This window comes from Nicotiana sylvestris, chromosome 2 (genome assembly GCF_000393655.2).
Source record: "Nicotiana sylvestris chromosome 2, ASM39365v2, whole genome shotgun sequence".
Classification (NCBI taxonomy): Eukaryota; Viridiplantae; Streptophyta; class Magnoliopsida; order Solanales; family Solanaceae; genus Nicotiana; species Nicotiana sylvestris.
Window position 1 is genome coordinate 2646326 of NC_091058.1, and position 72089 is coordinate 2718414.

At 35.4% G+C, this 72089-nt stretch overlaps 4 protein-coding genes across 4 annotated transcripts; all 4 read left to right on the plus strand.

Annotated features, from left to right (window-relative positions):
• Window positions 1-25878: 25878 nt before the first annotated feature.
• Window positions 25879-26484, plus strand: LOC104223017 (ubiquitin-ribosomal protein eS31 fusion protein-like). Its single transcript, XM_009774370.2, has one exon. The coding sequence runs from the start codon at window positions 25884-25886 to the stop codon at window positions 26352-26354; it is 471 nt and encodes a 156-aa protein (XP_009772672.2). The 5' UTR covers window positions 25879-25883; the 3' UTR covers window positions 26355-26484.
• Window positions 26485-28106: 1622 nt separating this feature from the next.
• On the plus strand, window positions 28107-36520 carry LOC104223016 (AUGMIN subunit 6-like). Its single transcript, XM_009774369.2, has 13 exons — window positions 28107-28656; window positions 28776-28832; window positions 28949-29043; window positions 29680-29830; window positions 30186-30311; window positions 30423-30579; window positions 30709-30769; window positions 30849-31146; window positions 31547-31672; window positions 32955-33116; window positions 33196-33442; window positions 33518-33979; window positions 36015-36520. The coding sequence occupies exons 1-13, from the start codon at window positions 28441-28443 to the stop codon at window positions 36053-36055; spliced, it is 2199 nt and encodes a 732-aa protein (XP_009772671.1). The 5' UTR covers window positions 28107-28440; the 3' UTR covers window positions 36056-36520.
• A 3895-nt stretch (window positions 36521-40415) lies between these two features.
• LOC104223014 (serine/threonine protein phosphatase 2A 57 kDa regulatory subunit B' theta isoform-like) lies at window positions 40416-44974 on the plus strand. Its single transcript, XM_070167613.1, has 3 exons — window positions 40416-40523; window positions 40972-42411; window positions 44238-44974. Exons 2-3 carry the CDS (start codon window positions 41197-41199, stop codon window positions 44595-44597), a joined length of 1575 nt encoding a protein of 524 aa, XP_070023714.1. The 5' UTR covers window positions 40416-40523; window positions 40972-41196; the 3' UTR covers window positions 44598-44974.
• Window positions 44975-55684: 10710 nt separating this feature from the next.
• On the plus strand, window positions 55685-56233 carry LOC104236167 (uncharacterized). The gene has a single exon (XM_009790044.2). The coding sequence runs from the start codon at window positions 55685-55687 to the stop codon at window positions 56231-56233; it is 549 nt and encodes a 182-aa protein (XP_009788346.2).
• The last annotated feature ends 15856 nt before the right edge of the window (window positions 56234-72089 follow it).

The window sequence follows — 72089 nt, forward strand, 5'->3', positions numbered from 1 at the left end:
GTGTCTTATTAAGTTTGTTTGTTAGCAAGTCTTGTTTTGGAAAATGTCAAAAAGTCCAAAAAATCCAATAAGTTTTATTATGTTATAAAAAAAATATATATAAAAAGGGTCGGGCGTTGAACGTGATTTTATTATTTGTTCCAAAATAAATATATATATAATCCAAAAAAGGGGTTCAAAAGAAAATCCGAAAATATTTTGATTCTTCTTTCAAAATCGAAAAGAAAATTCAAAATTCAAAAAAAAAACATTTTTAGAAGCATTTCTTTTGTTAAAGGTAAAACCCAAAAAAAAAAAAAAAAAATTCTTCTTTTCTTTAGGAAAAAGGGCAAATGAAATTCAAAATATATCTTAGAAGTGTTTCTTTTAAAAAGAAAATCAATCAAAAATCAAAAATATACTTCCTTTCTTCTTTTAAAGTAGTTCTTTCAAAATTCAAAAAAAAGTTAGTTCATCTACTTATCCTTGATTGACCGAACTACGCGGGTTTGATTCTCACCGGATGTGAGATACGTAGGCAACCCTCATCGGGTCCAACCCCACCTTCTCAAAAAAGAAGGAATGTTTTATGTTTTTCGTTAATTCGTTTGTTTGTTATAAATGAAAATAATAGAATAATAGTCTATTTGATTGTTGTGAAAATAATAATAAAAAAAATATAGAAAATGGAAAAGGGTCCTCTCAAAAACAGTTTATTTGCCCGAACTACGCGGGTTTGATTCTCACCGGATGTGAGATACGTAGGCAACCCTCATCGGGTCCAACCCCACCGTTTTGCTAAAAAGCCAAAAACAAACAAATAATAATCATAAAAAAATATATATATGTCAAATTTCAATTTTTGTCATAAAGAAGTCGGGTGATGCTGTTTTATCAAGACATAGCCGAATGTTCCCGAAAGGGACGCCGGAAGGCTGACTTTGCATAAAACAGCCACCTTTGGATCATTTTTTAAGATTTGGTCCAGTTGACCCACACAGCCTTAAAAATCCTCGTCCCCGAGACGTTGAAAGGCCGTGTTTGCAATATTGAGTTTTCTAATTTGAAAAACGAAAAAAGAGTCATAAATAAGTCAGGTGATGTTGTTTTGTCATAAATAGCCGAATGTTCCCGAAAGGGACGCCGGAAGGCTAACTTTGCATAAACAGCCACCTTTGGGTCATTGTTTTAGATTTGGTCCAATTGACCCACACAGCCTTAAAAGATCTTCGTCCCCGAGGCGCTGAAGGGCCGTGTTTTGCAACACCAAGTTTTATTATAATTTGAAAAAGAGTCGACGGTCAGGTGAATACCGTCTTTTGTCATAATAAGCCGAGCCAGCTTCGGCCGCGTCTTAAACCGTTCTTGCCGAAATAGCCTTAGAATAATCTTTCAGTTGTCGAAGGGTTATTTTCGTAAAAGAATGGACAAGTTTGTCGAAATAATCCTCCTCGGCCTCAAAATTCATGTGAGAGTTGGAAAGGGTCACGTTTGCAAAAAAAAACCATTTGGTTAAAATTAGCAAATGGAAGAAGGAAGTTGGCCATTTGTTTTGAAGTTTGTAAATCTTTTGATTAGAACATGCGGGTTGTTTAATTTTCAAGTTTGTGGGTAATCTTTAAATCCTTGAAACCCAGTTTGTTTTAAAAAAATTTTTAAAAAAATGTGTGTTTAGTATTGTTTATCTTTTATTGGTCCGAACTACGCAAGGTCTGATTCATGCGGGGTCATGATACGTAGGCAATCTCCATAAGATTCGACCACAACAAAAAGAAAAGCAAAAAAAAAAGAAATGAAAAAAAGAAATGAAAAAAAAAAAATGAAAAAGACAGAAAAATGAAAAAAAGAGAAAAGAAAAAATCGAGAAAAAAGAAAGAAAAAAAAGAAATAAAAAAAAAGAAATGAAAAAAGAATGAAAAAGAAAAAGCGGAAAAAAGAGGTAAATAAATAAATAAATAAATATATATATATATATATATTGATAATAATAAGGGCCGACTGAGTCCATTCTAACATATTTGGTTTTGAATTGTGAAGAAAGTTGAGGTGGTTGGTTTGTGCCTCAAAGAAAATGACAACTAACGTCGAAGCTGTTACAAGTGCTCCAGAGACTCAGAGTGGGAAGGTTCCTCGTCATGAGTCACAATTTGCGACACAACAAGAGCAGTACCACTCTCCTGAGTACCACTCGTACTCGTTTGATCTTGCTGCAAAAACTGAGAAGCCTGCCCGAAAGATGGTACAGGAAGAAATGACCCGAAGAGTGAAAAGCTTAGAACAATGGTTGGAGAACATGCAAGGGTTGGCAGGCCAAAAGAGTGTTGCCTTCAAAGATCTATGTATATTCCCCGATGTCCACTTGCCGCCTGGTTTCAAGACTCCAAAATTTGAAAAGTACGATGGACATGGAGATCCCATAGCCCACCTGAAGAGGTATTGCAATCAACTGAGAGGGGCAGGAAGAAATGAAAAATTGTTGATGGCTTATTTTGTGGAAAGCCTTACGGGAGTAGCCTCCGAATGGTTTATGGATCAAGACACGTCTCGCTGGTATGTCTGGGATGACATGGCACAGGCCTTTGTCAGACAGTTCCAATACAACATCGACATTCCCCCAGACCGCATTTCCCTTTCAAACCTGAAGAAGAAACCAAGTGAAAGTTTCAGGGAATATGCCATAAAATGGAGAGAGCAAGCAGCTCGAGTTAAGCCACCCATGGATGACCACGAGCTAATTACTGTCTTCCTTCAAGCGCAAGAGCCAGATTACTTTCAAAACATGGTGTCCGCAGTTGGCAAAACCTTCTCGGAAGCAATCAAAATTGGAGAAATGGTAGAGAATGGTCTTAAGACAGGCAAAATTATAAGTCAAGCTGTTCTTAAGGCCGCAACTCAGGCTGTCCGGGTTGAGTCAGATAATCTTAGCGACACAAATGAGGAGATTGAAGAAATCATGATGACATCAGGGTCTAGAAGAGGTCCCAGGAGAACATCTCGAAGGTATGAGCAGCCTCCTCAGGTTTTCTATGGCTCCCCTGAGCAGTATTATCCACCTCAGGACGCTCAATACTCTGTCGCTCCACCTCAGTATGTTGTCCAGCCACCAAAACACCCCAGGAGGCGAGCACGAGCATCACAAAATCTCCAGAAGTCTCCACAAAATTTTCAGATGCCCTATAACCCACAGCCAAGCCAGTGGTATAAAGGGGAACAAAGGTTGAAAGATAATTTTACACCAATAGGAGAGTCCTATGAAAGCTTATTTGAGAAATTAAAGAATCATGACATGATTGCACCTATTCCTCCAAATCGTGTGGACCCACGTGCAAGAAGCTTTGACCCTTCTAAAAGGTGTGAATACCATTCCAATGTCCAGGGGCACAATGTTGAAAGCTGTCGGGATTTGAAAAGAGAAATAGAAAGAATGATCCAAGAAGGGCGGATTGTGATCAATAACAGTGACATGGAGCACTCGAACCCTATCGAGAACTTGTTGACAGAGGGTGACGATGTTGAGGCGGGTAATGGTCTTGGCAGTATTGATGCAAACCTCAGTGCCTAAGATGCCAATTTTTTGGGGAGAACGCTCCGTTCCTTGGTCAGCAAGAGAGAAGTTTGTGGTGGCTTATTTTGTGGTCATTTCTGTTGTTCGGATTATTAAGGTTGTAATTGGGATTTTGTCATGTGTCAAACATTCTTATCTTTCCATTTTGTCATAGCAGTTTGTTTAAATTTTGTCCAGTTTGTGTTAGGATTTTATTCTGGTTGTTTTGTTTGTTTTATTATTCAAACCATTTCGCCGGTGGTCTAATACAAAGTCGGTCTTTTGTTAGTTCCAGTCGTCTTTTGTTTAGTCCTTTTTATCATTTCATTCAATGCCGATTCTAGGGACATGACATGCGCACTCACTATTGGGCCTAGTCTTTAAAGTTAATCCTAAAACCCTGGAAAGGCGATCAGACCATTTAAAGAAAATAAGGACGGTTTGAGATTATTCAGAGCTCGAGTCATGTGGAACTGGGGCAAGTTAAGCACAAAGAAAACCGTTAAAAGCAAGATTCGCCAAATTGGCATGAGGGTCGGTCATGATAATGAGAGTGTCGCCCAACGGTGCTTAGAAATGACAAAGGAAAAATAAAATGTTTAACATAATTGTCAAGTCCAGCACCATCAGAAGAGACTACAAATTTAAAGTGTGTTGTTTGCACTTGGCATGTTTTGAAGACTGGAATGACGAAGGCATTTTGTTCTGCTACCCAAACACTTTATCCTTCGTTACCCCTTTTTGAGCCTCATTTATTTTCTTTCATACCCCTCGTTCGGAATCAGTAGCAACGAAAAAAAGAGAAAGAAAGAAAACAACAAAACGAAAAAAAGAAAAGAAAAATGATAACAAAAACACAAAAAGAAAGTCAAATGAAAAAGAGGAATTGGGAACTACGTTTGACCTGATTCCTCAAAGAGGATACGTAGGCGCTTCACGGCTCGGTCATAGTTTTGAAAAATGAAAAAAAAATCAATTAAAATATCCCCAAGCAAGAAACTGGGGCAGATGTTGCGTTTGTTGTAAATAAATCTAGTTCCGAAGGTTGTAATTAATAACCCAAAATCGATGCGTTTTTGAGCTGTTAATACCCTTTCTTTCTAACCCTATCCAAAACCCACATTACGGTCCAAAGAAAGACCTTCCGATCAGTCTTCAAAAGATGCCAAGTCAGACAAATGAAGAGTCTTACCGGCGAACATAACATTCTGTTCCACAGCAGAAAGGACTCTAATCTCCAGCAGAAAGAGTCATACCGGCGACACTCCAAATCCCCAGCTGGAAAGTGATACAAATGAGAGAGTCTTATCGGTGAAAACCTTCACAGGCACCATAAGGCGATGAAAGCTGAGAGAAGAACCCAAAAATGAGAGAGACTTGATAGTGAAAACCCTTCGGGCACTACAAGTCGAATAAGATTGAGAGTCAGAGGGGGAATCGCTAATTGAAGATCTTAAAAGATGATTGACGGCAGAGGATAGGCCACATACGCATGTCATGGCCATTAGAGTCGGTGTTTGCGTTTGATAGATTTTTATTTGTAGTTTCTTTTGTAAAAGAGTCATTTGTTTCCTTTGTCTTTTATTTTGTGTCTTTTATCTTTCTCCTTTCATAGAAAATTCCCCAATAGAGTCTGTCTGGTCAGAACAAGTATGAAATGACTTCAAATAGGCCATCAGCTTTCCAAAATGAGATCTGACTAGTACATCCAAGTGGTATAGTCAGCGAGGAACAAGCGCGAGGCCAGTGTCAAAATATATATCCCCAGCAAAAGGCCCATGAACAAAGCAAGGAACGCAGTGAGCAATATTTGGCAAAATTCATACAAGACTAAAAGTCGGGGGAAATGCCAGTTTCCAAGCTATGCCACAAAGAAGAGGGATATCCCCCAGCAGGAGGGGATTATCCCCAGCACATAATATCATCCCAACAAGTTGTGGAACACAAAGCAAGGAGGGAGAAAGGGAAAACCATCCCAGCAGGAGTATCACAACCAACTACCGCGTTTTAAACTAACAATTTTATTTGATTTGAAACAGGTAAAGGAAATGGCATTGATGCCAGAACTGCATGCCACAAGGGATATTATCAAACAGGGGCAGAAAATTTTCCTTCCATTTCGAAAATTTTCTGGAAGTCAGGTACCCCCAGCTAATAACATTTTACCCCCCAACAGGTAAGTAAATCAAGGGAGGTAGTCTTTGAAGGAAGAAGCTATGCAAAAACAAAACAAAAAAAGGAAAAAAAAATAATAATAATAAAGAATGGGGAAGGTAGAAAAGGAAAAGTTCATCCCAATCCCCAGCAAGTATTCGAGGTAAGACATTTTCAAGTCTTAAGGATATGTTGGGTTCATCCGCCCTCAAATAGGATCTGTTGGGTTCATCCGCCCTCAAATAGGATATGTCGGGTTCATCCGCCCTCAAATAGGATATGTTGGGTTCATCCGCCCTCAAATAGGATCTGTTGGGTTCATCCGCCCTCAAATAGGATATGTCGGGTTCATCCGCCCTCAAATAGGATATGTCGGGTTCATCCGCCCTCAAATAGGATCTGTTGGGTTCATCCGCCCTCAAATAGGATATGTTGGGTTCATCCGCCCTCAAATAGGATATGTTGGGTTCATCCGCCCTCAAATAGGATCTGTTGGGTTCATCCGCCCTCAAATAGGATCTGTCGGGTTCATCCGCCCTCAAATAGGATCTGTTGGGTTCATCCGCCCTCAAATAGGATCTGTCGGGTTCATCCGCCCTCAAATAGGATCTGTCGGGTTCATCCGCCCTCAAATAGGATATGTCGGGTTCATCCGCCCTCAAATAGGATATGTTGGTTTCAGTCTTTTTATTTCAAGTTTTAATTACCAGGCGCCCACCTGAATAACGAGAGGAATACATTTTCTGTCTTTTCATTTCTGTTCAAGGTCACCCACCAGTATAATGCGGGCATATCATTTTTCATGTCTTTACCAGGCGCCCACCTGTATAACGAGAGGAATACTTTTATGTCTTAGTTTAACCAGGCGCCCACCTGTATAACGAGAGGAATACTTTTATGTCTTAGTTTAACCAGGCGCCCACCTGAATAACGAGAGGAATACTTTTGTCTGTGCATTTCATATTCTAGGCACCCACCTGTATAGCAAGGGAATACATTTTGTGTCTTTACCATTAGGCGCCCACCTGTATAATAAGGGAATACATTCCACGTCTTTACCCATAGGAGATGCATTTCCTCCTAGGTTTGTTTAGCTTTACCCATAGGAGATGCATTTCCTCCTAAGTTTAGTTTTTACCCATAGGAGACGCATTTCCTCCTAAGTTTGTTTGAGTCTTACCCATAGGAGATGCATTTCCTCCTAAGTTAGTGTTACCCATAGGAGACGCATTTCCTCCTAAGTTTATGTTTTACCCATAGGAGACGCATTTCCTCCTAATTTAAGTTTTACCCCCTAGGAGACGCATTTCCTCCTAAGTTCTAGTTTCAGTTTCACCCGTAGGAGATGCATTTCCTTCTAAGTGGTTGTTAAAGATAAAAACAAAAAAAAAAGAAAAAAAAGAAAAATCTTAGTCTGATGAATCTTTCTCCTAAGATAACAAAAAAAAAATGACCTAGTCTGATGAACCTTCTCCTAGGATCGAAATCTTAGTCCGATGAATTTTTCTCCTGAGATAGAGACCTAGTCTGACGAACCTTCTCCTAGGATCCAAATCTTAGTCTGATGAATCTTTCTCCTAAGATAACCAAAAAACAAACAAAGACCTAGTCTGACGAACCTTCTCCTAGGATCAAAATCTTAGTCCGATGAATCTTTCTCCTAAGATACCAAAAAGTAAAGACCTAGTTTGATGAACCTTCTCCTAGGATCAAAATCTTAGTCCGATGAATTTTTCTCCTAAGATAGAGACCTAGTCTGACGAACCTTCTCCTAGGATCAAAATCTTAGTCCGATGAATCTTTCTCCTAAGATACCAAAAAGAAAAGACCTAGTCTGATGAACCTTCTCCTAGGATCAAAATCTTAGTCCGATGAATCTTTCTCCTAAGATGCTAAAAAAAAACATTTTGAAAAAAAAGGAGTCATTTTCCTAAAGCCAGGCGCCCACCTGTATAACGAGAGGAATACATTTCAGTCCTTACATTTCAAGCATTGAAGTTAGGCGCCCACCTGTATAACAAGGGAATACATCCTAATCTAGTGTTTAGTTCACTCTCAGCACTGCATCAGTAGTATCAGTGGGCTACGATTTTGCTAACGACTCACAAACCTTCCCAGTACAAACTGGGTTAGGAAATTTTGTTTGTTTTGTTTGTTTTGATTGTCAGGGGCCTGCCTGTAGAGCAGAAGATTGTTATATGTCAAAGATTGAAGAAGTTATGGGTCCGCCTGTAGAACAGCGGGATAATTCAAAGTCAGGCCGTAACCCATTGGAAGGCAGAAAGCCACAACAAAAATCCCAGCACTCAATCCAAGATATAAGCAACAAGAAGCTCGCCCCAAGAATGCGAGTCAACAGTCTGAGAGGGTCAACAAAAGCTAATCAAAAAAAAAAAAAGAAGAAAAAAGAAGAAAAATGAATGAATCCGAAGCACGGAAGTGGAGAACGGATGTAATCTGCTCAAGAACTAGCGCCTACAACTAGCAAGTATCAAGGTTCAAATCCAAAGTCTGTATGAAGCACCATTCAAGACTCAAGACCAAGTTTCAGAAGACTTAAGAGATAGGAATCCTTGTAACTAGTAGCTGATAGGCTTAGTTAGTCTTTTTCAGTTTTCATTTTTGTTGTAATGACAGGACCGCGGACCGGAACCTCAACGGAACGGCACCTCGATCGGCTCTTCACCTCGGTACACTTCACTATCTCTCTCATTCCCGAACTACACGTGGCCTGATTCCTGTATAACCAAGGATATGTAGGCAGCTCAGATACCAGGGCTCGGTCACATTCCCTCCCTTTCCTTAAGTGTAGTCCGTCCAAGTAATGGTCGGGTCAAAAACACGGCTAGTCGTTCTTTGTCGGAAAACTCTTCGTGTTTCCAGTCAAAGAGGGGCAGCTGTAAGCACGTGATTTTTGACCCTCCCCGAGAATTTTCACATTTTTAGTGTGAATATGTGAAATTGGGTCTAGTATAGCTATTTTAACTATTTTTACTTTATTTCGTTGCAAAATTTTAACTATTTTTTACTTTATATTTTATCTTTATATAAAAAAACGAAAATTACAAAAAAATAATTTTATTAATATTTTGTAGCTATTTTAAATCTTGAAAAATATTTAAAAAAAGATATAGTTTTGTTTAAATACTAGTCTTATTTTTGGTAGTTATTTTGCTTACATAGGACTAGTTAAGCAACGTGTTCCTATTTCTCGGGTCCGGGCAAAAGAATAATATTCGGGTTTAAACTACCCGGTTTTAGGCCTAATTTTCGGACCTAGCCCATAATAAACCGTGTCCAGGACACGTGGGGAACCCCACCACGCGTGGGGGACATATGCCTCGAACCCCACCACGCGTGGGGCTCATTTTCATGGGTATTGAAACACGGACAAACACAAAGAAAGGGGGGACCAACAAACAAACTTTTAAAAATTGGAGAGGGACTACTGTGCATGGGTTTCTTTCTCTTTTAAAAGAAGGAACAGAAGAAAACGAGAAGGAGGACTTTTTTTGAAAAAGTGGAAAAAACAGACTTTTTGAAAAATTTGATATACTACTGTTCTTCTTCCTTCTAAAAAGAAAAGAAGAAGCAGAAACCGGAGGAGGGCCTTCGACCACTGTACCCTCGTGTTCTTCCTAAAGAAGAAAGAAAGCAAACCCTACTTCCCCTCGTCACCTTCCCCGAGCTCCCTCAACACCACCACCATGCTGCCCGCAACCCCACCGTCCAAACGCCATAACCAACGACCCCAAAACCCTCGCGTCCAAAACCTCCGGTAAACCACCATTAACGACCCCTACTGTCGCAGCAAGGACGACCACCTACAAACCATCACCTTCCCCAGCTTCCCTCACGTCCGAACCAGTCGCACCACCACACCCCGTCATCCAAACGACCACTCCTCCAGTCCGTCGACCTCCATAACTTGCTGCCCAGTTCCGTCGACCACGACCACTCCTCATCGTCGGCCACTGTTCCTGCTTCTTCTTCCTGAAGAAAGTAGAACAAAAACCCTACGCCCACACGTCCGAACCCACCAGCTCCTCACCACAACCCAACACCACGACCAACAGTTTTCCCCCGTCGTCAAGTCCGCCATTTTCAGTCCGCCATTTTCAGTCCAAGGTCATCAACCTCCAAGCAGTCGTAACTGCGTTTCGCGAGCAGTTGTGGGTCGCTGCGATCCCGCCTTGCCGAGTTTTCTGTTTTCCGTCGAGGTTCGGTACGTCGAGGTTGTTGTCCGAGGTTTCGTCGCAGGTCCAACGCACCGGACGTCGATCGCAAGTAGGTATCCCTGCCTGTGTCCCTCATGTTTTATGTTAGTAATATATACATGTGTTTGTTGAAATACAATCCTAGTTCATGCGAATAGTATGCAAATGAGCGAGACATATTCATATGATGTTGGTAAATCACTATTTCTTGTTAATTAACTCCGTATGATATTGAAATTTGGTCGTGAATGCATTTCCTTTGTTTCGTCATGTTTAGTAGTTATTCGGCATTTCGTTTCTTCACGCTTAGATTATTGTTATCTAAATGTTTGTCTTAATAGTTGTTTGTACGTGTAGTAGTAATGTTAAAATCATAGTAGTAATCTAATCCCGCGGAAAGATATTCGTTTCATCAAATAAGTTTAACCTACAACCCATGGCCTCGCGAAGTAGCAAAGAAATGTAGTCATTTTAGCCTTGTCCTTTTTTTTAAAAAAAATAAAAAATAAATAAATAAATAAAATAATAAAAAAAATAAAAAATGAGACGAGCCTCGCCAAATAAAAGGGACAAATTGCGGGGCCCTCACAAAATATATGTATTAAATACTTAGATTCCGGGATGGGTCGTTTAGCAAATTTCACGGCCCTACCCAAAAATAATAATGCGCTAGTTGCTTTAGGCGCGCCTTTAATAATGTTATCTCCCTAAACTCGGGTGCACATTTATGTGACCCAAATCCAAATCTCAACGGAGTCGAAATATGTCTCTAGTCACGGGCGCATTGATTGTGGCGTGGCCCGAGATGCATTTCCATGACGTTACAAATTCTTTAAAAAATAAGAATGAGATGAGCCTCGCCGAATAAAAATACAAATTGCGGGGCCCTCAGTAAATACTTGTTTAAAATTACTTAGAATTCAGGAGGGCCGTTTAGCGAATTTCGCGGCCTCCGCAAAAAATAATAACGCGATAGTCTCTTTAGGCGCGTGTTTAATAATTTACTTTCTTAAGCTCGGGTGTGCATTTCATGCGACCCAAATCCAAATCTCAAAACATCAAATAAAATGCGTTCCGGATTGTGGGTGCATTTCATGTGACGCAGTCCAAAGACGTGTTTTAAGCGATGTTCACATTCTTGTAAAAACAATAATAATAAAGCGGTTAAAAGTTAAAATTTGCACATAAGTTCATACTGTATTAAAAATCAGATAAATAAGCCAAATATAACAGTTGAGCGACCGTGCTAGAACCACGGAACTCGGGAATGCCTAACACCTTCTCCCGGGTTAACAGAATTCCTTATCTAGATTTCTGGTACGCAGACTGTAATATAGAGTCATTATTTTCCTCGATTCGGGATTAAAATTGGTGACTTGGGACACCCTAAATCTCCCAAGTGGCGACTCTGAAATAAACAAATAAATCCCGTTTCGATTGTCCTTTAATTGGAAAAAACTCCCTTGCGCCCCGCGGGCGCGGAAAAAGGAGGTGTGACAGTAAGCACGTGATTTTTGCCCTATATGAGAATTACTCCCAAAAAATTCAAAAAAATAAAATAATTTTTCTTGGTGTGCAATTTTTGTGATATTTTGTGTAACTATTTGTATGTTTGTCTATGCATGTTTATTTGTTAAAGAGCAATCGCTCCAAAAGAAAATAAAAATAGTGACAAATGATTTCGCTGTACAATTTTTCGAGTTTTCCGTGACATGTGTTGTTAGTCATTTATGGGTCTGTCCATTTTACATCTAGTCATTACCAAACAAAAATACAAAAATATGTGTCAGTAAAAGAAAATTCAAAAAAATATATATATATACATATGTGTGCATCGTTCGTTCTAGGCTTTTAGTTAACTTACTTGAATATTTGGTGATAATTGTGTTAAAATGTTCCATTGTTGTTTAGTTTTAATTTCATTATTTTATTGTCTATTATTTTTTTTTATTTTTTTTTGTTTTAAAAGAAAAATGAAACTAGAAAAACAAAAAAGGAAGAAAATCGGTTGGGCCCAAAATAAATGGAACAAAAACAGGCCCAAACCAGCACTCAAACCCAGTCCAGACCAGGCCTGCCCAGGCACCTCCTGAAACGACGTCGTTTCAGGCAAATCAATCTGAGCCGTCCGTCCCAGCCGATCTAACGGTTCAGGACCTCTTTCAGCGACCCATGTTCAAACCCGACCCAAATAACCAGCCTGACCCAACCCCTCACTTAAACCAAACGACCCCGTTTAACTACCAAACGACCCCGTCTCATGTCTCATCCTCAGATCCAAGCCGTTGAGATCATCTGATCTAACGGCTCAGATCCAATCAGACTCCCCATATATAAACTCAACCCTTCACCCCACGCCCCCTATCCAAACCCCACCTTCCCCACTGTACACCCTCGTCCCAAACACAACCACTTCTCATCCTCGAACCCTAGCAGCCGCCCCAGTATCCCTCGCCATTAAAGCCGGCGGCATGAACGCCGATGACCGCCTCCTGAACACCCTAGGACCACCTCACTGTCCTGAACACGAATCCACTAACCACGAGCCTCGAATCACTTTCGTTCGTCTCGAATCTTCATTTGAAGATTTGAGTCGAACCCGGATCTATGCCAAACCACCCCATCTTCATACCAGACACTCCCCTGACCTTCCTCGTGACCAAACCAAACTTGGTTTGGTCCGAATCTACCCACAACTCCCTAAAAATCAGATCTGGAAATCCAGACTTTAGAACACATGCACCTGGGGAACCCGGCCGGTTTGGACATGGGTTTGAGGTCTAATAGACCTTAATCAAGGTGTTCTCATGTGAGAACACCCTGATTAAAGTTTGTTCGGCCTCAAAAGTTCAATGTTGAGTCAGATTTGGTTCAGTTTTGTTTGGACAATTTTTGGTAAGTTTTCTTTTCCTTTTTGTTTTATTCAACTGCTAGTTAAGTTGTCAGCATGTTTCGTTGTGTATGATTGGTTATTTTCTTTTGTTATTTTCCATTCGGATTTCTTCCATCTATGTTAAAGGCCTTTTATTTGGTCAATTGTCTTCTGTTTGTGTTCTGAATATACCCTGTGATATACGTGCTCATCAATTAGATTAATCGTCAAGCGAGTTTAATTCATATAAGTTCCCAGTGTTTGAACAAATTTGTCTGAAGTCATTCGGGACTCTATACGTGTTGTTTATATGAACGATTGATTGTTATGTGTTACGATTAATATAGTCGAGTCGATATATGTCGTCAATTAGTTTCAATCGTTAATGGTAACAACTTGATTCGTATTGCTTATTTCTGCTGTGATCGTATTTGAGTCTCATTAGGAACTGAATTGTATTGCCTGTTGATTTTGTTCAAATTAAATTAAAAGAACATCTAGGGGAAAGGTTATAATGGCAGATTCAGATTTTGGTTTTTAAACACAATGCCATTTGGTTTGGACTGTGGGCAGCATGTGTATGGTTTGCTTTAAGGAATTAAAATAATCGGACAGCATGTGCTGTCAGATTATATTCCCACTGCCCATACTTTGGTTAAATAAACAAGTGATTAGTACATTTTAACAACAAAAGAGAGAGGAGCTGTCAGGAATTTGATGGGAGTTTTGTTTATTTAAAAGAGGTGAGTGGAAAAACAACAGGGAGGGGGAATTTTGAGTTGTCAAAAAGACGGTAAAGTGTTAAGGTTAGGCTATAAAAGAGGCAGACCTTCCATCAGAAAGGGGGGAAGTTCATTTTTGAGTCTTGAGAGATTCTGTGAGTAAGAAAACTGAAAAAGGAAAAAACAGGAATAAATTTCAGAACATTGTGAATGAGTATTGTCTAGAAGAAACTGTGTAAGAGTCCAGTTTGATCAGGTTGTCTTTGTGGCTTTGCTTTTTCTGTCGTTTGCCAAGCTTTCTTGTGGTCATTGGATTTCTGTTGCTGTTACATTCAACATTCTGGGCTGTTATTTCCTACTCTATTTTTCTGGGATTGTTTATTTGTTGCTCGACTCCTTGCTGAGCTTCATCATTGTTGGCTGGTCGTTGTTGCTGTGTTGTTGCTGTGAATCTGCTGTGCTGTTGTTTGCTGTGTACTATTCAGCTGATCCTTTTCCTTCTTCTTTTGTTCCTCTATACCAGGTACACAACTAATACTGTCCATGTAATTTGAAAGTCGAGCATGAATACAAAAGGGAAGATTTGAAGACATCTATGTCCACATGTAGTTGCTATATAGATGATTATGTAGTGTGTAATGGTTTACAATCTTGTTTGGGTATTGGAGTTGGTCCTTTCATATAGTGAATACAAAAAAAATGTAGTATGGTTTGATATCATATGTTGGTTAGGTTAACAGACAAAGGGATTGGCAGTATACTAGGCTATGTCTTGAAAATTAGTTGTGTTTTGTAATTAGCATTCTCTTTTAATGCATGTCAAAGAATAAAACTATCCGCCTTAGTTAATTTTCATTCTCTTTTGATAAACTGCCTCGTTATAATTATCAAGCCACACCCTTATAACAATTAGCACAAGTCCGCGCCCCTCAACCTTATGAAGGTCGAGCCCAGGTCAAAACAGACCAAACAGACCCGCCTCGGATAAACAGTGGCCCAGGTCTGGCCCATCCCGCATGAGCTGGATTTGGGCCCATAATGTTCGATCAGCTGTCCGTATGCATGGTCATGTTTCCTTATTCTGTAAAAGCATTTCGGATCCTGCTGTAAATAATCTGCAAGCATGTAAATAATTAAGAGATTTTCTTTTATTTTAGAGACGAACTTAATAGGAAATATAGTCATTATAGGTTTATCCTTTAAAATAAAAATGAGACGAGCCTCGACAAACAAAAATGTAGAAGCTGCGGGGCCCTCTAAATGTATATATTAAATACTTAGATTCCGGGACGGGCCGTTTAGCAAATTTCACGGCCCTTCCCAAAATAATAACACGATAGTCTCTTTAGGTGCGTGTTTAATAATCTACTTTCTTAAAACTTGGGGTGTGCATTTCATGCGACCCAGATCCAAATCCCAAAACATCAAATAAAATATGTTCCAGATTGTGGGTGCATTTCATGTGACGCAGTCCAAGGACATGTTTTAAGCGATGTTCACATCCTTTTGAAATAATAACAATAAAGCGGTAAAAAGTTAAAATTGGCACATTGGTTCATAATGGTATTTAAAATCAGATAAATAAGCCGAATATGACAGTTGAGCGACCGTGCTAGAACCACGGAACTCGGGAATGCCTAACACCTTCTCCCGGGTTAACAGAATTCCTTATCCGGATTTCTGGTGCGCAGACTGTAATATGGAGTCATTCTTTTCCTCGATTCGGGATTAAAATTGGTGACTTGGGACACCCTAAATCTCCCAAGTGGCGACTCTGAAATTAATAAACCAATCCCATTTCGATTGTCCTTTTCTTGGTGTGCAATTTTTGTGATATTTTGTGTAACTATTTGTATGTTTGTCTATGCATGTTTATTTGTTAAATTAATAAAAAATACAAAAATAGGCATCTTTTGCATTTTTAGCATTTAATGTCCAAATGAACAATTTTATGCTTAATTATTACTTAATTGTGCGTTAATTGTTATTGGAAGTTAATTTGCGCTTTTATAACTTAATTTAGTTCTTAATAATAATTTAAGTACTTTTATAATTTAGTTTTAGAAAAATAAAAGAAGAAAAGAGAACAAAAATACAAAGAAAAATCGGATTGGGCCACTTCTTCAATTTCAAACCACAGGCCCAAATAATTGCCCAACTTTCCCCATGACCCGGTCCGTTTCAAACCGGGTCGATCCGGTCCGCTCCATTAACCCAACACCCCTTCTTCATTTTTGTCCAACACAAAACAAAACCAAAAAAATAAAAAATAAAAAGTGAATTATCACTATTAATAGTTTTATTTTTTGTTTTTTTATATATAAAAAAAATCCGAAAATATTTTATTTTATTTATTATTTTTATTTTAAAATATATATATATATATATAGTAATTTCGGAAATGATTTTAAAAAAATAAAAAATAAAAAAATAAAAAAAAGTAAAAGAATGTAGAAAATTTAAAAAAAAGTAAAAAGTTTTAAAAAATTTAAAAGTAAAATAAGGTTGGAATTAAAAAATAAATATAAAGGTATCTGAAAATTTAAAAAATTTAAAGTAATTGAAAGTAGCATTTTTAAAAGAAAAAGAAAAGATAGTGGTTTGTTTTTTAAAGAAAAGTTAAATAAAGTGAGATTCTCTTTTAAAAAAAATAAAAAGTGGGATTTTAAATAAGATAAAGTAATTAAAGTTGGAATTTTAAAAATAAAAGTAAATAAAGGTGGGATTTCTTTTTCTAAAAAAATAAAAGCAATTTGTAAGTGGGATTTCTTTTAATTAAAAAAATAAAAAAATAATAAAAAAACAAATCTGAAAATTTCGAAAATTTTGCTATAAATAGAAGAGAAAATTTAGGAAGAAGGGGTGGAAAAAAAGAGAGGAAAAACTAGATAGAGAGAAGAAAAAAGAGGGGGCGGAGTGAGAAGTATACACCCGATATACATTCTGGATACACTGAATATACAAGGGCAGAATTCATTTTGGAGAGTTTTGAAGTTGAAAAAGAATAGTTACTGCTTCATTGCCTCGCTTAAGATCTGAAATAGTCAGAACCTTCCTGCCTTTTACTTCTTCTCTATACTTGGAGTCGTTTATAGTCTCCTGGGTTTTCTGCTATTCCTACTGTACTGGTTTGCGGTGTTGCTGAATCTGTTGTTGCTGTGTTATTACTGCTGTTGACTTCTCCTTCTTTTGTTCTTGTACTGCTGTTTCCAGGTACACATTTGTACAATCTCGGCTTGAAGCAAAAAATGAAATATTAATCAGGCTTTGTTCCTGTTGAATTCCTCCTGTTTAGATTTGTGGTTGAATATAATTTTTCTTTCTTCGTATAAAGATGTAGTTGAATGATTAATGAATAATGAGGTTGCATATGTATACTTTCTTCATCTAATAATGTTAGTTTAAATTAATCGGAGAATAATTAATCTGTTTTGATATTATGGTCAATCTCATGTTCTAGTATTATTGAATAACAAAATATAAAATGAAAGCAGTTTTTTTTGTACAAACTCGATCGCAATTTTCCATTCGCATTAGCCGTAAACTAATAACTAATAAGTTACGTTTTTCAGCATGTAAATAATTAAGAGATTTTCTTTTATTTTAGAGACGAACTTAATAGAAAATATAGTCATTGTAGGTTTATCCTTTAAAAATAAAAATGAGACGAGCCTCGCCAAATAAAACGTATAGATTGCGGGGCCCTCACAAAATGTATGGTTTAATTAGAATTCGGAAGGACCGTTTAGCGAATTTCACGGTCTTCCCCAAAATAATAACGCGATAATCTCTTTAGGCGCGTGTTTAATATTTTACTTTCTTAAGCCTGGGTGTGCATTTCATGCGACCCGAATCCAAATCCCAAAACATCAAATAAAACGTGTTCCGGATTGTGGGTGCATTTCATGTGACGCAGTCCAAAGACGTGTTTTAAGCGATGTTCACATTTCTTTTAAAAACAATAATAATAAAGCGGTTAAAAGATAAAATTTGCACATAAGTTCATATTTGTATAAAATCAGATAATCAAGCCGAATATAACAGTTGAGCGACCGTGCTAGAACCACGGAACTCGGGAATGCCTAACACCTTCTCCCGGGTTAACAAAATTCCTTATCCGGATTTCTGGTACGCAGACTGTAATATGGAGTCATTCTTTTCCTCGATTCGGGATTAAAATTGGTGACTTGGGACACCCTAAATCTCCCAAGTGGCGACTCTGAAATAAATAAACCAATCCCGTCTCGATTGTCCTTTAATTGGAAAAACTCCCTTGCACCCTCGCGGGTGCGGAAAAAGGAGGTGTGACAATAATAATGTGAAATGAGTTTTTATTGATCCAGGTAGTTCCGTGAACATTATTTTGCTAAGAGTATTACGAGAGATGCAAGCTGAGGATAAATTAATACCGAAGGCACATACTTTATCTAGATTTGACAATTCTAGTGTTGTGATGAAAGGAGAGGTAACACTCACCATATTCGCAGAAGGAGTTGTCAAAGATGCAAAGTTTCAAGTATTAGAGATGGAGATGACTTACAATATGATCCTTGGGAGACCATGGATCCATGAAATGGATGCCGTTCCTTCAACCTTGCATCAAGTTATTAAATTTCCATCACCATGGGGAATATGTCAAATCCACGGAGATCAACATACATCCAGGAGCATCAACTATGTAGCAAATTCAAGTACAAAAAAGAAGAAAAATAGCAATCACAAAAGACAGTTGAGGGCACCACTGCACAAACCTCAACTGAACAAGGGCGGACAGACATGGATTCAAGGCCTGATACCATTCAAGAACCAAAAGAAAATGAAAATATCAAAACAACAATTGAAGAACTGGAGGTTGTGATGTTATTTTCACAATGGCCTGATAAGAAAGTCTACGCAGGGGCCAATCTAAGCCAAGACATGAGAGGTAAGTTAATTGAATTTTTGAAAACTAACGTGGACTGTTTTGCTTGGTCCCACTCTGACATGACAAGAATACCCTCGGAGGTAATGACTCACAAATTGAATGAAGATCCAATGTACCCTCCTGTCAAACAAAAGAAAAGAAAGTAAGGAACTTTCAAGAATCAGGTGATTCAAGAAGAGATTCAAAAATTGCTAAAGATTGGATCCATCCGCGAGGTAAAATATCCTAATTGGTTAGCCAATACTATTGTAGTTCCAAAGAAGAATGGTAAGTGGCGAGTTTGTGTGGATTACACAGACCTTAATAAAGCTTGTCCTAAAGATTCTTTTCCGCTACCACATATAGATCAACTAATTGATGCTACTGCAGGGCATGAACTACTAAGTTTTTTAAATGCATATTCAGGGTACAATCAGATCAAAATGGATCCGGTAGATGAAGAAAAAACTTCATTCATAACAAACAGGGGGACTTACTGTTATAAAGTAATGCCTTTTGATCTCAAAAATGCTGGTGCAACATATCAAAAGCTGGTTACAAAAATGTTTCAAGAACATCTGGGAAAAATCATGGAGGTTTATATAGACGATATGCTCGTTAAAACTCAGCATTTGAGAGATCATATATCACACTAGTCTGATACATTTTAGATTTTACGCAAATTTAATATGAAATTAAATCCAGAGAAATGTACATTCGGTGTCGTGTCAGGTAAGTTTTTGAGTTTTCTTGTTTCTAACCGTGGTATTGAAGTGAATCCCGCATAGATTAAGGCCATTGAAGAAATTCCTTATATGCTTTCAAGCAAAAAAGAAGTGCAGAGGTTGACAGGAAGAATTGCAGCCCTGGGAAGATTCATTTCTAAATCATCATAAAAGTGTTTTAAATTCTTTTCAGCTTTTAAAAAGCAAGATCACTTTGAATGGAACGAGGAATGTCAGCAGATACTCAAAAATTTGAAGACATATTTATCAAATCCACCGTTGCTCGCAAAACCCAAAGATGGGAAAAAACTACTTATCTACCTTGCTGTTTCATAAGTAGTGGTAAGTGTTGTTTTAGTCCGTGAGGATCAAGGTAAACAATCTCTGATCTATTATGTTAGCAAATCCTTGTTAGATGCAGAGACACGGTACCCTCGATTGGAAAAACTTGCACTTGCATTAATCATGACATCTAGAAAATTAAGGCCTTATTTTCAATGTCATCCTATTGTTGTAGTAACTGCTTACCCATTACGCAATATATTACATAAGCATGAATTGTCAGGTAGGTTAGCTAAGTGGGATATAGAATTAAGTGAATATGATATCACCTACCAACCTAGAACTGCTATAAAATCTCAAGTGTTAGTGGATTTCGTCGCTGATTTTAGAAAAGGGATGCAATAGGAAGCAGAAAAAGAGTTGCAGGTGTTCAACGGAGCTAACCCAGGAACTTGGACCTTGTTTACTGATGGTTCATCTAACGTAAAGGGTGCTGGTTTAAGGATTGTTTTGGTACCACCTGCGGGTGAAACCATTCGACAAGCCATAAAATGTCATTTTATAACTAACAATGAGGCAAAGTATGAAGCTGTGATTGCAGGTTTAGAACTGGCATGAGAACTTGGCATAAATCAGATTATAATCAAAAGCGATTCACAGTTCGTAGTTAATCAAATGCTGGGGACTTATACGGCCAGAGAAGTAAAGATGTAGCAATACTTAGCGAATGTACGGGATTTGATAAAGCAATTTCAAACTTAGAAAGTAACACTAATGCCAAGGGATGAAAATGTTGAAGCTGGCGCCTTAGCTAATCTTGCATCTGCGGCAGATGTGTCAAGCAATGAAAATGCTTCAGTTATTCACTTATTTCATTCAGTTTTCGACCCCGATAAGAATGAGGTAATTTTTAATAACTTAACTTGGGATTGGAGGAACGAGACTGTTTCTTTTTTGCAGTATGGTACCGTCCCTGAAGATAAGAAAAAAGCCCATGCGCTTCAAAAAAAGGCTGCCCGATATTGCTTAAAGCAAGGCAATCTTTACCGAAAAATGTTCGGTGGTCCCTTAGCAAGATGCCTTGGACCTTCTCAGACGGAATACGTAATGAGAGAAATACACGAGGGGCATTGTGGGAATCACGCAGGAGGAAGATCATTGGTAAGAACCTTAATTAGGGCAGGTTATTATTGGCCCAAAATGGAAGAAGAAGCGGAAAGTTTTATGGCTAAATGTGATAAATGCCAAAAGTACGGTAATAATATGCATAGGCCTGCGGAGTTACAACATCCTGTCATTGTACCATGTCCATTTATGAAATGGGGGATGGATATCGTGGGCCCACTTCCACAAGCAAAAGGTCAGGTAAAATTTTTGCTCGTACTCACTGATTATTTTACTAAATGGGTAGAGGCAGGAGCATTCAAACAGGTGCGAGAAAAGGAAGCTAGAGATTTCATTTGGTAGAATATCATATGCCGATTCGTTGTGCCAAAGGAAATCGTGTGTGATAATGGCCCTCAGTTTATAGGTGCTCAAATCACAGAGTTCTTTCAAAGTTGGAAAATCAAAAGGATTACATCCACACCTTATCATCCGGTGGGTAATGGGCAAGCTGAGTCAACAAACAGAGTCATTATCAACAATTTAAAGAAACGTTTAGAGGAATCCAAAGGTAATTGGCTAGAAGTGTTACCTGGTGTTTTATGGGCATACTACACAATAGCGAAGACAAGTACAAGAGAAACACCATTTTCTTTAGTTTATGGAGCTGAAGCTTTAATTCCAGTTGAGATAGGAGAGCCGAGTACAAGGTTCACACATGTGTCAAAAGAATCTAATGACGAGGAAATGCGTGTAAATCTTGATTTACTTGAAGGAAGAAGAGAAGCTGCGCTAATAAGAATGGCAGCAGAGAAGCAGGTCATAGAACGATACTATAACCGAAAAACACACCTCATATTCTTCAAAATTGGGGACTTTATGCTCAAAAAGGTTTTTTAATCTACAAAGGCAGCTAATGCGGGAAAATTAAGTCCAACATGGGAAGGACCCAATAGAATTCGTGATATTGCAGGAAAAGGAGCATACGAGCTGGAAACAATGGATGGCAAGATACTACCTTCACATTGTAATGTTGTTCATCTGAAGAGATACTATTTCTAAGGAATACCCGTGGTCAGGTATCCATATTTCTTTAATTTAATTTTTGAATTGTTAAAGTTTTACTAAAGATTTTAGATGATAGGCAAAAAGATAACCCGTATTAAATGATGATTCACGACCTACAAGGCACGTGGAATAAATTAAACTTCCTGGCCTAAGGTTACAATTATTCTGATAGAAATTCAAATGGGTTAAGCAGTCTTCATCTATAATAGTACCTCCGAGTCCCGAATGTTTTTCTTTTACAGGGAAAGGATCAAATGAGAGGAACAATCAAGTGCTCAAGGCTTCATACTTCAACGCTCAAATACTTAGGGGACTACATAATATACACGGGCATGTGTATAAGAAAAGGCAAAGAAGATCAAGCCCTGAAAAGTTCACTAATTGAATAAGTCAAGTGCAGAGAAAAGTCACGAGCTAAGGCCAAAGAAAAACCATACCATAGTTAGGGTAAAGGCTATGTACTGAAACGGGTTATAGATAAAAACCTCGTGTTTGTTTTTCTTTTAAATCTGTTACAAGGAAAACAGTTACGAGAAAGTTATAGATGTAATTCAAATACGTGTAAAGTGTTATTCAAAACTAGACAAAGTTCAAATAAAAATTTGTCAAAGTTATTTCAAAGAAACATGTGTATTCCTATTTCTTTTGTCGTATAATAAGACCATTATGAAGTTGAGACGTCTTTTTCATTAAGTGTCGAGTATAAAAAGGCCCTCTTTTATAAAATTCATGATTAATGTAAATATTCATGAAGTTAATAGGAGCAGTTTTTAATGAATAAAAATGCAAATTATTCTATAAGTCCTTAGAAATAAAGGCAAGAATAAACTAAATAGAAGTTCAAGAAAAACTTCTTAATATTAAAAAGCTTAAGACTAAGTACTAACTTAGTCATAAACTGTGAGTTGTTTATACAAATTTCCCCATGAAAGGCCCGGGGACTTGAATTTCCAATACAAACCCTCAAATAAGACAAAGGGTTTTACCATAATTTTCTCAAAAAACAAAACAACACAAAGAAATTCAAATGACTTAAACTTATCACTAAGAAGATGTGGGAACTGAAGTAGGTGCATCAACAGCATCAGCCTCAACTTGGTTTACAGCAGCGGGCTCAACTGGGCTTGAATGAGTTGGGATACACGTATCAACTTCAACATTCACGGAAGTCTCGGCCACGGGAGAAGGAAAATCTTGAGTTTGCTGAGCCTTCTTAATAGTTTCATTGATTTTAGCTAACTCAGATTCCAAGTTAAAAGTCTCTTGGCTAGCCTCAACTAGGGTATCACGCCGAGAATTCAAAAACACCCAACTTACTTCAATGGCAGTCTCTACGAACTAAAGAAATCAAACCTTCAGTGATTTGAGTGGGATAGATATTGGCGTGATCTAAAGAAGATACTTGATTTCTAAGAGATTCTCTGTCATTATAGAAAGATAGTTCCACGGGAACTATCTCCTCTACCAGAGGTTCACGAAGAGGTTCAGAAGATTCCTTACCTCTAGAAGAAGATCTGTGTGAAAGGGAACCTCTAGTTCTAGAATAAGGGCCAGAACTAGGCGAAGGAAGGGAAGAACCACAGAAGGATGAAGATCCCAAATACGAAGCCTACCTTCTCTTCTTCTCCTACTGGGGACATCAGGGAAGTTATCAACTATGGGGACCCTTCTAGGTTTAGGGTTTGATGAAGACATGATGATACGATGAAGAATCAAATTGAGATTTGAGGAAATTGGTCAAAAAACTTTACGTGGTAAAGACAAAGAAGGAAGATATATTTATACTGATAAGCAACCGCCAAAGGAAAAAGGTACAATCATGGAAGGACCATAATAACGATAACTGACGCTTCGTGAATAATGAAGTTGTGGAAAAGCCTTAAAAAGTGCTACAAAACTGCAGAACTAATGAAAAGATGACACGTATGAAGAGTATTAAATGGAAGTGACAATTAAAGCATCGATTCTGTCATAGCATTAACAGTGACAAAAATCCTCATTTTTAATGAAATCCACTTCCCAAATATTCAATCGATGAATAAATGGCAAGTGGGGGGACTATCTGTATTAGGGAAAATTGAGTTTACATATTAAAGTGGTGTAAAGATGACGTGTTATGACACATAGACTGGTCAAAGAGTTACAACTGGCAAAGAGGCACGAGTTGCAACAGATACGAGCAGAGGCAAAGGAAGAGGCACGAGCGGTTATGTAAAAGACTCAGCGCTCGTACTTATTCAAGTCTACGAATCAAGGGGAATGAATCTGACACTATATGGGAGTACATATACAATATTTAATGAGTCTTAAATACTAAAAATGTTAGAGAATTTGTATTAAATGCAATGATTATGTAACGTAGTATTTAATGTCTTTAATTGTCCATAATGACCTTATTATGACAAAGATAAAACGCATATCCCCAAAATAGCTATAAAAGGGGGAGAATGGGTCAATTGTAACACACACGAAAAATTATCTGAATATACTGGTTTACTTATTTTCTTCTGATTATATCATTGCTAGTAAAATTACTTTCTTTGATTATCAGTAACCCGAGTTCTTCTAAATTATCGCTTTGACCGAAATCCCACTTTTTGGTTAAACACTTACATCTAGGGTAGATATACGTCATAATCATGGGAGCAAGGAAGGGGAAGAGAGGTAATTGTTGATGGTGAAGAGATTCCTCTTGTTTACTTTCTTGTGGTAGCTATCTCCCAAAAATCCCCACCCCCCATCTGGGCTTTTCTCCCATATATATAGTTCCTTTCCCTTTTATCCAATGGCCTTTGACCAGTGTACTTTCTTGCGAACTGTACCTTTTTTCGTTTGCTCGAACACAATGCTTGTTCTGTGATGTACGATTTCCGATGATTTGACCCCGGCGATGGCCGAGGTGCTCTTTGTTATCTTGCCCCGTGGGCATGATTACAACTTGGTGGACCCCTTATCATTCCTCTTAAGGACAACCATTCTAGTCAGATTTTAACCCATATACTAATGAGTAGTGATAATCGTATCGTCTAATGTTAAGATTTTCCTTTTTCTAACTTAAAATTTTGGTTGATAATTAATAACTGAATAAGTATAAAACATATACTCCTATAGTCCTATTTGGCAAAAAATAACAAAAAACAAAAACAAAACCATGAGAGATTTTAAGGAGATGATAACCCAAGTACTTCTTGTTGTGACCTTTTGTATTATATCACTTTCAAATTGATTTGGAACATCCTGAAGTTTAATAAACTTATATGCGGATGTTCGGAACATCCTTAAGATTTTAAACTTATATGCGAATGTCCGCAACATCTCGGAAGATGTTTACACTTTTATCATGATTTGAAATATCTTGTCAAATGTGTGAAGATGTTCCAAATTTCTTGAGATATGGTTGGGACATCTTTAAGACGTTTGACATATCCTTTGAGTGGTTTTAGAAATATTTAAACATTACTCGGTTGATTTGCGTAACTGCGATCATCAGTCCTTATTTAATCGAGTTTTTTATGGGTCACGTTGGGAATAACACAAATCACCCCAACTAGTAATACTCTTGCCCAATCCACTAAAACCTAGGCGGCTTGGACAAGTCAAATGAGTTTAAGTTGATTTTGCCACCCCTAAAATCTACTCTAATCTAAATATGAATTTTTCCACCATTGCAAAGATAGTGGGATAAATAGGTAGCTACAACAACCACTTGATATTAATTCAGATCAACAAAGATGGAGAGACAATTTATATTTACTAAGTTAGAAGTGTGTAAACATTTGCTAGCGTTTTGTCTTTATAATTCGAAGGTTGAATGGTACACTTGGTTGAAGGTTGAGTTATTTACCGAAAGGTATATGCTTCAATTCCCACTAGATATATTTTTGTCTCCTATTTTTTAATAGTGCACCCATGCACTATAAATCCTAGATTTGCCTCTGATTCACACCCATGTCATTCCACAAGATAGCAAAGCTAGTAGCACACTCGTCCAGTGTCCCAAGCAGACTTTAGTGTTTTGGGTGCCTAACTAAATATAAACCACTTTCTCCTAGCATATATATACATATACTAGTTCTTGAAGTCCGTGCTAAGCCCGGGCCCAAAATCCAAATATAAAAGCAAAACTTTCATTTCACTCCTTTAATATTTTAACTTTCATTTTGATGATTTTTTTTACTTCAAATCACATTCGAGCCAGAATTTGAAGTTTATGAATTCTGAACCCTAGTTTTTAAAGTTATTTAGTTCTAAATTAATAATATAGATATTTAGTGAACTTTTAAGACAAATACAGAATTTAAACCAAAGCGAAGATGCAGATCTTCGTGAAAACCCTAACGGGTAAAACAATCACCCTTGAGGTTGAATCTTCCGACACAATCGACAATGTGAAAGCCAAGATCCAAGATAAGGAAGGGATTCCCCCAGATCAGCAGCGTCTGATTTTCGCCGGAAAGCAGCTGGAAGACGACCGAACCCTAGCCGATTACAACCTCCAGAAGGAGTCGACTCTTCATCTCGTGCTCCGTCTCCGTGGTGGTGCTAAGAAAAGGAAGAAGAAGACTTATACTAAGCCTAAGAAGATTAAGCACAAGAAGAAGAAGGTTAAGCTCGTTGTGCTTCAGTTTTACAAGGTGGATGATTCTGGAAAAGTCCAGAGGCTTCGTAAGGAGTGTCCTAATGCTGAGTGTGGTGCTGGAACTTTTATGGCTAACCACTTTGACCGTCACTACTATGGTAAGTGTGGGCTCACCTATGTTTACAATAAGGCCGGCGCCGATTGATCCCTATGTTTAGCTCTGTTTAAATGCTGTCGTCAATTTTATCTTTTTGTCGAACGATTATTTTGTATGGATTTTCCTTTTAAAATGATGTGGCAACCTTGGGATTGTTGAGTTAAAAAAAAAAAAAAAACTTTACCGAATCCAACCAAACTTATTTTTTCTTTAGAAAATTAATTAAAGCTAACCAAATGAGATATTTTAAAGATAACCAGATCGTACCTGATAATACTGAATTAAATTAATAATATAGATATTTAGTGAACTTTTTTAAAAAATAAAGAATTTGAACCAAAACGTTACCAAATCCAACCAAACTTATTTTGTGTTTAGAAAATTAAGTAAAGTAACCAAATGAGAGATTTTAAAGATAACACGATCATGACAGATAACATTGACTTTTTAAATAAATATGAGCTCATTAAAGTTTAAATATAAAGTAAAAGAAATGCCTAAATATAAGTAGAAGAATTTTCAGAAATTCTCAAATTTTATAATACAAATAAAAAGTAAAAGAAATGCCTACATGTATACAACTATAATAAGCAACAAATGAAAAAGGGGAACGAGAGATTAACAAGAAACAAGAATCTAGCGAAAAAATGACTATTTTTCAAGTTAATAAATAAGATCAATAGAAGAAATAACGGGAAAAATAAAGTGCAGCGGATAAGGCTGCTCCTTCCTTACCAAGGTTTTCGAGTTCGAGTCTGGGTATAAAAAATTCTTGATAGGGAGAACTTCCTCCAAATGAGCCTTACGCGACACAAATACGAATTAATTGGGCTCAATACGGATATCGGATAAAAAAAATCAAAAAACAGAAAAAATAAGGTAGAACAGCTGAAGTAAACCATAAAACAAAAAGTAAATTTGACTTTAAAAAATATGATCAGGACCTAGAAGTAATTAATTAAAAAAATTACATTTTATTGAAAACTTTTGTGAGGACTACAAAAGTCCTTGGTTGTCCCTTATTATATATAGTAAATTACATATATGTGTAAGAAAATTTTTCGAGGTTTACGGGATCCGATGATCCTCCTACTGTATATGTGGATTCGCCTCTGATCCAAATGATAAACAAAATTTATAGGATTACACTCTTTAGGAACACTCTTGATTGCTACACCTTAAGAGGTCGTTTGGCTGGAATAGGACTTATGCCGGTATAAGTTGTGCCGGTATAAGTTATGTTGGGATAAGCTATGATGAGATTAGTGATGCTGGAGTTGTTGTTTATTCACTGTTTGGTATGTTGTATTAAGAATGACAATTGTATAATTTCTAAGAAGAAGGTATAAGTTATACCGGTGCTAATTACCCCATCCTCTATAAGGTATAAGTTATCCCGGTGTTAAAATTAACACCGGGATAACTTATACCTGATTTGCTAACCAAACCGAGTATTAAGGTGACATTAAATTTTTATACCACCCATATACCTTCTTATACCTCATACCAAACGCCCCCTAAATATTCTCTCTGTCCCATTTATATGTCACACTACTTTTATTATCATAATATATTATTTGAATATAATCTAACTTTAAATTCTAATTTACTATTAGTAAGATAATTTATAGTCAAATAAATATTTTAAAGTTATTTTAGACTATAAATTAAGTTTTTATTTGTAGAAAAATTGGAACGGAAGGGGTATTATTACTTACTAGTGGCATATTGTTGGTTCATTGGTTTAATTGATTGGACGCGATCAAGATAAATAGGCGAAACCAAGATGACGGTATAAGCACGTCGGCCGGCAAGCGCAGAATAAAATCTCATGATTTCAGCGGCGCACGTTAGATACACCCCTCCCACGAATTTCAAAATTTTCTTCAATCGGCTAAATCGCAATTACTGCTTTTCTATCCAACCCGACCCCACCAAAAAAGAATCAAGAAATTCAAAAGTACACCCCAAATTTTAGAATCAAACTCTCCCATGTGATCCAACAACCGGGCCCTTCTCCTAATTTGACAAATCTATAAGGACTTCCCGTTTGAAAATTCACATAATTACACATTTCAAACCAAATAACCAAATCGAAAGTTGAAGCAATTTGATTGGAAGAGTGAAAAGTGGAATGACGATGGACCGAGAGAAGGAGAGAGAAGTAGAGTTGGAGAGTGCAATGTACACCAACTGTTTGTTACTAGGTTTGGATCCATCCATCATCGGAATCGGAGCCGGTAGCGGCACACCTCGGGTCGGATTTTTTCGTCATTCGAACCCTAAACTGGGCGAACAGCTTCTCTACTTCTTATTATCGTCTCTCAGAGGCCCTACTCAATCTGCTAAGGTAATAGTCGCTGCTTTTTAACCTCTCGAAATGTACTTCTTAGCTCACACCTGATTCAGGATTACAGTTTCTAGTTTCGTACTTTTTTTGTGTGGATGTTAATTGTTAGATCTCTTCAGGATTTCGATAAGGTTTGGCCAATTTTTGACTCCGCACAATCTCGTGATTTTCGTAAGGTAATTATGCTTTATCAGCCTGAATAAAGTGAAATGCATACAACAATTTGAATAAATTCGTTGAGATTAGGTCTTTTTTAGTGAAAGTTTATTAATTTTATTTTTGGGAAGTTTAGGTTGTACAAGGGATTATAAGTGAGCTGGAATCACAAGGGGCACTACCTAGAAGTAATTCAAGGGTCTCGTCGCTTGCCACATGCTGTGGACCGAGGTTGGCTCATTTTGATAGCAGTTCGATTGATATACCATTTGGATTCTGGTTCATTTTTACTTATTTTGATCCATCATTTGAATTTTTCTGTATCACGATGTTAGTGCTAGGGAAAGTAATTTGAGCATTGGTGTTATTGGAAATGTTGCAAATAAAATAGTTGTCCTACTGATACCATCTTAGATTCTCTAAAGGAGTAGATTGGTTTTTTGAAGTTTGGATTGTGGAAGGGTCATGAGTAAGCAGGGTTCAGAAACCAGACCTGTGAAGCACTGAAATGCCTTCATTCCAGCCCATGGGCTGTCTGAAATCTGAATAATTCTATTAATAAGAATCATTTCCATCTGAATAATTCTATTAATGAACGAATGTCGATCCCAAAAAAAATGAATGTTAATGAATTTTCTGGTGCCTTTATCTAATTATTGACTCCATAATACTTTGGATGGGGAAATGATTCATCTTGTAAGTGGCAGATCTAGATAGTACCTGCTTCTTTTTCCGTTATCATACTCGTTGTTATAAGTTTGATCCTTACCCTTTGTGATGAAGTTTGCATGCTGATGCATACAGAGTAAACACTGTAGGCATCCCATGTACTTAATGTTTGTTATATATTTTACATGTTTACTGCAGGTTTGTTGAACTTCTATGGCAACTTTCACTGCATGCTTTGCGGGAGGTTCATAGGCGAACATTTGCAGCGGATGTTGCTTCTAATCCATTGCCTGCCTCATTAACAGATGTAGCTTTCTCGCATGCTGCCACGCTACTCCCTGTGACCAAGGTCATTCTTCTGATTCCTTCTATACGCCAGGGCTTTGAAATGTACCTATTTCGATATCAGTTTGAAATCTAACAACCTAATCACCTGAAGCCAAGGCTTTAGTTTCTGCATATTTTAGATGCAAGCGGCATATTGATTTGACTTGGTTTTTTTCCTAATGTGGAATCTATTTACTTGTATCTCATTGACAAAATTGCTTACCAGTAATTTCTGCTTAGGCATTGATTGGTATTAAGATTGTTTGCTTTGCTAGTCTTGAACCTTAAATTCTTCATATGTAGTGTAGACACGATCATGATTGATATGAGAAATTATTGCAAGTGGAAGGATCTAATATCTGCCGCTATCTGAATAGGCTAGGGTTGCTCTTGAAAGAAGAAGGTTTTTGAGTAATGCAGAAACAGCAGTTCGTAGACAGGGCATGTGGTCTAATTTGGCTCATGAATTGACAGCTGAGTTTCGAGGCCTTTGTGCTGAAGAGGTGAAAGAAAATCTTGTTATCTTTCTTTGAGGACCTGACTTGGATTATATCCCTTTATTCGCTGGGGTAAATAATTATTTCTGCGATCATCTCTGATCTCCTTGGTCTCAGGCTTACTTGCAGCAAGAACTGGAAAAGCTGCAGGAGTTGAGAAATAAAGTAAAGCTGGAAGGTGAACTGTGGGATGAACTTGTATCAAGCTCAAGTCAGAACTCGCATATGGTTCAAAGAGCTACCCGTTTGTGGGACTCTTTGCTGTCTCGCAAGAGTGCGTTCAGATATTATCTCACTTTTCACTCCTACCCTAATAAGTCTATGCAATTAGCATGCTTTTCCATATATTATAATAGAGTTCTGTACATTGGGCGCTTACTTGTGTATGTATATATTTATACAGATCAACATGAGATTCTTGCCTCTGGCCCAATAGAGGATCTTATCGCTCATCGTGAGCATAGGTTAGATTACTTTCCATATTTTCTTGGATTTTAAAACCTGGCCTTGCCTTCAAATTGTTTTTTAATTTTTATCATTCAGGTATCGCATATCTGGTTCGGCTTTGCTCGCAGCTATGGATCAAAGCTCTGTAGCTCCACCTCACGATTTAGCTTCTTCACATCATGATAATAAAGACCAAGCTGAAAGATCACAAGCAGATATGAACAGAGAAAAGCATGTAACGAGTTCAGATTCTTCTCATATTCAAGGAGATGATGACAGATTTTCTCGAGTTGATGAGAGAATTGCAAGGGGCCATCCTACTGTTGATATAGCAGAAGTTTTGAGGCGTTGGACACATGCCCTACAACGTGTACATAAGCAGTCCCTTCAATTGGTATGCTGATTCCTTTCACTCAAGATTCTATACATCCTGACAGACTCTTTTCTCTTCTCAATCGATTTCAAGCTTAAAATATTGCCAGACATTTATATAAATGTTTGGACGGTTTCTTGTTATGTGGATTCAAGTGGTCCAGAAGGAGAGAAAACTACTTTTTAGGGTGGGTCTAAATATGGGGCCAGAGCTTTCACTACTACAAAGCAATCCATATCTGCTCATATTTTTGAATTTACAAGTATTAAACAGAGAATCTTGTTGAACGTCTTAAATAAAGCGAAAGAAAGTGTTTACAAGTGACACCCGTTTTTACACTTAGGCAATTAATTTAACAGTTTGGATCTCTCTACATCGATTTTCATTTCAACTTTCATTCTGGTACCACGACACTATGCAGGCAAAAACAAATGATGGAGAGGGTCCAGAGCTTTTGAGGAGTTCACATGATGGTGGTGCAGGTGGTCATGCGGAGTCCTTAGCTGCAACCCTTGCTGAACATCGGCAGCACCTAGCAAGTATACAGGTATAACGTTCAATCTAATTTGGTTGCACTTATGAACTATTTTTCATGGAGTCAGGTTAAAGTATTGCATCTCCATACAAATAATTAAGAGAAAGCAAGGTTGTTGGTATAGTTGGATTTTGTAATCTATCACATTTTTCTATTTGAAATACTCCTCTAATCACCCTCACCACCAAGGAAAAAATGAAAGTGATAAGTTTGAATTGCTTGAGCTTTTATCTATCTTGACCTGTGCAGTATTTTCAAGTCAAGCTTGAAATATATAACTGCTAATATAGCTTTGTCAACTAAATACTCTCAATTTCAGTCCTATCTTCCCCATTTTTGGTTGAATATATTCTTCTCCTTTTGAGGCGGGAAAACAGCTCCATTGACTAGTTCTTGCCATAAAGTATCATTGTTTTCATAAAGAAATTAAATTCCATATTCATATTCATATAGGTCCTTCCCCGAACCCCTTGCATAGCGGGAGCTTAATGCGCCGGGCTGCCCTTTGCCCTTTATAGGTAGAAAATAACAAATAAATCTGGGTTACATTGTTGTTCCACTGGGGTCATTTTGTGGAACAGATGTGCCCCTGCCTTTTTAATATGGTTATTCCGCAAGTTATGTTTATTTTATCATTGTTTACTATTATCCATAGACACAGGTGTAAGCCCCTGTCTTTATTGGGTACATAGTGGACATGTCTATTAAATCTGGGAAGTCGTCTTTATCTATTTTACACCTGCATGTGGTGCTGAAAATTTGCAAAAAGAATATTGAAGTAGGTTTTTTGCGATAAATTTTTTCAAGCAAACCTTGCAACTCTTGAACTTCAACTTAAAAATAATATTTCAAACTGAAGTTGTGCTCTCGACCTATATTGCAAGTGAAGTTTTTCAAACATTTAGCATCCACAAAATTCAATTTCTGGAGGTTTTGTTTCCTAAAATGTACGACTTTCCAGAAACAACTTCAATTTCTACAAATGTTTTCCAATTTCAACTTCAAACAATCTATTTCCAATTTCAGCTTCAAATGCTGTCCTAACAGCTTCTGATATGACATTTGGTAAGTTGATTACCCGAAGAATGGAAGTAGTTTTCTGGCATCCTTAGCAGATCATTAAGTTAAATGAAATTATTATGATTATACTGTTGAAAATACAACAACAAAAATAACAGTAAACCTAATGTAATATCACAAAGTGGGGTCTGGGAAGTATAGTGTGTATGCAAACCTTACCCCTACCTTGTGAAGGTAGAGAGGCTGTTTCTAATTGAAAATTGTTGATCTCTAGGTGCTCATAAATCAACTGAAGGAAGTTGCTCCATCCATACAGAATTCAATTTTAGAACTTACAGAAGAAGTGAATAATATTTCATCCAATTCTTCTAGCATGGCCATGCATCAGGGTAGATCGCATTCGCCGGTCCAAGCGCAGAGCAGCGGGAGGGCGCCGGTAATTTTCGTGAAGCATTTTGAGGGGCTTCCTTTACATTTTGAATCAACAAAATATCTAAACAACATAGATTCTGCAGGAAAACACCACTGATGAGGTAGATGAGATGAGCTCAAGATTGTCATCCATGCAATTTGAAAAGACATCAGCCAGTCCCCCTGCTTTAAAGCTTCCACCTTTGTTTAGTGTAACGCCAAATTCTTCTGGAAAAGGTGGTGCACAGAAGCGACAGATCTCAGCTCAAACCAGCCAAACTGAAAATATGCCTGAAAGAAAGTCTCTGGATCAGCAATTTTTAAATAATTCGTTGAATTATTCTCCACAAGGTTTTTGTTCTCCCTTCTGAATGCATACAGTTGATTTCGTTGTTGGACTTTTAAATTTTTTCTGTATTTTTGCAGATAACGACATAAGCTTTGTACAAAATCTAAAGAGATCTGTCAGAGAAGCTGCACTTTGCTCCCAATCTTACCATCAGGAATCATCTCTTGACAGCCGTTCTGATGATAGTTCTGAGCACTACTTTGAGCCCGTTTCAGGGTTTGGGTTTGCCCAACATGGCAATCGAGCAAACTTGTTGAGAAGTAAAAAGTTGTTCGTGTCAGAACCAGACTCATCCTTTCTAGGGACTCGTGCTCCAGAAAATCATATGAGCATCAAGTCTGAAGGAATACATGATTTGTTAAATGATCTGCAGTCTGTGGATGACTATGACGGTTTTCTTTCAACTGTGGGTTCAACTTCTTCATTTTCTGATGCACATAGGTCATTTTATGATATGGAGGAAGCTCAGGATCAAGTATTCTCACCTCCTCTGCTTATGGATGCATCGTTGTTAGCAGATTCTTATGAGGATTTACTTGGTATGTTTGTTACATTCTTTTACCTAATAGACCTGTTTATAATTTTTAAGAAGTTTAAATCCATTTTCCATGCTGATTTTCTGATGCTTAAATCTTCATGCTACATCCCTGAGTTCCTTAAGTCAGTTTCAGTGATGTCTGATGCTTAAACTGTCACTGATTCTCTATCTTTTTTTTTTTTGGTAACTAACTTTTGTATTAATCACCAGTAATAACTGTACAAATCCATAGCTAGCCACCACTGCTAGCTATCATATTTACATATGAATCTCAGAAGTAACTAAGAGTCCATCTAGAATCTATAGCTATGAACTAGTTTTACTATTCTAGGAGGGGCTCGCACACAGCATACACATGCTATCTCCTTTGCTATACGTTCCCATGCTACACTTTCCTTCTCAAATATTCACCTGTTTCTCTCAATCCATATACAGTGTACAGCTTCAGTGTATATCATTTTGAAGATTTGAGCAGCTTGTGACTTCCTTTTAGCTCTCCTTATCACCTCCTGCACATGCTGCTCCCAGTCCCCTGCTGTTATGATTTGGCTGTGCATGTGCGTCCACTGCATTAGCTTGGTCATCACTGCCTTCATGTAATCACACTCCACATACAAATGATCTCTAGATTCCTCTGCTTGCTGGCATAAGCTGCATTTACTCTCTATATCCATACCCCAGCTGATCAACCTATCCGATGTAAATAGCCTGTTTTGCATTTGCAACCAGAGTGTAAATCGAGCCTTTGGTCTTCCTGCATTTCCAAACATCAAACATTTCCATGGGATCCTGGATTGTTCTCCCAGCAAATTCAGCTAAATTTGGCTAATGTTACTCTTTCCTGGTCGTATGTATATTGATGGTGTCCCAAGGTTATTCCTTGCCTCCATAATTTTCCTCACCATCCAGCTTGCTTGCTTTGGCGCTGGCACTTGTTCCATCTGTTGTCCCTTTATATAGTAAGTGTGTATCCATTGTATCCACAGTTTATCTTTCTTGTTCGCAAGATCCCAATACAGCTTTGTAATGGCTGCCTTGTTCCATACTCTTATGTTTATCATATTCAGCCCTCCTACACTTCTTGGGGAGCAGAGTTTGTCCCATGCTACCAGTGCTTTCCTTGTTAATACATTACTACCGACCATATTTAGCTCCTACAGTAAGCTTCCGCTGTTTTTATCGCCTTTGCCCTTTTCCTACTTTTATTTTGTTCTTCTTTGCTCTTTGGCTTGGGATTTTTCTATCCATCTTATGTGCAGTTCATTGGCATCTTATGTTTGCATATATGTTTTGGTGCTCTTTTATTAGTTCAAAAATGTTGGTTCTGCGCCCTAACTGATAACACGTGATGAATGATGTTTTGAAAGCTTCTCCTAATTCTGGACATTGCATGGTGTCCAAATGTGTTCTCTGTTAAACTCTTACTAGATTAATAGTTCTCCTTGGGTCACTGCCCATTGAGAGAGTTTTGTCGAGAATGAGTCAGGTCTTATTGCTCTCTCCACAGTGCAATTTATCAGGCTGTTCCATTTTTCTTGTGTGGAAGCTTTAAATGTTCTTCTTAACGACCCTTGCTTTGATCTTTTTGATCTACTAATGCGACCCCTGTGTCTAAATAGAATAAGTTCATTAATAGTACAACATGCATCTTCTAACAAACTTACCCTTCCTCATTGATACCTATGTTTGAAACGGAGCCGGATAATTTGTAAAATACATATGCTTGTGACAAGTAGGATATATAAAAAAAATATGTGAATTTTTCTTACTAATATTATAAAGTGACTTTTTTATAGTCGAAATAAAGTGATTTTTTTTATTATTAATTTTTTCTTGATTTATTTTATTATTGGAAATGTATTTGTCAATCAATTTGTTTGTTGATTCAAGAAAGGCTTTCAAGGATTTTTACCCGATAGTGAAAGCCCTTTTCGGAACCTATCACTATTTGCTATGATATATTACGCACTGCCTTCTTTATTGCTCTACCAAACTATTGCTAATTTAGTGGTCTAATGAAAGTCGTACTGTTGCAGCACCATTGTCAGAAACTGAAACTGCTTTGATGGATCATTGAGATCAAATATTGGGTAATGTTGCTGCTCGGTCTTGAAGAGATTGCTTAGAAGCTTGTACGGTCGACCTTTCTGTGGTCGGAATACCCTCCTCTCACTAACTTCCATATGGCAGTGTGATTTCTTGTATTCTTCATGGTTTAAATGTTTCAACCTTTATCTCTTGCATTTCATTTTACTTGGGGGAGCAGAGGTAACTGAACATCAGAACATTGCTCAGTCAGCATGACCACTGCCGAGCCAAGATTTTTGAAGCTTTGACCCCGGGGTACTGTCAGCTTGGGCTTGTAAGCATAATGCTCTGCTGCAGGAGATCTGCAGGACTGCTGCAGACATTAGTGTGCTGTATACTGAAGGGAAAAGAAATGTTATCTTGCTCCTGATTGATTCTTTTTGTTTACTCTGTATCAATTGAATAGACACATTTACTGTTGAAGAAGGAATTTATGTGATCGTTTGTTCCATAATGTGGTACAGACCTCTCTATAACATTCCTATATAACAACACTTCACTATAAAAGCCAAGCTTTTCGGAAACCAATTTTCATGTTATGTTATAATATATATTCTCTATAAAAGTATTTCGCTGTAACATCCAAAAATATGCGGAACAAACGAGGTTGTTACAGAGATGTTTGACTATATATATATATATATATGAAATTGCTGTTTGCTGAAAAATCTGACTCTCTATTATTTGTGCTTATTTTACTTAAAAACTGTTTCACCAAAAGAATATATTTTTCTTAATCCGTTTTTACTTTTTTCCAATAGAATCCCTTCAGGGTGATATGTTTGGATATTGACCTGCGGACTTTTGCGAGCTACGGCCGGTATTGTCGGTCAGTAGTTCTTTGGATAATATGGCCAATGACAGTTACTTCGACCGACTTCCATAAGTTAGATCCCTTTCTATATCTGCTTTAACTCCAATAATTGTCTATATCTTGAATGAATATTCATTAGTATTTTGCTTGTGATAGGTAAAGAGTGATCACTTTCACATCTTACAGTGTATAACACACAAAGTTGGTTTTACATATTAGCACAAGTCAGTTGGATATAATGATATTCTGATATAGAGTGATTCACTTTAGGTTGAAGACAGTGATTTGGAAAATTTTGGAATGATTGGATGTAAGAAACATATATAATGGTTAAAACCACTGGAGGAAAATCTTTTGGATTTTATAACTGACTATGTATGGACCATTCAGATTTTATCTTTCGGAGGATACAACAATATCTCAAAAACTATTGGATGCCCCTTTATCTGATTCTAATTGGATGCTTAATTTCTGACCCATATTCTTCCCACATCTCCAAGTAATATAGCGATTGAATATCTTAGGTCAAAACTCAAACCCACGTAGCAGTACTGCCTTATGTTGCTATACTTGGGAGCAAGTGTTTTTTTTATCGTTCTTTTTGTGTGGGTGGGTGGGTTTTGTAGTTTTTGCTCTCGACCTGTATTAATTGCTTGAAACTTCACATTAGAAGTCAGAGTTAGTAGCTCTCTTTAGTAGGACATGACAATTTTACGGAGAAATGAACTAGGGAAGATGTCTCATGCAACTGATCGCTGCACCGAATGAAGCTAAGGGAAATTGTAAATATTAGGCTACAACTTGTATAGGCCAAAATCTGCCAAATTTAGCGTAAAGCGGCATTATGGAAAGGATCGGTCGAGGTCGATCAGGAAGCAGTGAAATTCGTGGTCGGGCTGTCAACAACAACCGAGGTCGAGCACCAAAGACAGAATAATAACGGCTAGTTTTTGTAATAGGATAGTAAGAAGAATAATGAATATTCTCTGCACTTGTACTATTGTGGTTTGTTAGGGATATGTCTCATATAAATAGAAAAATAGACAATAGTGTACGATATGTAATATTCACTTGACAAGAACACTTTTTGAGAAGAAGATTCTATTTCTAGCAAAGATACAAACTTTACATTTTCATCAAGATTCTTGCTCACATTATTCCATACTTTTCCATCAGATTCGAGAATAGTTCAAATATTCTAGGATTTGTCTGTCGTTTATCATTGTCAGGAGGAATAATCATCTATCTCATTCATTATACGGTAAATCATTCTCCTTATTTACATAAGTGTCATTTATTGCTATTTATTCCTCTATTATTGTTCACATTTTTGGGAATATTAAATGTGCATTACTTTCAGTTTCCCACCGACTTACGTTATCCATGTTGTCAAGTTCTAAATCTAAAGATATTATCATTAACTAAGTTTGATCCATCATTATATAAAATTTAATAGTTTAACCGAGAGTTTATATTTTTTTTTCAAACACAACTCTGATCACGAACGTTTGTGGTTAAGTGTTGCAAGACAAAATTTGTCAACAACACTATGTCTTTGACTTTCGTAATTGATCTTTGCACAACAATTTTTTAATGAACTTTGATCTTACACATTATTTCATAAACGACATGTCACCATGTTGAATCCACAACTCTTTTATAAGGATAACCTCACCCTAGAAAGAGTTGTAGGGGGGAGGGAGGGAGGGAGGGGGTAGCATTTAAAAGCTATAAATTTCAAACGATAAAATGGAATTCAAGGCTAGTTATAATTGATATTTTGACGATGTTGCTCAAGTTTACCAACTAGGTTTTTTTGTCTTTTATTTTATTTTTATTTGGTCCATTTAAAGTGGGATAAGCACAAAGGACATTTCCCACACTACAACAATTACTGTAAAATAGCACAGTATAGCCAGTTTTCGGACTGATCATTCAAAAATAGCAGCGTTTATGAAGTCAATGAAAAATAACCACTATTTTGCTGCAACAGAGACCGGTCCAGCATAATATACTGGAGTTCGGTGCATCTGTGTATGAACTCCAGCATATTATGCTGGACCGGTATATTTTGCTGACTCTAATATAATATACTGGACAATTATACTTGCTGGAACTCCAGTATATTATGTTGGAGTTCTAGTGTACTTATGCTGGAGTTCCAGCATACTTATCCTGGAACTCCAGTATAATATGCTGGAACTCCAGTATAATATACTGACGTATTTTTCGGATTTTGAATAGTGTTTTCGCTCAGATTTATCTTTACATGAAAAGTGACTAAATTTCAATTACTTTTGAAATTGAGCTTTTTGAACGACCAGTTGTAAATATGGTTATTTTTTAATTTCTCCCACAATTACTACTTGGCCTTTGGCCCACACTTAGAAGCGCGTGTACGATCTATTCGCTTTATTCTTGTACTTGGAAATCTCCTTTTTAACCCTGACTTCTATGACTTTCTTTTAGAACTCTGAAGGCGAAATTTGTCAAAATTCAAAATTGTCCAAATCTGGAGAAACCCAAAGGTGAGAATAAATATGGCAAGTGGTTTTGAGGTTAAAATCTGTGAGAAAGCAAAAGGTGAAGCACACTCTTCAATTCTAAATTAATCATATTACTATATATATCTTTTGTATTCATATTGTTTTACACACTATTGGAAAGCTTTGTCATTATTAGATTATTATATTATGTTATGATAAATTTAAGTAACCCTTTCTATTTTATTCATATCATGTCAATTAAGTGGGCGTTTGGACATAAGAATTGTAAAATTTAAAAAAAAGGGAAAAAGAATTACAAGTGAAAATGGTATTTGAAAAATAGAGTTGTGTTTAGACATAAATATAATTTTAAGTTGTTTTTGAAGTTTTGTGAGTGATCTGAGTGAAAATTTTGAAAAATAGCCTTTTTGAATTTTTCAAACTTTTAAAAAAAATTAAATTTTATCTTCAAGTGAAAATTAAAAAATTTATAGTCAAACACTAGTTTCGGAAAAAAGTAAAAACTTTTAGAGAAAACGTGAAAAAATTCTTATATCCAAACGGGCTCAATTTTCAAGAGATCTTTAAAGCAAGGAAATATTTATAATTTTCTTTTAAATTTTAAAAGATTACGTTGAACCAATTTTTTCTCAGGTTTGGCATATTTAAGAAACTCATATAAAAGGAAAAAAGACAAAAGAAAGGGAGGTAAAAAAGGAAAGTTTCAGAGGAAATGGGAAGCAAATATTCAGAGAAAATAAAAAATGAAACAATAATTCTAGCTAACCAAAAAGCACATCATCAGCATCAGCAACAACCAGAGATTGCTTTTCTCTAATCCATCTTCCCCCCCCCCCCCCGGTTTTTAGATTTTGATCACTAACTCAACTCTGTAAAGTTTCAATCTTTATTATCACCCAACTTCCCAAATTATCTTAATGTAAGCATTTACAGTTCATTTTCTATCTAAATGCTGATTCTTGATCTTATTGACCCACTCTTATTTTTTATTTTTTTTTGTGCTCAAGTTTCTTTCTTGCCCCTTGCAGGTGAATGTTATCTGGGGTTGTGTACATCATATGCACAGATCTTAATATTTCTTTGACCTAGCTGAATAGCCTGAGTCTTTGTGGACCTCAGCTAAAACAAGAACAAAGGTTAATGCCCTTCCTTTTCTTGTTGACACAGCTATCATGAATAGGTAGAAAATTTTAAATCTTTGATTCAGAAATTTTGATGCTTGTCTGCATCTGGGTTTTGCTTTATTGCACTACTTAGTTCACAAAGAATACACCTTTCATATTGTTAAATGAGAGTGAGAATGTGCATCATGTGGATTTGTTGGTAAATAACTTTTTGGATTTTATAGGCTCCCTTGAGTTGCAATAGGCTGATCCCTGAATATTTTGTACTTCACAGTTGTTTTCTAAGTGCTGAGTTGTTTATAATACAAATTACACATTCTATCAAGAAAATAAGAAGGAAAAGGATTATGGAACAAGAGTTGATTTTTAGCTCTTTTCTCCACGATAAAAAGGAAATTTAAATTCACTAAATTTCTAGGATTTCTTCATTTTACTTGCCTTTCTGTTATTTTTTTTTCAGTTGAAAAGGAGAGGCAGGCACGAATGCGGATCATATAGAGCTTGTATGTTGTTTTAGGGTGGTGGAAGATAAGGATTTTGGGTGGATGAGATCTTCACTGGTTCGCTAAAAATTGGTTTGATCATCTTGGTTTTGCTGCTTAGACCTTTCAGATTGATGGAAGTTCCGTTTTGATAGTGTTTCAATCAGTAAAACACTACAACCACAAGATTATATCTTCAAGTGATGATCAAGCAGCTACTCAATAGGCTCCCTAAGAAGCCGTCCAAGTCAGCAGACAATCGTGATGGAGGAAGCTCTGCATCACCGTCAAATGCTTCAACTAGTTCAAGAAGCAGTGATTTGTCTAGTTCGCGATCAGGAAATTCGAGTGCCACTACTGTTTCAGGAGTCACTTCTTCTTCAACTCCAGGACTGAATCATGGAAACAGGCTACCGCAGTCTGTAAATGCTAAGGTGAATGGAAATGCAGCGGTTTTTCCGTGTGAGACCTTGCCTAGTTTTAAAGATGTACCAAGTTCTGAGAAGCAAAACTTGTTCATCAAAAAGCTGAACTTATGCTGTGTATTATTTGACTTCACTGATCCAACAAAACACTTGAAAGAAAAAGACATCAAGCGACAGACACTAGTGGAGCTTGTTGATTATGTTAGTTCTGCGAATGGGAAATTCACAGAAACTGTCATTCAAGAAATAGTTAAAATGGTGTCTTCAAATCTGTTTAGGCCTCTTACTCCTCAGCCTCGTGAAAACAAAGTATTAGAAGCTTTTGACTTGGAAGAAGATGAACCCTTGATGGATCCCGCATGGCCGCATTTGCAAATTGTGTATGAGTTTTTTCTCAGATTTGTGGCATCACCAGAGACGGATGCGAAACTGGCTAAGAGATACGTTGATCACTCTTTTGTTTTAAGGTTATTAGATCTCTTTGATTCAGAAGATCCGAGAGAAAGGGAGTACTTGAAGACTGTTTTGCACCGTATATATGGAAAATTCATGGTGCACCGCCCTTTCATTAGGAAATCAATCAACAATATATTTTACCGGTTTATTTTTGAAACTGAGAAGCATAATGGAATAGCAGAACTTTTAGAAATTTTGGGCAGTATAATCAATGGATTTGCGCTTCCACTGAAGGAAGAGCACAAGTTGTTCCTAGTTCGAGCTCTGATTCCCCTTCATAAACCAAAGTGTGTACAAATGTATCATCAGCAGTTATCTTACTGCATAACACAATTTGTGGAAAAGGATTGCAAACTCGCTGATACTGTCATAAGAGGTTTGTTGAAATATTGGCCCATCACAAACAGTTCCAAGGAAGTAATGTTCTTAGGTGAGCTGGAGGAGGTTCTAGAAGCTACTCAGCCTCCAGAATTTCAGCGTTGTATGGTGCCTTTGTTTCGTCAAATCAGCCGCTGCTTGAGCAGCTCACACTTTCAGGTTAGTAGCGTTAGTTATTTTGTATTTTATTTCACAAAAACAAAAGGCAAGCCTTAACTTGGCAAATTTATTTCATCCCTTCAAATGTTCTTCCATTCCTCTCTCTTCCCAAAGTATCAGCATAAGGGCCAAAGGAGCTGCATCCCAAGCTCAGCATCTTCCTCTCCTTCTTGTTGTGCATCACGTCATTAACTGTAACTGGCAATGCATTAATGAGTGATTCACATCCTCGCTGTACCGTTTGCACATGAAACACTGGTTAACATAAGTTAACTCCCTTTTGGTTAGATTTTTCAGCCATTAGATTGCCACCCTTACTTCCAATTAGGAGAACAAACATATCTTTCTTGGAGCTCTGAGAATCGAAACTATTAGGTGTAGAAACCCTGCATCCTCTCTTTTGAAGTAACCTGTGCTAGTACGACTTCATCAAGAACAACCTGTTTCCGTTTATGTTCCATTTTCAAGTGTACTGTTCCTACCGTGATACTTTGTTTGTAAATTATGCATCAGGTTTTGGAATTATCTATATCCAACTCTCGTATAGTTATGCTGAACCTCAAATGCCAATAAGTTTTGCCTCGGGAAGGCAACTCTCACCGTCATGGCAAACGGCTTGTGCTTCTATAAACTAATCCTATTCCATTCCCAAACCTAAAAGTGATGTTGTCATTGAACTCTTCTTCATGTCCCATGCCCATAGGGTAATGAGATGTTTGTGGTCCTCTATCCACATTTATGTGTGCCGTACTTGTATGTGATCATTGTCCTCCACAAAGCCTATACCTCATGTCGAACCTCCAAGGCCACCTTATTGGACATGTGACCACCTCCCACTTTATCCCATCATTTGTATCCCCGCAAAAAGTTTCTTTGAAGCCTCTTCAACTTTAGGGTGACACTAGCGGGCGCATGCCTGAGAGACATGTAATATGTATGGATGCTTAGCAGAGTGCTCTTAATCAATACATCCTTGTATCAAAAGTACTGTATTGATTGAGTACTAGGATAGTGGACTCTGCAGGTGAATTTTATTAGCCAACAAACAGCATTAATGTTGTTTATCAAAGGAACTCGCCAGGCCTTCAGAACAAAGGCAGTTCTGTTCTTTATACGGCTATCTAATTTTCTTCTATTGTATATTAAGGCGTAAGGGCGAAGGCCTATTTAGCGCCTTGGAAAAGGTAACCGGTTAGGTTGACTTTGGAAAGGCAACTAAGGACCAGGTGAAGAATGAAAAATTCCCGCTAAAACCCATGAGACAAAGTTTGCAGATGCGATCATGAATTGAACCAGATTGAAACATTCAGCTGTCGAATTTCCATCTTACCTCGACATCATTGCTGTTGTCTTCCTTTCCATTTTGGTGTCAAAGCATCAAAATCACTGTTACCTCTTTCAATTTGGGCACTCCTACCGTTAGCTGTTCCTGACATCAGTTAGATACACAGATATGTAATTTCAGTGGACAGATTTGTCATTAGATTTGTTGAGTAGCTCTAGTTGATTTACTCCATTCGTTGGTATAGATCAAATTTGTGATCAAATGTGTGTGTTTTTCTAGTTGTGTTGAGAGTAGATCAGATGCAATAAGATCAATGAGAAACATCTTGGCAGTACCTCTTGGTTCTGACTTTTTGAATATTATTCTATATGTTTTTATCAGAAAAAGATCAATAAGAAATATCAGGTTCGAGATGAATGATTATCACTTCATTAGATCTACTGCAACCTTTATTTTGCATCGAGTTTGTACTCTGAATGAAGCTCGTTTAGGTTTGTTCGCTGTTTAACTTGCATAACTCTCTTTAACTTTGCATCTGCAGGTGGCTGAAAGGGCTTTGTTCCTATGGAACAATGATCATGTTGAGAGCCTAATCAAACAGAATCGTAAAGTTATACTGCCAATAATTTTCCCTTCCTTGGAGAAGAATGCAAGAGGCCACTGGAATCAGGCGGTGCAAAGCTTGACATTAAACGTCCGCAAGATCTTCTCTGATGTTGATCCTGAACTCTTTGAAGAGTGCTTGCACAAGTTTGAAGAGGATCAGGCCAACGAAGAAGAGATAAAGACGAAACGTGAAACAACTTGGAGACGGTTAGAGGAGCTTGCTGGAATGAAAGCTGCAAGCAATGAGCCAGTGCTAGTTTCTCCTAGGACAACGCCTCATTCGTCGTCTGGCTAGAGACTGGATATCTTTGTTACTGTTGCTTTTCCCTTGATGAGCTGACCAATATGCTGAGGATGGAAATTGCGAAAAGGAGGTGGATCCAACGAAACATGTTACAGGTTTCCGATACAACCTGAAAATTTTGCTTTCCCAGGTCTCACAGTGTGATAACGCAAAATTGAGTTGGATACCAACTCTATGCTCATTTAGAGGCAAGGACTGTACATGTGGAATCGCGTAACTGGAGAACCTCAAGATTTTATAGTGTGCAGTCCACATGTTGCTGGAATTAATCTGGTTAAGTTCATTTGATCTTTGCTTTGTTGGAATTTGTATGATGAGACCGGAAAAGCATCATTCTTCAGGTATCTATTAATGGTTTTTTTTTTTTGCATCTAAGTTCCTTTTAGGCTGCACTTAAATCTCTGTACCGTCAAATATATGCTTGACATTGCAGCTTAGCATGAAATGTCCCTGTAGATGATCTTGAGAATATCCAAATTAAGACATAGTTGTAATGTTTAAGAACTAATTCTTTTGAATTCATAGCCTGTTTGGCCAAGCTTCTTTTTGGCCAAAAGCACTTTTGGCTAAAAATTGAGGTGTTTGGCCAAGTTTTTGGAAGGAAAAAAGTGCTTTTGAGGAGAAGCAGAAGCAGTTTTGGAGAAGCAGAAAAAAATAGTTTCTCTCCAAAAGCACTTTTTTGAGAAGCACTTTTGAGAAAAATATAATTAGGAGCAGTTTTTTAAAGCTTGGCCAAACACTAATTGTTGCTCAGAAGTGCTTTTCAAACTAATTAGCCAAACACAAACTACTTCTCACCAAAAGTACTTTTGAGAAATGCACTTTCCAAAATAAGCTGATTTTTGCAACTTGGCCAAACGGGCTATCAAACTGCTTGAAGTTAGTTACTTTTGGGGGCGAAAAAAAAGTAACTTTTTTACCTTTAAAAATGGATAACAATTGAATTTATACGCGGTTTTAAGGATACGTAAATTAATTCGATACAAGTGATTAATGACATTAGATAAGCAATTAAAAGATAGAATAAATAACCAAACCAATGATGATACTGAACCCGGGCTTGGTTAAAGGCTTAACAAGAAGCTCGCCTTCGGTTTCGGACCAGTGCTTATGAAGTTCTTATGAACCACAACAAGAACTTTCAATAACCACAGAAAAATAGATGTATATTGCTTGGTATGCTTGTTACAATATCTGTAATGAATAGTCAGCTTCCCCTTTATATAGTAGGGGAGTTTTATCCTAAGTACAATTCTAAAAAATAAAATAAATCTTTCTCGCCGCTAATCACTGATCTACTGCTGATACGGGTCGAGATTCACGCCGTGACATTCGATTGGGAACGGAAATCACTACCCTTTGTTAAGCGTGTGTGGTCGTTTGGCAATGCTTTTCGAGGTCTCGTTATTCGAATCAGGTCCGGGGGGATGATCTCGATGGCTCCGGAGGCATGTGTTTTGTTCGAGCTTTGATACGGGTGGCTCCCGACTTCGATCTCGACTACGCGCAATTATGTCCTCTCTTCGTTCGCCCATCGGGAAATCGGGGTGCTCCTTACCCCCGGTTTTACCCGTATACAGATAGTCCCCTCGTTTCTCAGATGGTAAGTTTGTCGAAACGATAAGAAACGACAGATGTTTTCCAGTTCCTTCTTTTGTACGCTATAATAGAAAATGATGGATATGCCGAAACGTCCTGTCAGTCGTGTCATTCTGAATTCGAGCACGTGTCAACCATCGGTTGGTTACCCCTGAATGTGAAGCGTCACGAACTTTTTTCTATATAAGGTTCCACCCCTTGTTCTTTTTTACTTTCCGACCAAGCTTCTACCCTCGAACTCCCAAACTATCATCAGCCTTCTTCAAACTTTCATATCTTCTCCCTTATTCTTTAAGATTTCACTGTAATTTTCAGGTTTTTACCCAGATTTTCCCCAAATCATTATACTCAACTCTTCATCTTTCAAAATGTTCTCTTGAGTTTACAAACTTCTTCAAATAACAATGGCTAAAACTTCTAAATTTGTTCTTCAACAAGTTGCCATTTCATCTTCTCAACCGGCCGCTGGTATCGAGGCGGTTGCTCTTGAAGTAGTTGCCCTTGAAACGGCTTCTCCCAAGGTGGCTGCCGACGAATCGATCCCCGAACCTCCCTTGAAAATGTTAATTCCCGGGGCTTCTCAATTGCAGACGACTTTAAGGTTGATAAACCCTCACGCAAACAGGACCGGGGTTGAAGAGCATCAAGGTACATTTGCTCCGTGACTGAAGACGTCCTTCTTGTGGTCCGAAAGGACTGCAACTAGGAAGGCAAGGATGTACTAGTCCCCGAGCCCGAAGACGCCATTACTACCTACGTAGAGGGGTACCTAAGTGTTTACACTTACCCCTTCACACTGGGTCTGGTGGACCCGATTATCCTGAATTTTTTGCAAGAGATACGAGGTATACCTCGGGCAAATCCATTCGTCTTTATGGAGGATCGTGATCCTCCTGCATTACTTCGTGAACAAGACCGAATCTCGTCGGTTCACCATCAATCATCTGCTCAGTTTATACAGTCCCCGAATCTTTCGAGGAGGTCTAATAAAGCTTACACACCGGGCCAGCAAGGCCCCATTTTTGCATTGATGAAGACCGAGACTGGGGCTGACAGGGACGCTTCGTTCGGGTGAAGACCGAAGACTTGATTCCACCGAGTTTATGCTATGTTTATTTTTTTTGCAAATTAAGACATAATTGCAATGATTAAGAACCAATTCTTTTGAATTCAGACTGCTTGAAATTAGTTTCTTAAAAGTTTATTTTTTTTCTTTTGGGGCAGAAAAAAGAGAATAACTTGATTCTAGTGGAGTTGCAATTTGTCACTGTTATAGCACCAAAAAATATTCTGTTTAGGAAAGAATTACAAAAAAATACACATGACTGTATACCGTAACAAAAAATGACCTATATCTTTTAATTTTACCCGACCTAGCCCATATTGTACATATTTTGAAAGCATTAGCAAATTCAAAATTTGTGTTCTTACAATCAATGCTTCTAAAAGCTATGGAGTTAAATTTGTGTTCTCGCAGCCATTGCTTTCACTCTCTCTTTTTCTCACATCTTCTACATATGCTTCAAGTGATCGTCCGCCATTACTGCTTCTCCCTCTATGTCACTTGGTTGCAATGTAAGAAAATTGAAGAGTAGAAGTCCATTATTGAAGGTCATTCAAAGCTTTTCCGAAAATAGGATTTTTTGAGTTTATTAGTTGTTTGGATTGGTTATTGTTCCAATTGATTGAAAATACCAAAAGGAGTTCAAAATATAAATTTGAAGTGATTTGGAGTAGATTTAAGCAAGATTTGAGTTAAATTTCAGAAAAAACGCAAGGAAGAAAACGAAGTCAGTTTTTTGTATAATTATGTATAATTATGTATAATAGTGTATACGAGTGTATAAACACATCTTATACACTTTTATACACTTTTATACAAGCGTCTGTAGACGAACTTCTTCCACGATTTTATGTTGCAATTCTTATTCAAAACTAGTCCAAATCTCCATTAAATGACTTCAAATTTTATATACAACTTCGTTATACTATTTCTAATAAATCTAAATAACACCCACTCAAAATTTCTCACAAAATCAAACTCGGAATTTAAACCCACATATTGAAGTTTGTTAAAAATCTAATTTTCACCATCCAAATGGATTTGGTTTGTTGAACTAATATTTGAGTAACAGTTACTGATTCGAAAATTAACTTAAAAGTTTGAGCAATCTTTTTTAAAAATTAAATAGTAATTTCGAGAACCTATTGGAGTTGAATATTGAGTATTAGCCTATTATTTTTTGGCTAGTTGGTTATAAATTGAAATATGGGCTATAAAATTGAAAAGTAAGGAGCTCATTTGTTCTAATGTGAAATTTTCCCTGTGTTTATTCTGCTTGGAGACAGTAGTTCAACGAATGGACAGATCAAATACCTGAAACGAGCATGCTTAGCGAAAATCCGCTGCCATGTTTTTGGTTCAACGTTAAGCACGATGTGTGATATGTGAGTTAGGTATACATTATGAGTTTGAACCTTGTTGCGAATTGAAGTCTAGTATTTAAATGGAGATGGATAGAAAGGCCAATTTTTAACAAATTAGAAAGAATTACAAGAAAATACACTTGACTTCACAGCATAACAAAAAATGGCCCATATTTTTTAAGTTTACTCATTATAGCTCAGTTTGTATAGAATTTGATAGAAATATTTCAATCACTAGACTAGTTCTCTTTTTCCCTACACGCCCAAAATGCTCTCTCTTCATGTGCCTCTTCATTCTCTATAGGCCATCATCTTCTATCCTCTATATTTTTTAGATCTATCTCCCATAGTCATCTTCTATCTTCTATAATTTTTAAATCTATCTTTCATCCTATCTTTTCTCCTCTCTAATTTTCAGCTCTAATTTTCTGCCATTGACGAAGCTAAATTTTCAGATCTAGAAGTTTTCATTGTGAATTGGCGATATCAAAAGGAGTTCAAAATTTAAATTTGAAGTGATTTGGAGTAGATTTGAGCAAGATTTGAGTTAAATTTCAGAAAAAACGCAAGGAAGAAGACGAAGTCAGTTTTTTGTATAATTATATATAATATTGTATAATAGTGTATATGAGCGAATAAATATATCTTATACACTATACACTTTTATACACTTTTATATAAGCGTATGTAGACGAATGTCTTCCACAATTTTCAGTTGCAATTCTTGTTCAAAATCAGTCCAAATCTCCATTAAATGAATTCAAATTTTATATACAACCTTCTTATATTATTTCTAACAATTCTAGATAATACCCACTCCAAATTTCTCACAAAATCAAATTCGAAATCTAAACCCACATATTTAAGCTTGCTAAGAATCTAATTTTCACCACCTAAATAGATTTGGTTTGTTGAACTAATATTTGAGTTATAGTTATTGATTCGAAAATTAACTTACAAGCTTGAGCAATCTTTTTTAAAAATTAAATAGTAATTTTGAGAACCTATTGGAGTTGAATGTTAAATCTTAGCCTATTATTTTTGGGTTAGTTGGTTGTAAATTGAAATATGGGCTATAAAATTGAAAGGTAGGGATCCCAGTTGTTCTTATATAAAATTTTGAGAAATTTTCATAAAACACTATCTTTTAGTGGTAATTAACTATCTATAGATATCATTTGCTAAATTACGGATTGTAGATACGTTTTATGTTGTTATAAGATGTATTAGATGTATTTAAGCTACTGTATTCATGAATACAGTAGCAAAAGTAGGCGTGAATCAGGGAAGTCCAGCTAATCAGTCGTTGTATTCGAGTGTATTCGACTGTATTCATGACGTGAAACATTGGATTATAGCTGGACATATTATTGTATTCGATTGTATTCACGGCGTGAAACAGGGAATTACACTGTTTTTAAATAGAAAGTGAATCAATTAACATAATAGACTCCTAATATAACTCAACAAACTCAATTATAACACACAAAATTTGTATTTTCAGTTATAAAAAAGATTCTCAACCGAAAAATACCTCAAAAATATAGCAATCTTCAGAGAAATTATATAATACATCTGAATACATAAATTATATTAATTAAAAAGAATATGAATATATTCATGGCATATAACGAGACGGTGAATACAATAAAATACATAGAATACAGGGGATACATTGAAATACAGTGGAAAAAGATAGTGAAAACAATGAAATACATGGAATACATTGAGATGCATTGAATTACAATGGAAAAAAAGACAATTAATACAATGAAATACATGAAAATACAGTGTGATACGTTGAAAAAATATTGAAATATATTAACAAAAAATCAAGTTGCTCAGCCACATACTCCGCCGTCTTTGTTCAAGAACAAACCCTAATTTACGTGAGGACACGCACCGACGTACAAAAACAACTTTGGGTACCCAATAACAAGCCCGTTGTCCGAAGACAAATTCGCTTATTCAAAATTTAATTCAAAGAGTGAATTGATTTGCCTTTGAAATTGAAGGAGACGTTCTTCATATCACATGGTTCCCCTACTCTTTCCATAGATGAGTCTTTGCCCGCCAGACACTTCTTAAAAGGTTTTAGAGAAAGAATTTTAAATCAAAAGTCGAATGTAATATTGATGATTTCTGCTCATTGGGAAACTTCTGAACCAACTGTTAATTCTATTTGTGGCCGCCATGATACCATTCATGACTTCTAATTTCATTCAACACTGGAGATGAATCAGGGGAGAATCATGGTTGTATTCATGGAGAAAGAATGGCTTTGAGAGAGAGAGAAAGTGGAGAAAAATCTGAAAGAATGAGAGAGAAAAATAATACAAAGCGTATTTTATGGCTTAAGGGTAGGAGATGACCATAAATAGATATTTGGCTATAAAAATTAAAAGGTAGTTATGGAATATAATTTTTTAAAAGGGTATTTATTTAAAATAAATAAGGTATCAACCTTTGCTATAGGAGGTAACTATTCCTAAAATTTTCCCCATACTTGGACCTAAAGATTCTCGGTCACTAAATACTCTCTCAAACTGAATGATCTTTTCTCTAAATTTTGGGGTAGCCAATTTAATACACTTGCAGTGGACACACGCAATATAATGAACAAACTAGTGTTGGAACCCGCGCGATGCACGAATATTTTAAAGGGATCTTTACACAAATAACCGGTCATATTAATTGTTCACTTTTTCTAGCTATATACATAGATTATACATTAATTATACATAATTTTACACATACAATACATAAAATATGCATATAATATACCTCCACCGATTATTTGTATTTTAATTTATTGAGTGGACGGCTATTTGGATTAATTATTCTATTTAAAAGAGTATTAGTCTTACAAAATTATAATATATCATATTATTTTAATAAAATTTAGTTGCTATTTTATTTTGTAGTGTAGTGTGCATAAATATAACAAAATCTATATGAAGTTAAAGGATACACATCATATGGTAAGCAAATAAATTATTTGATCCTTATTTTATTCTTTATTAAATTAGCAAAAACTTAGTACTATTTATTTTTACTAGTATGAGTTCTTATTAACTTGTCAATTGTACTAATATTTTGTCACTATTTTTCTTTTAATATAACATATATAATATTTTCTTATACTAAAAATATTTTTATTTTTTTAAACTTATGTTATACTGTGCAAAATTCTTTAATTGTCTAAATTTATTAATAAATTTTTTGAGTATTATTTACGTACCTTTTGTTATATTTAATTGATTTGAGGTATAAATATCCTAATAATATTTTTATCCCCTCTTTTCGTATATTTTTTCGACTCTAATATTTACAACAACAACAACAATACCCAATAAAATCTCACATAGTGGGGTCTGGGGAGGGTAATGTGTATGCAGACCTTACCCCTGCCCCGGTAGGACAGAGAGGCTGTTTCCGATAGACCCTCGGCTCAAAACGACGGAAATAAAGAAAAACAAGGAAAACAAGAAAAGAAAAGAGAATTCACTAGTAACTCCAGTAAAAACCATTATAGTAACAAAAGCATAAAAATCAAAAGATGAATGACATGCAATAACAGTAACCAGAGTCTAAGGAATCTAAGATAAACAACAAGAATAGTGTGTGTTCAACATAAACTGCAAACCATCTAAGATCGACTCTAATATTTGCTTAGTTTTTTTATTAAATAATATAATAATTTTTACTAAATTATAATTTTTAATTCGTCAAAACAAAAAGAGATAAGCCTTTTATTATATTTACGAAAAATCTATATATCAATTTTTTTAATAATTATTGTTTTATGTTATATATATAATATCCTTATCTTATGTATAAACATCTTTATTTTTTTGTATTTTCCAATATGGAATTATGAACTCTATCTATTAAATAAATATAATATATATATATATATATATATATATATATATATATATATTATATTTAAAGCACGAAGGTCTTTAGCGAAATGTCGTTCGCCTTTTTTACCCATTAAAAATAGATTCTACAATGGATAAATTAGTAATTTAATTATTAGTTTAAAATCAATTAAATTATTAATTATTAATTCTTTCCTTATTTAAACTATGTAGAAAATCTAAATATTTTACGAATTCAAAATCAACTATGATTTTCTTTACATAAATTCTTTCCTTATTTGAATTATGTAATATAATTTTTATTCCTTCCATATTATTTGACTTGATAGTATAAAAAGACTTGCTAATTTGTAGTACTTTGCCAACAATATGTGATTGCTCCTTAGTAGGTGAGTTCTTTATACTTTTTCCGAACGTTCTATAGAATATTGCTGTTATCTTTGAAGTTTTTTCTTGTTTTAGGTTGTTTTTGCTTTTGTTTTAAATGTTTTATATGGGTTTTGGAAGAATTATTTTTCATTAATGTCTTTTTCTTTTCTTATTGACCATCCAATTCAACTTTTTTAGGAGTAAAAGAATATGCTGATTTTGGATTAAAAGATGTTACACATTTAAAGCCTAATGTAGTTCAATATGGATTTCTGTGACTATTCTGCAGGTTTTCTTTCTTAGTCAGAAGGTTCTAAAATTTTTGAGGCTACCTTCTTTACATCCAATTTAATTTTCGTTTAGTAATAAAAAATTATGCCTTTTGAGATTTTGGGTTAAAACTTAAAAGAGAATTTCTCACGTTTGACAAAAAAAAAATCCAAACACCATTGTAATTCCTTCTACGCTACAGTCAAATATTTCATACTTAAAATGGCTAATATTAAGAATTTTGATCAATCTATTCATATATATACTATATTAAAAGCACGAAACCCCTTAACGAAATATTGTTCGCTTTTTTTACCCTTTAAAACTAATTTCATATTGGATAAAATTGTAATTTAGTTGTTTTCCTATATTTAGGACTTCTAAATCAAATAAAATTTTAGTTATTAAATTTTTCCTTTTTTGAACTAGGTAAGAAATCCTAATATTTAGAACTTTAAATGAATAATATTATTTTTCCATATTTAGATTTTGTAGAAGTTGTAAAAGTATGTATAACAACAAATATATTACCAAGCACACTATTATGATGGATAGTGGTACAAAGTTTATGCGTAGAACAGTGACTAACACTTTAAAAATTTATCCCATTTTCAAAATCAACTAAAAATTTGTTATCCTTTGAATCATGTAAGAAATTTTAAATAAATTAGTATTTTAATTATCTAATATAAATTATTTATTTATTTAGAGAAGATGTAACATAATTGTAATCTATTAATTTTAGACGTAATATAATGGTTAATACTTTAGAGAGTTATCCCTTTTTGAAATTCATTGTAATATTATTTATCAGATCATTCATTAATTAACTATGTAAGAAGTCTTAATATAGGACTTTAAAATCATTTAATATTTTAATTATCTAATATAACTTATTTATTTATTTGGATAATATAACATTACTGTAATTCTTTGCATGTGTGTGTCTATATATATATGGACCATAATACACTTGAATATCAAATTTGTGCTACTTTTTAACCCAAAAAATATTTTTATATAGTATTTAAATATAAAATTCAATAATTAAAATAAATAACAAAATTTAAAAATATAAAAGATATAAAAGAGGTAAGGAAAAAGAGAGTTCATAAAAGTAGTTGACCAGAGTCAACAACACTAATTATTCTACATATAAAGGTTCAAAAGTAAAATATGATCATATTAGTTTTTTAATCCTTTGGAACATAGAATTCATAGTATATACTTATACTATGAATTATTTTCATTTATATTGAGAATAAATAATTAAGTATCTAAATTATATAACTAACTAGCTAAAGAATCCTATTAAATTCTTTTTCAAATTTATCATAAAATAAAAATACATTTTCAAGTTTACAAACTCTTTATTAGGGTACATAAATTTATTTTTATAGAAAGAGCACTGACAGTGAAAGAAATAAAAAAATCAATATAATATAGTATGAGGGTCAGATTGATAAAATGCAAATTTGAAGTAATAAATATGAAATAGTAAAAGATAAGTTGTATTCTATTTGAGTTGTCATAATTAAATTAACTTTTTCTTTGTTTGCATTTATTCCAGCAAATGACCGGTCCATTTTTTTATATATTAATTATTTGTTGTAAATTGTTAACAAAACGTTAGTCAATTTTAGATTTTGTATTGTCATGTATCAAATTAATATTTAAGAGCTATAAGCTAAACTTCTCATTTCCAAAACTCTAAAGATTAAAGATTAAATTTCTTGATATATATTATTCATCAAATCATTAAATAATAGTTTAAAAATATATTTATATTATTTATTTTCAGTACAATTTTCTTAAAGATTCTCATAAAGTCCTCAAAATCACAATAAGGCATTTGCAGAATTTAATGGGATATGATTACTTCCTTTATTGAGCTATAGCTGGATAGGGTCAACATTCATTATTTTTAGAAACTTATAATTTTTTTTTAACTTTTATAACTCAAACACATTATTTGATACTTCCTCCGGTCCAATTTAATTAATTTTTTGGCCTTTTTAGTAGTCCATAATATTTAATTTTTGTAGGTATCAAGAAGGAATTAATTTTTTTTTTTTTGAAAATTGCCTTTGTAGTATTTGTTATATTTGAACAAATTAAGATTAATATGGTATTAAGATTAATATGGTCAATTTTATTGTTAATTAATGTTCAAAGGTGAATTTTTTAATATCAAACGATAAAAAAATCAATTAAAGTGGACCAACATGAGTAATATCTATGTGATTTTTTAAACTTATGTACTTATCAAAAGCTCGTACCCTAACCTTAGCGAAATGTTGTCCGCTTTTTTTTACCCTTTAAAATAGAGTTTACACTCGACAAAATCATCATTTAAATTTTTTTCTAATATTTAGGAGTTTTAAATCAACTAAAACTTTGAAGTGCTATATAAGAAATCCTAATACGTAGGATATTAAAATTAATTAAATATTTACCTTATATAAATTAAAATATTCACTTATTCTTTTATTTATGTATACCAAGCAAGGGAAGTTTAGCATCAAGACAATGTATATAGCAGCAAAGTCTCAATTTCAGAAAGTTACATGGAAGAATCTTGTGTTGGGAGATGTTACTATACCAAGGCATCTATTTATTCTGTGGCTAGCTCTCAACCAAAGGTTAGCAACAGTGGATAGACTGGCAAAATGGAAGATTGATGTGCCGAAGGAATGTGTGTTATGCACTAGCCAGAAAGAAGAGACGCTGGATCACCTTTTCTTTGAATGTGCTTATGCTAGATCAATATGGGCTGCATTAGTAGGCTGGTTGAAAGAAAAGCACAATGTTGGAAGCCGGGAACAGGAATTAAAATGGTTGATCAAGAGGACAAACAACAACAGACCACGAGCTCAAGTTCTCACATTTCTATTTGCAGCAACAATTTATTACACATGGATGGAGAGGAACAAAAGAAGATTTCAGAACCAGTGTATTACATATGAAGAAAAGGTTCGAGAAATAGCCTTGCAGCTGCATATCAAAGGCCAGAACATGAGCAAATGGAAGTCAATGTTAGAACAGTTAAATAGATATCCTAGCGGAAACAATGTATAAATCACGAAGAGATTAGGAAAAGTACATAACTGTAGTTATGAGAATAGAAAGACAGTAAAGGATCTAGCTCTAGAGGCCCATGGGCTAACGGATGTAAATATTTTCATTGGTTAAATATAAATTTTAATTTGACAAAAAAAAAATTACGAACGTATATATATATATATATAGAGAGAGAGAGAGATTTATATTATTTTTCTTGTAATAAATTTTTCATATACTTTTATTCTTCTATTATATTGCTCAGATTCAAACTTATCAATAATATTTTTGAGTATATTTATTTATTATTTTTATTTTATGTTATAAAATTAATTCAAAGTACAAATTCTCTCCCACTATCTCTAGTTCCCCTCTTTCTATATTAGTTTCCCCTATTATAAATTTTATATAGTTATTTTATCTAGTGTTTAATTTAATAATATACAAATTAAATAAAAGTGTATATGCCCATAATTTATACTTTACCAAGATCTCAAGGTATTTTTCCATCTTTTGAGTTTTATTTTTCAACTCAAAAGCTTGGATAAGATTTGTTTTATTTTATTGTTTAACTCAAAAGCTTGGATAAGTTTTGAATTGATTTGATTTAACAAAATAAATATATAGAAAATATATAGATTATTATTATTTTATTATTACACATAAGAAAAAGATACATAAAACTAAAACGTGTAGCTTAACAATATGTAGCTATTCCAAGCTTAAATTTATGTTCTCCTTTATTTTAACATAAAATACTGAGTCTTAATTTTATTATTTTTAATTTTTATTATCTATTTTTATGTTTAATTATTTTTATAACTATCTTATCCTAGATCCTAGAATTTAAATGCTAATTTTAAAAATGATATTCTTTTATATTTCAGAAAAAAAAGTATTCCCAATTCAAACAATTCTCTCTCTCTCTCTATATATATATATATATAGACACACACACATTCTTTAGATAACTTCATTCAATGACTTTCATTAATTATATTTCCTTTTTAAGTCTAAATTATTACTTCCTCCGGTCCACTTTAAATAATTTTTTTGTTGTTTTCACATATATTAAGAAATTTAAGTTTTAGCACTAATTAACAATGAAATAGACCGTATTAACCTTAATTTGTTCATTGAAAATATAAAAATATTTTTAGGCTTTTTACTCCCAGAGGCAACTTTGCAAAAAATAAATTAATTACTTCTTGATATTTGAAAAAATCTAATATTATGGACCACAAAAAGAGACCAAAATTACTTAAAGTGGACTGGATGGAGTAATTTTTTTCTAAAATTGTCAAGTAGCTTCTTATTAGTTTGTCACTCAGCTTCACCATATTACAAATTATCCTCTTATATATATATATATATATATATATATATATATATAGATAGATAGATAGATAGATAGATAGATAGATAGATAGATAGATATAATTTGAACTCTAATATTTTTATTTTCTTGCAAAATAATAAAGCCACTCTTTTTATAAGTTTTTCATGAGGCAAAATAAGAAATACAAATGTCACGATCCAAAAATCACTACGGATTGTGATGGCGCCGGACACCGCTGCCAGGCAAGTCAACTACAATCTACTAGCAATTTTTAATTTTTAATTATTTTGAAATTATTTTGTTTAAACAAATAAATAATAAATAATAAACTCAGCTGGATAAATGAGGATGTCTTTACAAAATTTAACTACTGAAAAATCCCGTGATCATCCCAGAACCTGGTGTCACAAGTACATGAGTAATTTCTAAGGAATAATATAATACAACAACCGTCCGGAATACAATATTGGACAGAAAATGAATACAGTAATCTAAAAGAGACTCTATTGGCTGCGGGTCATCACGAGAAGTGCAGCTCACCTAAGTCTCCATGATAAACCATGCTGCTACGCTCACTAGGCCACTAGAGATGCATGTGCCCGTGCAACAAAAATATACAGAAGTGTAGTAAGAGTACGAAAACAACGTGCATCCAATGAGTATCCCGCCTAATCATGAAGAAGTAGAGACGAGAGGTCGACTTCAACACTTACTAGTGGTCCAATAATGTTATATCAATAATATATTAAATCGTGGATTTTTATAAACATGGTTGTAATTCGATAGGCAGAAGCAAGTAAACAATTCGTTCTCTTATAGGAAATTTCCAAATTCCTTTTCATCATTTATACATATATTCTTAAGCTGGGAAGAAGCAATAACAACTTCAATAAGCTTCAAGGCAAGCAATAAAAGCATGCGCAAATCCTGCCGAGGTCGTACGGCCCGATCTAACAGAAATGTAAAATGTGCACTGCCGAGGGTCGAACGGCGCGAACCATAGATGCATCTATTACACCGCTCGTGAATCACACATGCGACGCGGTCAAATTTAAACAAACAATCACGCTTCTCGCGAATCATATATGCGCCACAGGTACACATAGATATACATGCTCAAACAATCAATTAAGGATTTATCGGGGAATATTTATCCAAATAAAAACCAATTCGATAGGATTCAAGCAATTCAACTGCCAACAAGATTACACATATTCCAAGTATAACATGTTTTTGGGTCCTAGACTACTCGGACTTATACATATTAGTAGCTACGTACGGACACTCGTCACATCGTGCATATGTAGCCCCCACAAATAGGAGCATATAACCAATTATTTTACCTATGGGAACAATTCCCTCTTACAATGTTAGAAAGGAGACTCACCTCTCTCCGAAGATCCATAACTGGCATTCCACGCCCTTTCGAAGACTCGAATCGATGCAAAATGCTCCAAAGCTAGCCAATAATTATGCAAATCCATTAATATATGATCAATTACTCATAACGTTTCAATTTATAACAATTCCTAACCCCGATCGAAAAGTTGACCAAAATGCCCTCGGGCCCACTGCCCGGATTCCGAAATTTTTCGAAGATAAAGATTACCCATGAACTAACGAACTCAAATATATAATTTATTCTCAATTTCTTACCCAAAATCGTGGTCAAAATCCAAGAATATCAATTTTCTAGGTTTTCCCTCAAACCCCAAGTTTCTACAAATTTCATGCTCAAATCCGTACACTGTCACATCTCCTTTTTGCGCGCCTACCCCAAAGGATAAATGTGCGAGGGAGTTTTTCCAATTTAAGTGACAATATTCGAAAATGGGATTATTTATTTATTTCAGAGTCGCCACTTGGGAAAGGTTTGGCTTTTGGTGTCCCAAGTCACCGGTTTATCTTGAATCCCAAATCGAGGAAATTTTCGACATTCCAAATGAAGTCTGCGAACCAGAAATTCTAAGTAAGGAATTTTGTTGACCCGAGGGAAGGTGTTAGGCACCCTCGAATCCCGTGGTTCTAGCACGGTCGCTTAAATTGTTATAAGGGCTAAATATCTGATTTAATACATGTTATAACTTATGTGCTTTTATTAAGTTTAAGCCGCTTTTATTATTATTATTTTTTATAGAATTGCAACGTCGTGAAAACGCATCTCGAACCACGTCACAATCAATGCACCCGTGGTTGTTAATACATTCCGACTCCGTCGAGATTTGAATTTGGGTCACATAAATGCGCACCCGAATTTAAGAATGTAATTTAATTAAGTCGCGTCTAAAGAGTCTAACGCATTATTATCTTTGGGGAAGACAATGACATTCACTAAACAATCCATCTCAAATTCTAAGTATTTATTATGACCAATTATTGAGGGCCCCGCAATTTGCATTTTTTATTTGGCGAGGCTCGTCTCATTATTTTTAAAAGGATAATCTTAGCATGACTACATTTTATAGTTTTCTAAAATAAATGAAGATAAGGTCCTACTTTATTTACATACTTTCGAGTTATTATAGTTAAGTTTCGAAGGTGAGTTGTTTAAAGAGTTTACATGGCAACGCATAGAACATTCTACATACAGACAGTAAAAGAAAGAAAAGGCTACATTAAATTACAACTTCAAATCTTTCTCATTTTTTGCATTCATGCCTCGAGTGGCTTACAAGATGAACCAGTGTATCAGTTTGTATACCTGGTATTTGGGAAAGCAAGGAAAGAAGATGAAGATTAGTAGAAGCAGCAGTAGTGTAAATACACAGCAACAACAACAACCCAACAGCCACAAATTCGAACCAGATTCAAGGCCCAGAAAACTTTGAGGAAAAACCGAACAACTCAATAGAACAAACCCAAAAGTTTGTAAGTAAACTAAACAGCAACAAACCACGCGTGTATTAAACCCTAAACTAAACTCGCTTCTCCCTTTGTTTTTGTTTTCATTTTTTTTTTTAAACTCTCTAACACTCTTGAGATTTTTGGAATGTCTTCCTCTCTCAAAATAATCCTCAAAAAATCTTTCAAGTTCAGTCTAAGTTTTTTCTCTCAAGTCTTCTTTCCTAATGTTCAAGTCTAATATTCAAGTCTAGTCCCCCTTTTAAAATGTGTCAAATGACTCTATTTATAACAAGACTCTTGTCTTGAATCTCCAACCCGAAATATTCCCCCAATTGCATGTTTTGTCCCCACTACTTAATGTTTTCTTTATTTTAAACTCTTGTCCCCCATGCTTAGCATAAATAATTACATTATCCCCACCCCACTACATTATGTCTTGTCCCCACTATATTAAACAATTATATCAACCTCATCCCATTACATCTTGTCCCCCATGCTTAACTTAAATAATTGTTCAAATGTTCAATTCCAAAAAATACCCCTCCGACCTTACTGCAATTATCATTTTACCCTTGAACATACTGCAATTTACCAAATTACCCCATCAGCTATAACCAATTCCCCTAATCAATTCCAACCAAAATATAGCAAATATGACCAATTTCTAAACAAATTCAACAACAAATCTCATGAACACGGATTGAATCATACATCTTCAAATTAATGGAAATAAGTTAACCATATTGGGAACTAATCCTGGTTAACTTAGACCAAAAATGAATGAGCAAAGAGACAACAATATCAACAACAAAATACATGATTCAAACTAAATCAACAAATCAAAAACCAAAACATAAACTCACATTAAATCACTGGATTAAAAACGAACTTCAAACAAAGATGAACATGAATTAAATCTATTTTAAACAACAAACATGACGGATTCAAATGATTTAACCAACATTAACAATTTCTGAAAAATACATAACAACACATGAAACAAACTGAAGAAATAATTAATTAAATTTCAATTTGAATCTAACGACATTAAACTAACAATTTCACATGAACAAACTGAAAAATTAACAAAACAATGAACACGAACAAAACAAGAATCAAACATTTACTGATTTTAGATTCGAGAATATCAAAACCAAATACGGACAAAAGTGAAACTCGAACCCACGAACCGGATCGAAACTACGAAGAACTTGGATGAAAACAAATCTGCCCGAAAACCTTGAAACCAACATAACTCGAATCTGCCCAACAAATATCTTGGCGAGCAGAAACGAGGTTTGTTTCGAATCAAATGTTTGACGAAGCAGCAGCAATACAGCAGAAGTGATGGGGTTTGGTTTAGAACCAGCTGCTCGAGGAGGCTGGATGCAGCAGGAGCAGCAGAAGCAGCTTGGTTTGGAGGAGGTCGACGAGGCAGGCTGTTTCGAGACACAAGCGAAGGTCGCCGGATTTAATGAGGGGTTGTCGGACTGGTTCACGTGAGGTAAAGCAGAAGCAGTCGAGGCAGCTGGAGGCAACAACAAAGACGACGAGGCAGCAGCATCAGGGTGTGTTTGGACGTAGCAGGAGACACAGCAACGCAGCAGCCATGGGAGCTCGGGCTCGAGTTCGACGGAGACGAAGAAGATGAAGCAGAAACAGAAGCGTGGTCTGCTTGGTCGTAGCAGAAGCGTAGTCTGCTTGGACGAAGCAGAAGCAGCGGCAGCCATGGGTGTCGAGCTCAAGCTCGAGCTTGACGAAGAAGAAAATGAAACATTGGCAGCGGGGTCGTTCGGGGAAGAAAGTCGCCATGAAAGCTTGAGCTTGAGCTTGGCGACGAAGAAGACGAAGCAATGGCAGCGGGGTCGCTTGGTGTGGCTATGGAGGTTCGACGTGGGGTAGCAACCATGGTTGGCTAGGGTCTTTGGGGTGTTTGGGATGGTGAAGGAGAAGAGACCAAGAAAAGGGGGCGGATGGGTTAGTTTTTAGGGTTTTTTCTTGTTTTTCTTGTTTTTGTTTTGTGAAGTGTAAGATAGGAAGATAGGGGTGTTGGGTATTTGGGTTATGGATTGGGTCGACCCGGTTTGAAATGGACCGGGTCATGGGGAAGGTTGGGTATTTTTTTGGGCTTGTGGCTTGAATTTGAAGAAGAGCCCAATTCCGATTTTCTTTATATTTTGCTCTCTTTTCTTCTTTTATTTTTCTAAAACTAAATTCTAAAAATCCTTAAATTATTAATAAGTTATAAAAGCGCAAATTAACTCCCAATAACAATTAACGCACAATTAAGTAATAATTAAGCATAAAATTGTACATTTGGACATTAAATGCTAAAAATGCAAAAGATGCCTATTTTTGTAATTTTCAATTTTTGTAAAACAAACTTAATTACTAACAATTGTAGAATTAAATCCTACATGCAAAATGCGACATATTTTTGTATTTTTTTATTAATTTAACAAATAAACATGCACAGACAAATACAAATAATTATCCAAAAATATCACAAAAATTCTCAAAATTGCACAGCAAGGAAAATCGTTTTATTTTGAATTTTTGGGAGTAATTCTTTCATAGGGAAAAAATCACGTGCTACATACACAATCAATGTATTTAACTCAAGATAGGTGGGGGTAGCTTACCTTATAGTTGATGATGAAAATCCCCTCTTGAAGCTCTCCAAAAATCGCCCCAAAGTAGAGAAAAATGGGTGAAATGAACTCAACCCCGCTTTTAAAAATATTCTGCCCAGCGACTTCCGCACCTACGGACTCCTCGCCGCATCTGCGGAGTCCTCATCGCACCTGCGCCAATCACCGCTTCTGCGGTCTTCACCCTCGCTTCTGCGCTTATGCAGATGCGGTCAACACCCCGCATCTGCGGTTCTTCCCTTGGCTGCCCCTTTTCGCTCCTGCGACTCCCAGGATGCTTCTGCGGCTCCGCACCTGCGGCCACAACCTCGCAGGTGCGGTTACACTAGATACGAGTAGCCGAAGCCTTCTTCAAAATCCTATTTTTGATTTGTTGACCACCCGGAATCCACCGGGACCTCCGAGACCCCAACCAATCATATCAACCAAATCCCAAAACACATTACGGACTTGTTCGAGGCCTCAAATCATATCAAAGAACGCTAAAATCATGAATTGACCTCCAATCCAAGCTTTTTGAACTTTAGAATTTCAAACTTCTACTTTCGACATTTAAACCTATCAAATCACGTCCGATTGACCTCAAATTTTGCACACAAGTCATATTCGACATTACGGACCTACTCCAACTTTCGGAATCGGATTCCGATCCCGATATCAAAAAGTCCACTTCCAGTCAAACTTCTCAAAAACCTTCAAAATTTTATCTTTAGCCAAATGACTTCAAAATGACCTACGGACCTCCGAATTCACTTTCGATCGCGCTCCCAACACCAGAATCACCATACGGAGCTATTCCCAGACTCGGAATCTCAAACGGACATCGATAATACTGAAATGCGCTTCAACCCAAACTTATGAAATTCCTTCAAAATGCTAACTTCCACAATAGGCGCTGAAACATTTTCGGGTCTCCCAAAACTCGACCTGGACATACGCCCATGTCCGAAATCATCATACGAACTTATTGGAACCTTCGAATCCTGATTCCGAGGTCGTTTACTCAAAAATCCGACCTTATAATTATTTCAATTTAAAGCTTCTGAAATGAGAATTTTTTTCTTTCCAAATCAACTCCGAATTTCCCGAAGTTCAATTTTCGACGATGCGTACAAGTCATAATACCTGAAGTGTTCATGGCCTCAAACCGCCGAAGAACGGCCAAAGCTCAAAATGACCAGTCAAGTCGTTATAACAAATAAGAAGAAAAAAAACATAAAATTAGAAAGGAAAGCTCAAACAAAAAGACGTTGGTTTTATTTCCAAAGCAAGAATATTTATCCTCACTTTGCTTTACCACACCTAGAGAATATCGGCAAAGCTCGAATAAATCACCATTGCGTTAAGATTAATTAATGTAAAGTCAGGATTTGAAGTTATTGAATCACCAATTTCATCCAGCTTTTTTCCTCCGGATAAATCATGCAATTTTTGTTAAACTGAATTAAATATATAAAGCATCATCATTATTAAATAATAAATGGGAACAAAAAATAATTCAAAGGATTATTATAACATACTGACCGTTCATATAGTATCAAAGAAAAATAATTTTTGATTTAAATGACATGCACAAAGGATAAAAGCTCAGAAATAATCGAATTCTTACGATAAACAATGAGATGTGCCCAAGATTCACTTGTACAAGAGAAGCCAAAAAAAGTTGATCAATTGAGAATGAAAAATCTTCGGTCCAATTCAAATAAAACACGGTACGTTGCAAAATGTCTGTGAATTAACAATGATCAGTGGGATTAAATAGTAAAAGCGAAAAGAATTTATTTTATATTTTCACTTAATTCAATGTTCTCATCTCTCAATTCATAAGATTTTTTTGAGTTCACATATTTTTTTATTTCAACTAAACTTCAAAAACAATTCATCTAATCTCAATTCAAATACCTTTAAATTAAAATGTGTGATAGATTTCAAATGATATATATAAGATAAGACTAATTAAAGATTGCTGGACTTTTAAACTCAAATAGAGATTTCTTACATATTTTATAATTATTCACTATCAAAAGATAATTTCTTCTTTATTTCAGTGCATTAAGAATTTCAAATAAATCAATGAATTGAAATTGCATTGATTGAAAAAATTGAATTGATAATCTCTTTAATCGTGATTCCTCCTTACAATCAACGCAATGTTATTATTTAATATAAAAAATAAAATTATTTGTATTTAATTTATTGGATAGATTCTTATAGATATAGATGGTTATTGAAATACCAATTTTAAAAAATACATACATGCAAGATATTGTATTCAAGATAAATCAATGTTGAGTCATATAAGAGTCAAAATCTATCTCAACCTCCTTTTTCAACTGATAATATTTGCCATAATGAAGGAGCCTAAACGGAATTGAAATAATTAAAGATTCATAACAAAATTGAATTTTAGATTGCCATATAAGATTCAAAACAAAATTGACTAATAAAATATTTAATTTTGGTAAATGGGATTGCATAAATAGTTCTTAACCGATTTTACCTTATTTGACAGTATTCCTATAAACTCTCCTTAATATTGTCAGGTGACTCTTTAATAGCTTGACATTTGACTTAACCTATGATAACTTTATTGATATATATATAGAGAAATTGTGTGACTAAGATTAAGCACGCTCCTAGGATTTAATCATTATCCCTAATATAAAAGTATTACAGTTGTTCAATAAAAGATGTCCATGTGACTGCCAACGGAGAAAGGAAACATGAGGTGGCATACATGTTGGTAGGGGTGTACATAGGTCGGGTTGGTCCGAATTTTACAATCAAATCAAATTAATTGTGTCGGGATATTAAATCTAAAGACCAAACCAAACCAATAAAACTCGGGGTTTTCACTCTTGGTTTTTCTTGGGTTTTCGGATAATTCGGGTTTTTTCGGATTTTTTTCCAGTAAAATCTTCGTAGAACAAAACATATAAATTGTGCTCAAAATATTTCTTTAATCCTAGTAAGATACAACTATATAAAGTATTTTCAAGAAAATAATACAAAATATGAGATGTGTCGTGACATTATCCTAAAATATTCAACAATAAAGACAATAAAATTATGTAATATAAATATTGCTAATTAAAAAGTCGTAATAAAAATAAACATAATCTAAAAGTACTGAGTCATGCTAAAATAAGTAGACTAATAAGGGAGTATTAATTACATGACTAAACGTTAAAGAAAAAATAAAAATAGGTTATGCAAAACATTCAAAAGTTCTAAGTCCAACCTTAAAATAATATATTTTATTTAAATTATTACAAAACAAAAAATAGATATTCAATACATTCTCGTTCGTAGTATTGAATTGAATGTCTTTTGTTAGCATTAGTATTGATTTGATTTTGGTTTGGGTTTTTGTTAGCATTATTTAATTTACTAATGTTAATGACTATAAAGCTTATTGGAACATTCAAAAGTTCTAAATCCAACCTTGAAATAATATCTTAAAAGAAAAACTTATGAAATTTTGTAAGAAATATTTATAAATTACATCACAATAAGTATATTTATATATTGAATATATCTAAAATTTCTATATATGTAATGTCGGGTTGGTTTGGTTTCGGTTTGACTTTCTTTAGTTAAAACCAAACCAAACCAATTGGTCAGGGTTTTTTTCCAACACCAAACCAAATCAAACCAAATCATAGTCGGGTTTTTTTCTCGGTTTGACTCGGATTATCGGGTTGATCTTACTCGACTTGAGCCCTTCTTCCACCATTTCTCCCATCTTCACCACATCATTGAAAGACTTACCAATGGCTGAGATCAAGTGACCATAGTAAATCTCAGTTTCCTTTGTACATCCCTATATATTGGCATAAATAATTCTTTGTGAATATCGCTGCTTGTTCTGATATAAGTGATCTAAAAATAAACATAAGAGATATTTACAAAGTCATTTTCTTCTATTCAAAATTTAAATTGTACTAAGTATTATTGTATTGTTCCATTTGAGACATTCAGATACGATGCTTCCCCTATAATACTTTTAAACGTTAGAATCATGGTAACTAATTAAGAAAAGAATCACCTAATTGTGCAATTTAATTTGTTAATTTGCCTACCGTGTTGATTAATATAATTAAAAATAATTATATTAGGAATAATGGTTAATCAAGGATGAAGGAACAAATGTAGAAGCTTTGAGTTCGACGTTATGTGTATAGTTGATAATTTGACAGAATAAACTTCAATTTACTTTTTGTTTATGTAAATGAATAACATGTTGGATTTTTTAAGGAGAAAGTCTCATTTATGCCTATTAATTCCAAACTATTTACCTTTTAATGTCCAGGCCCAAACTATTTACGACTCCTATTTATGCTGTCCAAACTATTTACCCGATTATTTCTCAATAATATAAGAGAGTAATAATTGGAATCACGTGCAACTTGTCCTCCAGCTCAACTGCTTCTCCAACTCTTACTCCACTCTGCTCTTTTTTCATTTAAAGCAAAAACAGCAATCCCAATTTCAGCAATCAAAAATCCAAAAATCTCGTATTTAGAGATGCTATACTTTCTGTATACACCAGTAAGCTTCCCTTCTGATGGAAAGAAATCATCAGTCTTGAGCACTCCCTGTTATATAAAAAAGAAATCGAACCACAACACTCAGAGGGCTCTCTTTGTGTATTCGATAAAAACAATTCATTGATTCAAACAAAGAAAAGTAGATAATGCTTACAAAAACAATTCTTGCAAACTGTTTTTTTGGAGATTTATTGTACGAAAATTCTAATATACCATTGAAGGACCTTGAAACTTGAAACTCATAACTTGTTTGTTTGAGTTTTTAATTATTTGGATCTGATCCTATATGGGTTTGTTTGGAAAGTTGATTGGAGGTTGTAGCTAAATTTTTAGTCAATTTGGTAGAGAATTTTGTAGTAGATTTTAGAAGTTTTGGTTGGAATATAGTTGAACAAGAGAAGAAGACGAATTTTTATTCTATACTCAAATAGTATACAAATATACCATTTTGGTATACTATTCATTGCAACTATATACCCTATTAGTATAGCTATATACTATATTAGTATCATATGCTAGTTGAATCATTTTTTGGTTGTATTAGTTGCATTTATTAGTACAATATTTGATTTTATTTTAATAATAGTAATATAGTACAATATCTTGAAATACTTTATTGTATTATTATGTGGTACACTATTTTTTTATTTTTTTCTTTATGCATGTGTGTTATGTATTAGTAGTATAGTCATATAGTCGCAGGAAATTAATCAGTAAAACTGTATACCATGTTGGTATAGTTATATGCCTTATTGGTATCATATGGTAGTTTGAACATTTTTTGGTTGTTTTGGCTGCATTTTAAGTAAATTATATTCTGAAATTATTTATATGAACATGATTTGAAGTGCTGGAATTTTTTTGTGCTAATGGATATAGATTATGTGTATTATGTAATAGTTTTTATAATTATAGGCAATTGTTGGAACGACCCATACAACTATATACCATGTTAATATATGGAATGAGCAAGTTGCTTTGCGAATATTTAGCTCGCAATGCGAACATGTAATTTTCTCATACTTTTATTGTATCATTTAATGTTTTGGTACAGTAGTATAGTCACAGATAGTTGTAGCAGTATTCTAGAGCAATCATATACTCTGTTGGTATATATGTATACCATATTGGTAGCATATGGTACTAGAAGTCTTTTTTTCTACTTATATTTTTACTTCATTTTTCAATATTTTATTATTATTTCTATTCTAACTAGTATATAGGGAGATTAGCGGCCTTAGATTATGTTTTTTTGCTCCATCACTGGTTGGTGTTACTGCTAATTGTAGAGTATGTATTGATATTTGTAGGAAAAGAGATCAAGGTTTGCATGACAATCACGTGGAATTAGAAAAGGAACAAGAAATAAAGAAAAAAAATAAAATAAAGAAGGAGTCAAATTTGAGTGTGAAATAAGTTATGGTAAAAATAACAATAATACGATTTGGGCAAAAATAAATGAATAAAAGAGAAAAAAGAAAAAAAGGAAAAAAGAAAAGAATCATAGAAATAAAAAAGAATTGGAGGATAAAGAAATCCCCACAAAAATTACTATAGGTAGGAAATGTAATTAGTTTATGGGTAGAAAAACAAATGGGTAGACAAGGGTAAATAGTTTTATTTTTGTGGGTAACTGTGTCAAAACCCTTTTTTTAAGCTTGGTTTAGCTTAAAAGAAGGTGGATGGGAAATGGAGAGAAAATGAAATATTTGAGTTTCCCTCCTTGATAAAGGGACATTGTCCCATATTGGAGGAGGAAAAGACTTTTGATGGGTATATATACAATTGCTCTTCTTCTAGCTCTTAAAGAGTTAAGGAGAAGGCAAGTCTCGCGTCGTCGTCTCGGCTTTGAATTTGGTCAAATGATTGATTTTGGACCTAATTTATTTGTTAATATTAAAACTAACATAATATTATTTTAATCCAAATTAGCTGTTTTGTAACAGTAAATTAATTTTCCTCCGCATTTTGATTTCCGGTTTTGTTTTACGTAAGTAGCCATTTACGTAATAGTCGTTCTTACGCATCACTCTGAAGAGTTGCACCTCTTCATTTAAACTCAACCTGTTGGCTATAAATAGCAGATCATTCCCTCAATTTTTCCTTACGAAATTTCTGAATTCTCCTCTTCCTTTTTGCATTATTTTCTTACAAATCAAACAACGTAAGTGTGATTTGTTGTCCGTTATATCCTGAGAGGAAATAATTCACAATCTCGGATACTAGGAGGGAATTAAGTTCCTTAAGGAAACACTGTAAATTCACTGGGTTCAGATTAAATTTTGTTTCTTCTATATTTTTTTATATATTATTTTTCCTTCTCCAAAATTATTTTACAAATATAGTATACTAACATAACAATATCTTGAAATCTACGCCAGTTAAATGGCATTTTTTTTTGTAATTTCGTTAAAGGTTAGCTCACCTTAAAACGAAAAAGTCAGAGAGAATCTTATTTCACCTCATGTGACCCCCTATGTAATATGCAAAACATTACTTATTTAAGTTATATATATATATATATATATATATATATATATATATATATATATATATATTATATATTCCTATTAACGATCAAAAAAAAAAAGTCAGAGAAAGCATTGTTTTTATAGATTAAAAAGTAACACAATGGAAGAAACAATCAGTGCAAATTTAAAATTTCATTATAGAGCTAATTACACTGCTCTCTCTCTTCGGTCAATATATAGAATCGTTGGAACAATCAGAGCAAGCGATTCAAAGAACTTCCAAACAAATAAATGTGATAATTGAAGCTTTAAACATTTATTCCATTTCAAAAGAAAAGAAGGGATGGACAACGATATTTGGATAGTTAGATCAAAGTTTAGGACGAAAAATAAAATTTATGCTTGGGTCTCCCCAGGTTCTAGAGAGTTATTGCGTAAACACCAAAAATATGTTACAACCCATATCCACATGTGTTAGTTTATGCCATATATTAGTTAACATAAATACAAGAAGGAATTATCTATGAGATGATAAGTGTCACACCTCCTTTTTACCCGCGCCGCAAAAGTTTGGGCTCTTCGAAGCCTCGAGGGTTACCATAGCGCCGATACAAAAACTGAAATGCGCAATACCCGGCTGCTAACTTCTCTTCCTGGGCATTCCGACTGATACTTAACAAGTCCAAGAATTTGTGTGGCGTTACCGGCCTTGGTGCCAAAGGATAAAGAGTTCTGACCTGATTATTTCTTGACTGCAATAATCAAAGGTGTATACGATTATTATTAACTTTTAGCTGGTTTTATTAATATCTGGTTTTTAATTTGGCACCTCTCAGATACTACGTTCGACCTGGTTCCTCAAAGAGGATACGTAGGCGCCTCACGGTTCGGTCATAATGTAACAAAAATCAAAAATTCCCCAAGCAAGAAAACTGGGGCAGAAGTTATGTTTTTAAATTTTGGAAAAAAAAGGTTTGATTCCAAGAGTTGTAATGTTTTACCCATCAAAGTTATTTTGAATTTTTATATCTTTTTCTTTTAAGCCCCACATAAAACTCATATTGATGTCCAAAAAAGACCTCCCGATCAGTATCCGAGAGGTGCCAATACAGGTAAATGAACAAGGCATCAGAATTGACTGAACAATATTTTTACACATAATATCTCTTGACTGCATCAGAATTGATAGCCATGTCGATGCATCTTCCTTCGACATCTGTCAGACGTAAAGCGTCGTTGGATAATACTCTGGTCATAATACACGGCCCTTGCCAATTCGGGGCGAACTTGCCTTTTGCCTCGATCTGATGTGGGAGGATCCGTTTCAATACTTGCTCCCCTACTTCAAATTTCCTAGGGCGCACCTTCTTATTGTATGCTCTTGCCATTCTCTTCTGATATAACTGGCCATGGCATACTGCTGCCAATCCTTTTTCATCAATTAAGCTCATCTGCTCCAGTCGGACTTTGACCCATTCATCATCATCAATCCCGGCCTCAGCGACAATCCGAAGGGATGGAATTTCAACTTCTGCTGGTATCACTGCTTCAGTTCCGTATACCAACGAATAAGGAGTTGCACCTACTGATGTACGAACAGTAGTGCGATAACCCAACAATGCAAACGGTAGCTTTTCATGCTACTGTCTGGACCCTTTTACCATCTTCCTCAAAATCTTTTTTATGTTTTTGTTGGCTGCCTCAACTGCACCATTCGCCTTGGGACGATACGGGGTGGAATTACGATGTGTAATCTTGAACTGTTGACATACTTCTTTCATCAAACTGCTGTTAAGATTAGCACCGTTGTCCGTGATGATCACTTTCGGGATCCCAAATCTACAGATGATATGGGAATGGACAAAATCCACCACCGCCTTTTTGGTCACTGACTTGAAAGTCTTGGCCTCCACCCATTTGGTGAAATAATCGATGGTTACCAGAATGAACCTGTGGCCGTTTGAAGCTGTCGGCTCAATAGGCCCAATGACATCCATGCCCCATGCCACAAATGGCCAT

Excerpts from the sequence above, each read along its gene's own strand:
- LOC104223017 (XM_009774370.2), top strand. The coding sequence starts at position 25,884 with ATGCAGATCTTCGTGAAAACCCTAACGGGTAAAACAATCACCCTTGAG.
- LOC104236167 (XM_009790044.2), top strand. The coding sequence starts at position 55,685 with ATGTATATAGCAGCAAAGTCTCAATTTCAGAAAGTTACATGGAAGAAT.
- LOC104223016 (XM_009774369.2), top strand. The coding sequence starts at position 28,441 with ATGACGATGGACCGAGAGAAGGAGAGAGAAGTAGAGTTGGAGAGTGCA. Across the intron at positions 31,147-31,546 it reads ATAAGCAGTCCCTTCAATTG|GCAAAAACAAATGATGGAGA; the intron begins GTATGCTGATTC and ends GACACTATGCAG. Across the intron at positions 33,980-36,014 it reads TTCTTATGAGGATTTACTTG|CACCATTGTCAGAAACTGAA; the intron begins GTATGTTTGTTA and ends GTACTGTTGCAG.
- LOC104223014 (XM_070167613.1), top strand. The coding sequence starts at position 41,197 with ATGATCAAGCAGCTACTCAATAGGCTCCCTAAGAAGCCGTCCAAGTCA. Across the intron at positions 42,412-44,237 it reads TGAGCAGCTCACACTTTCAG|GTGGCTGAAAGGGCTTTGTT; the intron begins GTTAGTAGCGTT and ends TTGCATCTGCAG.